The sequence below is a fragment of the Grampus griseus genome (genome assembly GCF_964374135.1).
Source record: "Grampus griseus genome assembly, chromosome: 18".
Taxonomy (NCBI): Eukaryota; Metazoa; Chordata; class Mammalia; order Artiodactyla; family Delphinidae; genus Grampus; species Grampus griseus.
In genome coordinates, this window is record NC_139012.1 from 46,164,870 (window position 1) to 46,236,958 (window position 72,089).

Genomic DNA, 72,089 nt, shown 5'->3' on the forward strand with positions numbered 1-72,089 from the left:
AGGAACTCTTGCAACTCAATATCAAAAAAACAAATAACATCATTTAAAAATGGGTGAAGGACCCAAGTAAACAATTTTCCAAAAAAGACATGCAACATATATGAAAAAATGGCCAAGAACACTAACCACTGGGAAATGCAAATCAAAAATACAATGAAATATCACCTCATACCTGTCAGAATGGCTATTATCAAAAAGACAACAAGGGCTTCCCTGGTGGCGCAGTGGTTGAGGGCCCGCCTGCCGATGCAGGGGACACGGGTTCGTGCCCCGGTCTGGGAGGATCCCACATGCTGTGGAGCAGCTGGGCCCGTGGGCCACGGCCACTGAGCCTAGGCATCCAGAGCCTGTGCTCCACAATGGGAGAGGCCACAGCAGTGAGAGGCCCGCGTACAGAAAAAAAAAAAAAAAAAAAAATATATATATATATATATATATATATATATATATATGAAATCACTATCTGTAAGAGATAATTGCAGTCCTACATTCAGTGTAGTATTATTCACAGTAACCAAGGTATGGAAACCACCTAAGTGTTCAGCATCAATTGGTGGATAAATAAAGAAAATGTGAGATATATATATATTATACACATACACACACACACACACACACACACACACACACACACACACACAATGGAATGTTATTCAGTCATCCAAAAGAAGGAAATTTTGCCATTTGCAACAATATGAATTAATCTGGAGGGAATTACACTGAGTGAAATAAACCAGACAGAGAAATACAAATACCATATGGTATCACTTATATGGGAAATCTATTTAAAAAACAAACAGACATACAAACAGTTGAATTCACATAAACAGAGAGTAAAATGGTGATCAGGGAAATGGAGAAAAGTTGACCAAAATGTACAAGCTTTCAATTTAAGATGAATAAGTTCTAGAGACCTAACGTGCAGCATGGTGACTATAGTTAATGTTTTGTACCCTTGAAATTTACTAAGAGAGTAAATTTTATGTGTTTTCATCACAAAAAATGTTATTATGTAAGGTGATGAATATATTAATTAGTTTGATTGTAATAATCATTCAGTGATACATATGTATATATCAAACATCACCTTGAACACTTTAAATATATTACTATTTTATTCATTAATTATACCTCACTAAAGCTGGAAAAAATGGTCTTGGTACATAGCAGGCATTAAATAATTATTTGTTCAATGAATGAATGAATGAATGAATGCCTGACCAAGAAGAGATGACAAAAAATAAATAATAAAATCAACATATAAGATTCTGGATTTAATTATTTCAATTGAGACATATAATTTAAACAGTAAAGTTTCTTGATGGATTGAATCTTTTTATCATTTTGAAGTAACTTTAATTTTTAGTAATGCTTTTTGCAATAAAGTGTGTTTTAGATGTCATCAATGTTTTTCAACCTGCTTTCTTTTAATTATTATTTATATGTCTATCTGATGGTAAAGGTTACATTAAACCTTTTTATGTTTTTCTATTTCAGATTTCTCATAAATAACATGACTGGTTTTTATTTTTTTAATCAAACAATCATTTCCTTTTCATTGGAACATGCTATACATTAATATTGGATTGACCAAAAAGTTCATTTGGGAAAACCCAAACGAACTTTTTTGGCCAACCCCATGTAATCATTACAATATTTACATTTAATTCTATCTTCTTATTTTGTGATTTCTATTCATCCCCTCTGTTTTTATCCATTCTTGCCTTTGGTAGGATGGAATAATTACTCTGTTACCATTCTATATTGTGTTTTCTATTAATATACATTACGTGTTTTGCTTCTATTTTTTATTGGTTATCATGTATGGAAAGGAAGAAGTTAAATAGCTAACCTCTAATTCATTCCTTCCAAGATTACTGGAAGGATGCTTACGGGGAAAATAAAACAGGCAGGTGGCCTGGCCTAATTTCCTGATCAACATGATAACTGCAGCTCTAGGTAGATAAATTAATGATATTTTCTAGGAGGTAAGTCTTTGTCTATGGAATATTTTAAACAGGAATCTCAGGCTAACAGATTACTTATAGTAATGAACCTTTTAGAATCTATGGATTTGTGTATTGTTCTCTAAGAATGTATCACGTAACTGGGAGCATGGAATAGATATATTTCAAAAACACTTCCAGCATTGTGAGGTAATAACTTATGTACCTCACTTAAAGAAATCTTTCCATCTGGGCCAGATACTGGGTGTCCCATAAGAGAAAAAAAGATTTGGGAGTTAACCTCAATGCCTAGATCTCTCCCTGCTTTGTGAGAGCCTCTGGGTCAGCTCTATTCTTGAAATTAAGAGTAAAGCTTGATAAAGGATGTGAATTTGATTTGAAAATCTGATATTTTGTAATGGCTCATCTGGATTTCAACATGCAGTCAATACTTATCAAATCTAACTTGAATCAAAATCTTTGCTATCCTTCTTGATAAAATAATTACTTTGAAATACTGAAAGAGTTTATTCTCTGTAAATTTATATATGTTTGTATTTATTTTAATTCTCTATTTTATAATAAAAATATTTGTTTGTTTATTTGTTTGGTAGTTTTATACAATTAGTATTTATTTGTTGTTGTTTTTTTTCTTCCATATATTTATTCCAGTGTTTTGCCTCTTCATTCCTTCTTACTCCTCAAATAATCCATTTGGGATCACTTTCCTTTACACTGATATATATCCGTTATAATTTCCTTTAATGTAGTTCTCTCAGTGGTGAACTGTATGATTATGTTTGCTTGAAAATGATTTTGAAATATATAATTCATTGGGCATAGTATTTCTGGTATTTTATATATATATATATTTAATCAAAGTCCTCATCCTACTCTCTCCAGTAGAAATATATTACAGAAGATAGTAATAGATATATAACATTTCATAGTATATTTTATGTTTTATTTTCTATTCTGTATTTCCATATTTTTCTCTCTGTATTCTTCAATAATTCTGCTCAATCAATCTCATCTAGTTGTGACTAATCTGTAGTTTTGAATTTCAGTTTTTGTATTTTCTATTTTCAGAGATTTTATTTGGTTATTTTCCAAATTGGTATTCCATTTTTAATAGTTTCTTGCTCTCTGTAAATATTTTCAGGATTTTCCCCATCTCTTTAAAAGTCTGATTATTTCATAGCATACACCTGATAATTTTATTATCTCATGTTTTTGTACTGTATCTTTTATCTATTTTTTACTGGTTTTCATTCATTGTGTCTTATTTTCTTTTAAATCTAGTTATTTTAATCTGTAGTTTAGACATTGTGTAAAAATTAGTTTATGGGATAATCTGATGCCTAGGTTAGCAGAACTTTTTCCCAGAGAGGAATTTCATGCTTCATTTGGAATCTTTTGGGCACTATATATCCAGGAGATATTGAGTCCAATTTTAACATTTGAAGTTCCCTGGACCATTCAGGTAACAGAAGACAGGGCTGTAATTGGTGAGGTTCTGATAATTCCAGTTATTTTTAACATGAAGTTGTAGAAAATCAGTGTCTCAGCTTAAGGTGGGGAATGTTGTAAGACTGTCTCTTGTGCAAAATTTGAGTTTTACCTCTAACTTCTTTGTCTCTTGATACAGCCAAAGATACAACTCAATTTCACAGCTGTTTGCTCTATATAGTCAAATGCTCAGGGTAAAGAGAGTTTATAGTGCTGGGTTTAAATATCTGGATTCTTAACTTTTCCTAGAATTTGGATGGATTAATACTGATAATTTTAGCATTTCTATCACTTTTCAAAGTTTCTTTTAAGGATAATGACTATATAGCTTATAGAATTTTTATATAAAGAGAAATGGAAAACACTGATGTCATGTAACTGTTGTTTTTTTCTATCATTTCTCTTGTCAGTTTGTGTCGATGAAACTATATTGCTTCTGTATCAAAAGTGAAATATAAGAACATGTTAATGGCAAGAAATGGTGACAAAATTCCCCATTTATAAGTTATTTTACACATAGACAAACTGAATAATCCTGAAATTAAGTCACTATTAATTCAGTTCTAAAAATAAACAAATTCACAACTTGACTACTAATACCTCTGAGACTAAATAGAAAATTGTGCCTTAACTTTTTAAACAGCAAATTTATATTTGTAAAATATTGTTAATACCCACAGGTATATAATACTTTCTTTAAAATAAATAATTGTTTTCCCTGTGAAAAATGTAATATGAAGAAATAAAAATAAGATAACTTCACTATTTTACCAAATAGAGTTGAAATAGCATACTCAGGTGGCCTTGAGTTATCTGTCTCCTCTCCCCCTCCCTTTCACCTCCTGCCTTGGCAATCCCCTAAGTTTCAGATATTTAAAAGTACATGGTTATTCAGTAAGGATTTTAGTTAAGGGGAAATCATAATATATAACTCAGCTCTCACTTTTCAACATTCTGGTTTACTGGTTAGGCAAAAGTTGAGTATGTGAAAACAATGATCTAATTAAATTGTCAAGGACCAACTCGTTACTGGTAAAATTATGTTTATCTTAAAGAGAAGTGTTTTACATTTATTTTAGAAGATTTATCATGAATAGGAAAGTTGCATGCTTTACTTTGTCCTAAAATTATTTTCTTATGGGACATTAACCTCTGAAACTTTGTCTTGCAGTATTATATATCCATTAGATATTTTCAGGTCATAAAATTGTAAATTTCTTTATATCCATCCTAATTTTGGATCACTTTTTGAAATACAATCAAAGCTTTTCTATGCTATAATTTTCAGAAGCAAAAGTCAGTCACTCTCTTATAGTACAGTTGAGAGTTGTTTGTATAGTTATAGAGGAAAGGATGCAAAAGAGCAGTTTTAGATGTGTAAAGGGAGTACATTTACAGCTTTCTAAATTACATGTGAGTTTAAAGTATTGTCACCCTAGTGCCGTATACTACCACGTCTATTTTTTCCCTTTTGATTACAAGATAAACCAATTAACTCCAATACATTTAACATGTTAATGTAATATATATTTCCAGAGAACAGTAAGTCATATTCAGTATAGCAATGTTTGCAATAATTCATATTATTTATGAGACAAAAATAAGAACTAAAATATCCTTAAGAGCAAAATGTGTACATGAATTAAAAATGCAACTTCACAAACACAATTAGAATGGCTTACTAGTTTAAGTTACTCTAAATGACTCCAATAGTTTTACAAATGGATATAAAAATATTTATTGTATTAAAAATGCATGACAAAATTTACCATTTTGACCATTTCTAATTGTACAGTTCAGAAGTATTAAGTGTATTCACATTATTGCACAACCAACCTCCAGGACTTTTTTACTTTGAAAAACTGAAACTCTATAACCATTAAACAACTTACCTATGTCTCTCTCCCAAGTAAAATACCTATTAATTAAGAAAATCTTAAAAATAAGACATAGTAGTTCTTACTTACCCAGGATCTTTTTCTCCCTTCTTTGTTCTCAGCAGAACACATTTTTTTTTTTTTTTTTTTTTTTCAGTACGCGGGCCTCTCACTGTTGTGGCCTCTCCCGTTGCGGAGCACAGGCTCCAGACGCGCAGGCTCAGCGGCCATGGCTCACGGGCCCAGCCGCTCGGCGGCATGTGGGATCCTCCCGGACCGGGGCACGAACCCGTGTCCCCGGCATCGGCAGGCGTACCCCCAACCACTGCCCCACCAAGGAAGCCCGCAGAACACAAATTTAACTCAAGTAGTCTCTCCATTGCCAACCCCAGGATGAATACAAACCAATAATAAAATCCCTATTCCCAGTGATTGTCTCAGGAATCCAGGCTTAAGCCAATCACCACATGGCTTTCTCCTGTTAATCATTTTTGCTGTTTATAAGTAAGCATTTGTACTGAGTTTACTAAATAAAGTCTAAGGAAGAATTTATAATGTATAGTTCGGAGATAGGCTTTTTTTTTTCCTCTCTAATTAAACTTAAAGAAAGAAAGAGACTGTCTTAATTGCTACTGAAAACCACATTATAACTGATGAAGATAGGTTTCCTGTTATATGAGATAATAAATGTCATAAAAATTGAAGTCAGATTGATAGAGAATTTTGTTATAGACACTTACATTTATTCATGATAATCTTATATTTTAACATCATATAATAAATGTTAAATTACTGTTGACCCATAACATATAATAATTAAAATTAGAAGTCAAAGTAATTCTTACTTTTTACTTAATAAATTTAGATTGAATGTTCAAGCTGTGAAAATTATAGGGAAAATACTATATCAAAGTTTAAAGTTTTTTCCAATAAGGATAGCATATATGAATTTTTATATCTCCAAAGTGGAAAGATATAAATTAATAAATTTTAAATATGTTGAGTTTATTGTGCTCAGTGTGTAAGGCAGTGTCCAAAGCCTGTGATCACTGAATAAATGTGAATTGATTGAATGATCATTACTATGCTGAATCCACCTACACAGAATATATAATAAATTTTTCTAAATCATATTAAAACCAAAATAATTAGTCAAAAAGAAAATACATTTTTAAAAGAAATTATACCTCTGCTTTTACATGACTACCAGTACCATTTTCTATGTATTGAATGAATGTCTTACCTGTCTACTTTGCAAAAAAGAAAAACATACAAATTAGAAGTCACGGTGGAATCCAGATTCATTCACTGCTATTTTCTTCTTTCTGTGAAGGGGAATCAGATATAATACAGAATCACATAGGCAAATACAGGAAATGGCCTAGTGCCTATGCAAAGTACTTATGCAAAACTATCATCTTTAGGGGATCAATAGTAAACTGTTAAATTGCTACATTCACAACTGCAAGAAAGTCAGCAAGAAGCTTTGCAATGAAGAAAGAGAAAACTCTGAACATACATACCTCTCCTTTTGCTGCCTGCAGCACATTGGCCCTGTGTAGTGACTGGATGACAGAAAAATACCAGAGAATCCTCTCTCCTGTCCTGGCAAGGCCTACCCCTTTCTCTCAGGTGCTGTGTTTCTCTGCAGGTGAAAGAATCTTCCTTGAGAAAATCCAACTTCTGGAGGAAAAAAAAGCCAACCTCAGCTCTTGAGCTATATAGCACAGTCAACAAGTGCTTATTTTCACAAGGTTTAAATATTCATGAATCTCCAATAGTTGCAGGCAATGGGGAAACTAAGCTGACCAGGAGAGGAATGCTGTCTCTGTGTTAATGTGATAAGAAATGGTATTAAGCATTTCAATTGTATCACATTAACACTGTATCATAAACCTTACTTTTCCCCAGCACGATACAGAAATCATTATTATGTTAAGACTTTCTTCCAAAGAAATAATTGGAAAAAGAGCTAATGGGATAGGAGATCTAAAAGGCACTGTGATTTCTACTATTTTCTTTACAAAAAAAAGTGTGTCTTTACAACTCTTCCCCAAATCAAAATGTCTGAAAACATTTGGTTTATACTATCTTCTGGAAATAATAAAATAACTTTGTCAGGAAAGTTTTATTTCTCAATATTCTTATTCTCTTTTGGCAGAAAGGTGCAAGTAGGTGTTTGGCTTTGTGCGTGTGTGTGTGTGTGCGTGTGTGTGTGTATGTGTAACTTCACATGTGTGAAGGCCTGTATGGGATGTGCGTGTAAGGGTATGTGTATCGGGGTTTACAGAACAGTTAGAATTAGAATAAAATTAGAACTGGAAATGATCTATAAAGTCATGTAAGATATTGACCTTCAAAGTTTCCAAATGACTTGTGAAGAAATCTACATGTCAGTATATGTATTGTAGAATTCCTATTCTGTTCTTTAGAAAAATGGACAAATTTTAAAGTAAAAATTCATTAGTAAATCAACATTTAATAGCCATAAGCAAAATTATTTAAAATATTTTGGCCATAAAATGGTTCAGCTATCTTGCTTCAACATATAGAATAAAAGGGAATTACTTTTTCTATTTATTTATTTTATCTTGGAAGAATATAAATTAGGTTCACCCAGAATTTGGAGACACAGGTGGAGTTTTATATACACCTTTCATATTTAGAAAGACAGTATCATTTAATTACTTAATGACTACCTAGTCGAGATTATAGAAGTTAGTGTTCTCCATTATGCTTTGTCTATATCTTAGCTAAATTGAAATCATATTTTGGCATCATTTTTATGCTTTCATCTTCAGTGTCAATCTTAGAATCTTGCTAGTAGTAGAACAGGATACTTTTTGTGAATTAATTAATGGTTAATCACTGAAAACTGACCTGGATGGTATAGTTTCCTGGAACTGAAGCCTAAATCTGGTTTAATATTTGAACAGTTTGCCTGGACATGTTATACACATAGATTGCAAAGATGTTTAGTAGATTTCTAAATTAAATAATTCTGGGTTTTATAGTTGATTTTAAAAAGTGAAATATTTTATTTTAAAAGGTGAATATTAAGACAATTTATATACTTTATTTTCTGCTTTTACAAAAGAAAAGGAATCTTAGGTTTGCAAATCATCAAAACATTAAAATAGATGATATGCCTAGTTTTCAGTGCTTTGCATTTAAATATACTTTATTCAATATTGTGTATGATGCATATCTTCATTATTTACTACTTGAAAATTTTTCTATGTTACTTGTATCTGAATCAAGTTCCCAATTAAGCAGTGAATAATGGATAAAAGAAGAGCAGTGAGAAGGAAATAGCTTCTCTTGCTGGTTTTGAAGAAAGGTAGGAAGTCAGAAAATCAGGAAGAAAGAAAAAGAAAGAAGAAAAAATGGAAGAAAGGAAAGGGGAAGGGAGAAAGAGGAAGGAAAAAAGAAAAGGAGAATGAAAGCTCTGATCTTGATATATACATAGTTGCCCATAAACACCTGGGATTACCTAAGCAAATATTGAAAGTTCCCCTCCCTAACCACTTTCACACACCCACAGGGTGCCTTCTGTGACTTTTTTTTTTTTTTTTTTTGCTTCCCAAAGTTTGAGAATTAGTGTTGGGTTAAAAACAAAGAAATAGAAGACAAGTACCACATTCAAGAAGAACCAGTTTTGCACACTCAAAATTAAAGTCACAATAACAGGAAAGGATTTCAAGGGTTCTCTAGTCCAACTGTCTCATTATATAAATGGATAATTAAGTCCTGGGACACTGTTTAGGTCAGTTCAAGCGCTATAATGAAATATCATAGAGTAGGTGGCTTAAAAAACAAAAATTTATGTCTCCTGTTCTGGAGGCTGGGAATCCAAGCCAAGGTGCTAGCATGGTCAGGTTCTTGGTGAGGGCTCTTTTCCTGTTTCTATCTTCACATGGCCTTTCCTTGGTGCATGCATGGAGAGAGAGAGAGAGAGTGAGAGCCTGTGTCTCCTCTTTTTATAAAGGCACTAATTCCACTCTCAAGACCTCATTTAACCATAATTGCCTCCCAAAGGCTTCATCTCCAAATACTATCACAATGGGAACTGAGCTTCAACATATGAATTTTGGGGAGACATAAACATTCAGTCCATAACAAACATTGAGTGATTTACTCAAAGTCACACTGCTAGTTGGTGGCAGAAGGAGAAGACCCTGATTCAGATATTCTGAAAATTGGTCTGATGTCACTTCCACTGCAAGGTGATCCAATACCTTTTATTCAAAGCGGTTAAAAGGAAGGGAAAAAAACAATTCATCAGGGGAATCAATCTAATCCAATCTTTCTAAAGGATATGATTCAGCTTTATTCTATCAGGCCTCCTATAAGGCATTGCTCCATCAATGTTTCCATCTTCATTTTATCTCTCTGTTAATGGTCTCCGTGACCATATTTCTTTTCTACTCCTCAATATATTGCTGAGTCTGGTTTCATTCTTCACACTCTTCAAAAATTTCAGAGCATAATCACACATTAGGGGACAGCAAATATTATTCTTATTTGAAGTTATATATCACCCAAGTGACAGGAGATTTTATGTATATTACTTATTTATCCATCTAAAATCATTTAAGAATTATTTACATTTCAGAGACGAGAAAACTTGTATTGAACTATGAAGTAACTAGTCTATTGTTCAAATTTTGTCTAACTATACAGATCATTGCTGCCTATCACAGTTGCCTTATAAATTCTTTCATAACCTGCTTACTTTCAAGTTACATTAAAATTTTTTTCCCAAGATTTTATTGATTTGATTTCTCTTTCTAACACACCAAACTTTCTCTTACTAAGTGCTACAACTAATGACCTCTTTTTAAATCTTGATTTCGGATTAATTTCCACAAGATTACTTTTTGGCTTTGGGCATTATCAACTTTCGATCTATTCTGGTACAGAGGGGTATTTAAGAGTGTGTGCTGCAGTCAGAGAAACCAGTTTGAACCTTATCTCTAACACTTACTAGATATGTGTGGCACTAAGCGAATTTAACAATTTTCTGTTTCATTCACTTCATTTGTAAAATTAGGAACATAACATACTACTTCAGAAGTCTGTGGGGAGGATGACAGGAGATAAAGTACGTAAAGAGCTTAGTACCATGTTTAACACCTAACCACTCTACTAAAGGTACCCATCATTTCCTACTGAAATGTCTTCTTCCTTCTTCTTCTCTCTCCTGGCCTTAAAGCCATACCTCTCTGATTTCTCTTTCTCAGTCTCTTATGGCTGTCTCTTGATTATTATAATACAGATTTCTGCCTTTGACTCTTCTCATCCCTTTAGCCATTATCCTTAGATGATTTTACTAAGTATGTGATTCACCTGCCATGTCTATACTGATTTTTTAAATATAATTGCATTTCTAATTCTCCATGCTGATATTTTTTTAAATATAATTGCATTTCTAATTCTCGCCTGTGTCCAGAAATTAGCCGGTATGTCTAAGTACTCTTGTAATTATTTCTCAAAGGAATATGAAACACATCAAGTTCAATAGATTATCACTTTTCCCCATAAAAAATACTCCCAGTTACCAAAAATAGAAACCATAGTCATCCAGAAATTTTCTCAATTCCTTACTAATTGCCATCCATATGTTTTAATATGGAAGACATGCTCCTCACATCTTGGTTTTCTTTACTGCTATTAACCCATCCCTAACATTCTACTCGGTGGCCTCACTGGCCTTCACCTTACTGGGCAATTTGTCTTTCCTAAAGTGTTTTGCTTTACTATTCTTGGGCATCTTTAACCATGCTGTTTGCTCTATGTCTTTTTCTGTCTAGTAAATTCCTTTTTAATACTCTTAACTTTTAAATGCCCTCTTTTATTTTCCTCCATAAATTCTCCAGGATTTAATGGATTTATTTTATGGGCTTCCATTAACACTTTGCAAGTGTCTCTCACATGACATGGTATTATAATCATTTTGATGTCTCTCTGCTTTCAGAAAAGAAGCTGAATATTATTCACCTTTGTATACAACTAGATCTCAAATATCTTTAATACCAAGTAATTGAATATTAATTTATTCCCCAATTATAATATTTTTTTCCTTTGTGAAGAAAATAATTAACTCTCATACAAAATTTCTTATAAATGGTTTCCAGGAGAAAAATGGCAAAAGGTTGAGAGTCACTCTATAAAAGTATATATTTGCTCTAATTACTTGTTAATGCCTACAATATATAATGTTTGATACCAAAAAGAATATGTCACATACAAATAAATTCTGAATAAAAACAATAAATTAACTCACACTCAAGAACTAGACAAAACCACTACTCTTGAATCTCTCGTTATTCCTTCCCTATGCCACCCCCTGTCTTCCTCTCAGATATAACTGCTAGTCTGAACTGTATGTTCATAATTCCATTTTTTCTAAAAAATATGGCTGTTTTACATATGTAAGTATTTTCAAACAGTGCTAAGTTATTTTCCAAAGCAGTGGGATCAATTGATCTACTGCCTGCAGACCAGCAGTATATGAGAATTCCTACTGTTTCACATGTTCACACACACTTGATTTTGTTAGACTTCTTAATTTTCACCAATTTATCAAGTATAAACACACCTCAATAGCTAAATAGTCTTGATTTTAACTTCTCTGATTACTAATAAAATTTAGTGTATTTCTTTTTCTCCCTTTGATTAAGCCAAGAACCAATATGTTCTGCCTGTTGCTTCTTACTGCCCAACATGAGTTTCCAACAAAGGATTAGGGTTTTAGTACAATGTGATGAGATTAGTTTGGCCAACTAATTTCAAAGGCTATGAGAATTTAAGAATCAGTTGTCCTTTAGCTAGTGTAATATAAGGAAAAATGGCAGATTCATAAAACAAAGTTATTCTATTTTTCACTGTTGTCTATTTAAATCATAAAATGTGTTGTATAGACTCAGATTCAGAATTTTTAATACAAGTAAAAAAAGTTAGAGCTTACTCAATCCAACACAATTTTAAATAAAATATAAAAATTCAGCACATAAGAAAGACAAATGATCTGATCAAGGTCATAGACATGGTTAGAGAGAATCAGAGCTAAAATCCATCTTCTTCTTATTCAGGATTTTATGCCAACCTACAGGATTCTATGCCAGCCCAAACTGAGAATAGTTTATAACAGACTCAAATAAAGAAGAATAGAAATCTGTGAGCAGGTAAAGTTCAATATAATATTAATATTCCATATCCATTTTAACTGTTGTTACATATTCATTGTTGACTGATAAAATTAGAAAGCCTCCTACTGTAGAGCATTGCACTGCAACAATAATAATAATTTTTCTGAAGGAATGTAGACTAGCAGATATTAGAATAATATTAAAAAAGAACCCTAGATCTGCTGATAAAAATTGCTTTGTTATAAAAATATACAAGTTTATAATTATAATATAGTTTTTCATTAAAAAGCTATGTTATGCAATTGTTCATGTCATAATCTCATAGACCCCACAAGAAGGAAGTATTTCTTCTTTGAAATGACAAAAATGGCATTGTAATACATGGATTAAGAATGTGAGAGACCAATTGAGCCTTCTAAATTCACAGCTAAATTCATTATAATGTCAAATTAAAATTAGCTCCTAATTCATTATATGCCTCTGTAAGTTCACTTATGCATTGCTTCAAAGCTTTTGTTGTTTATTCTGTGAAATTTAAGGCATTTATGGTAGGCATCTTCATGTTTAATTATAAACAGATCATAATATCCAAAATTAAAAATTTATAGGACTGTAATTTAATGAAAGGTAAAAGATAAATATGTAGCATTATATCAGTAAATAGACTAACTACACCTACCTAGCCATTAGTTAGATACTTAGTGGCATGACCATCACTTCTCTAAGTCTAGTTTCCCCATATATGGAATGAGAGGTATATGACACTAACTGGACCCTAAGACATCTTATGACTCTAAATGTGTATAAATCTAATAGGTAATTCTAACTTTACAAATGATACAAACCAAATATGAGTTTATCTAAATTAATTCTATTTTGTATTCTTAAGGGGTTTTATTAAACTCAATATATGACATTACATTTTTGTCAATGGTCTCAATATTTTTTTTCTCACAGTATAATAAAATAATTGGTTAAAATTTAATGCAAATCAAAAGAAAGACACCAATCTGTAAGCACAAAATAAAAGGACCTTCAATATCCTAATTTATTTATTTCATTACTTCATATACTTTTTCTATCAGGTCCATACAATTTTGTAACTTTATGTATATCTGAAACTCCTTTGACAATAAAATGTCTTTCTTTCCCCAGTAAGCACTCCTTGGAATGAATTTAGCACACCAGAGAGCATTTCTATCCATTCCCACAAGAAATTCAGCATCTTCTTCAAGACTTTATGATCCTCATTTTATTTGCTATTGAACAGACAATAACAAGAAGATCTTCTGAAATCTAATGTATATTTTATTTTTTTATTTTCGCTGACTAGACTAAAGGTATGGATAGGAAAATCAAACTTCTGCATTTGTAGCTTTTGCAGAGTGTATGTAAATTATAATATAGAAAATCTGAAATCCCTCTGCTATTTACTTAGGACACTAGACAAAAAATTGGTTCATGCTTAGAGTGACTAAAACACTGTTTGTTTTTTAATAGGCTGAGGAAAAAAATTTCTGTAGCCCTAGGGTATGGGTAGAATGTCCTGAATGCTTTGTCCTCCTTCTTGACTAATAACCTTATAAAGTAACTGATATAGTGTGGTATTTAAGAATCTGAAGAGAATGAGCAATTAAGATGTACTCCTTTAAAAAGTCAGGTAAACCAGACAGACATTGGACCAGTCAGTTATTGCTATTAGTTGTAAATACCATATATATTTATATATTAGTGATAAATATATGATATTTATATATACACTATTTATTGAGAACATATTCAATAGCTGTACTCATGGATGTGTATTAGATGAGAGTAAAGCTATGATTTTTTAAGAAGTCATTACTTTTTTGGTTTGAACGCAATTGATATTTGGAATAAATAACTCAAAAGTTAGTTAATAAGTTTATAATTTGGAATGAGAAATAAAGGTCATAAAATGTTATCTTATCAGATACTAACAATAGTAATGTTGTTAGGAGTGCTGGCTCTGGAGCCAGTTTGTCTGGATTTGAATTCCAGTTCCATTACTTACCAGCTATTGGAACTTGGACAAGCTACTAAAACTTTCTGTTGAAATTATTCTGTGTTCAAATCTGACTCCCCTCGTTAAGCTGCTGAGGGTTGGAATTTGTTACTGCATATAATCCTGCCTAATTTGGCTCGTATACTCACCGTGTCTCAGTTTCCTCATCTATAACTGGGATAACAACAATATCTAGTTATTTTATGATTGTCAGCAAGACTTTATGGAAATGAGATAAAACAGTTTTAATTCCTATTAAAAGTAGTAGTATATATAACCCCTCACTTAATAGATTTTAAATTCTAGAACATTCTACCTGTCATAAAACCCAGATTTAACTAGCAGTGAGTTAACCTTTCTGCAATGCCTACCATCACAAATTAAAAAACAAAGTCTCACATTTTGCTTTCATATAAAATATTTCTACTAGGATATGTAATATTTTTGTCATGTGAAATATTTGCATGTTGACAAATATTCCAGTTGCTGACTTATAAATGACACCATTCATTTTTAGGGACAATGATTTTTTTCTATTATACAGAAGGAAATACTAGCTAGGTAAGAGAAAGAAGTAGGAGAGGGTAGAGAGAAACACTAGTGAAGATTATAAAAGATTACTGCAGGATTCTCCTGTAATTCTCTGATTAGAGCTTTATCTATCAAGCTCTGGAATTGAAGACCATTTGAATTCATCTCCAACCCTGGGAGTGAAATAAAAAAATTCTTTTTTGCTTCAGAAATTTAAGCTCTTTACAGACATACTTTTTAGTTAATCCTCATGACATCAGAGAAAGGTATTATTTCCTATACTTTGCAGATAAGAAAAATATACCATAGACCACAGGAAGAATAAAAGAGAGTCACTCCTTACCCAAAGGTATTTACTCTGTGGGGAAAGCAACTCTAAGATCTTCATTTCCATTAAGTTGCTCATATATTGCTCTCTCTCATGGTTGAAAGTAGAGCCAAAAATGAAAAGAACTATTACTGAAAGCAATAAAAGGAAACATTTTCCCTGGAGGAGCAAAGTATTTTTATATTATTTTCATTTTGCTGAACTTAGTGAAGAATGTAATGACCAAGGAAAGAAACAAGTGGATTAGCAGTTCTCACTGGACCAACAGTCTCTAGAAGCTAGATGTCTCTGCCATCCAGCAGAGACAAAAAATTAGAATATGACATTTTCAAGCTATGCACTATTAAGTAGGTTAACTGTAGGTTGTGCTTTAACACCTTGGAGAGCCATTTGATGCTGATTCAAAGGACACGTGTCTAGTCTAGAAGAGCTTCTCTTACCTATTACACGCATATATGGAGATGACACCTGGGATCAATCTTGATCCAGAAATCCCACAGAAATGCTAAAATATTCACGCTCACAGGTAACAAGGATACCTGAGGTTTCTCAGTTTTATGAGTGGTGGATATTGTGTGTAAAATGCCTTTTATCATCATTACTGCATAGTTTAACAAGCTCTGGCAGGACTTTAATAGATTCAGTGTTTTTTAAAAAAAGAGGTTTTGGAATATGGAAGTAGCACTAACTGTGTTTTAATGTTTTTCCCCCCACACCAAAGAAAGTGTACAATATATATCCACATTTAGAGAAAGGAAAATTGCTTCTATAGAGAATGTATGTCATATTTACAATGCATTCAACGAATTCTTAATCCTTTTATTAAGACAAAAATACCATAAAAAAGTTTGCTTCTCACATCAATCTCTCAATCTCTTTTTCCTTTCTAGCTTTCTTTCCTGTTTTGTCTCTGTGAGTGTTAAATTGCTCAAAATCTAAATTATGGGTATTAACAAACATTAGTCTAGTAATGTTTAACTTATTTACACTTGTTTGAGTTATTTTAAATCCTAAAAGAGCATATGAGTATTTAAAATAAAGTTACTAACACAATTTTGTCACTAACAGCCAATTACTATTACTGATGTCCCAATTATATCCAGTAAATGAAGAAGTTATTCATCCATAAAGAGGAGCAATCCACCAAAAACTATAATTATTAATTCTAAAAACAGTTGATATCATCTTGACCAGATTTAAATATTATCTATGATTAAGAAGTGGTGGTCAGGTGAAGGGGAAGATGGCAGAATAGTAAGACGTGGAGATCACCTTCCTCCCCACAGATACATCAGAGATACAGGTACACGTGGAACAACTCCTACAGAACACCTACTGAAGGCTGGCAGAAGACCTCAGACCTCCCAAAAGGCAAGAAACTCCCCACGTACCTGGGTAGGGCAAAAGAAAAAAGAATAAACAGAGACAAAAGAATAGGGACGGGACCTGCACCAGTGGGACGGAGCTGTGAAGGAGGAAAGGTTTCCGCACACTAGAAGCCCCTTCACGGGCGGAGACTGCGGGTGGCGGAGGGGGGAAGCTTCGGAGCTGCGGAGGAGAGCGCAGCAACAGGGGTGAAGAGGGCAAAGCGGAGAGATTTCCGCACAGAGTATTGGTGCCGACCAGCACTCATCAGCCCAAAAGGCTTCTCTGCTCATCTTCTGGGGCAGGCGGGGCTGGGAGCTGAGGCTCGGGCTTCGGTCGGAGCGCAGGGAGAGGACTGGCGGCGTGAACACAGCCTGAAGGGGTTAGTGCACCACGGCTAGCCGGCAGGGAGTCCGGGAAAAGTCTGGAGCTGCCAAAGAGGCAAGAGACATTTTCTTTGTTTCCTGGTGCGCAAGGAGAGGGGATTAAGAGTGTTGCTTAAAGGAGCTCCAGAGACGGGTGCGAGCCGTGGCTAACAGCGCGGACCCCAGAGACGGGCATGAGACACTAAGGCTGCTGCTGCTGCCACCAAGAAGCCTGTGTGCGAGCACAGGTCACTCTCCACACCTCCCTTCTGGGGAGCCTGTGCAGCGCACCACTGCCACGGTCCTGGTATCCAGGGACAACTTCCCCGGGAGAACGCACGGCGCGCGTCTGGTGCAACGTCACGCCGGTCTCTGCCACTGCAGGTTCGCCCCGCACTCCGTACCCCTCATTCTCCCCGGCCTGAGTGAGCCAGAGCCCCCAAATCAGCGGCTCCTTTAACCCCATCCTGTCTGAGCAAAGAACGGACACCCTCCTGTGACCTACAAGCAGAGGCGGGGCCAAATCCAAAGCTAAACCCCGGGAGCTGGGCAAACGAAGAGAAAGGGAAATCTCTCCCAGCAGCCTCAGGATCAGCAGATTAAATCTCCACAATTAACCTGATGTACCCTGCATCCCTGGAATACCTGAATAGGCAACAAATCATCCCAAATTGAGGAGGTGGACTTTGAGAGCAAGATTTAAGATTTTTTCCCCTTTTCCTCTTTTTGTGAGTGTGTATGTGTATGCTTCTGTGTGAGATTTTGTCTGTATAGCTTTGCTTTCACCATTTGTCCTAGGGTTCTACCCATCCATTTTTCTTTTTTTTTTTACTTAAAAAATTTTTTTCTTCATAATTTTTTTTATTATTTTAATAACTTTATTTTATTTTCTTTTATCCTCTTTCTTTCTTTCTTTCTTTCTACTTTTTCTCCCTTTTTTTCTGAGCCGTGTGGATGAAAGGCTCTTGGTGCTGCAGCCAGGAGTCAGTGCTGTGCCTCTGAGGTGGGAGAGCCAACTTCAGGACACTGGTCCACAAGAGACCTCCCAGCTCCACATAATATCAAATGGTGAAAATATCCCAGAGATCTCCATCTCAACACCAACACCCAGCTTCACTCAACGACCAGCCAGCTGCAGTGCTGGACACCGTATGCCAAACAACTAGCAAGACAGGAACACAACCCCACCCATTAGCAGAGAGGTTGCCTAAAATCATAATAAGTCCATAGACACCCCAAAACACACCACCAGACGTGGACCTACCCACCAGAAAGAAAAGATCCAGCCTCATCCACCAGAACACAGACACTAGTCCCCTCCACCAGGAAACCTACACAACCCACTGAACCAACTTTAGCCACTGGGGACAGACACCGAAAACAAGGGGAACTACAAACGTGCAGCCTGCAAAAAGGAGACCCCAAACACAGTAGGATAAGCAAAATGAGAAGACAGAAAAACACACAGCAGATGAAGGAGCAAGATAAAAACCCACCAGACCTAACAAATGAAGAGGAAATAGGCAGTCTACCTGAAAAAGCATTCAGAATAATAACAGTAAAGATGATCCAAAACCTTGGAAATAGAATAGAGAAAATGCAAGAAACATTTAACAAGGACCTAAAAGAGCTAAAGGGCAAACAAGCAATGATGAACAACACAATATATGAAATTAAAAATACTCTAGAAGGGATCAATAGCAGAATAACTGAGGCAGAACGGATAAGTGACCTGAAAGATAAAATAGTGGAAATAACTACTGCAGAGCAGAATAAAGAAAAAAGAATGAAAAGAACTGAGGACAGTCTCAGAGACCTCTGGGACAACATTAAACACACCAACATTCGAATTATAGCGGTTCCAGAAGAAGAAGAGAAAAAGAAAGGGACTAAGAAAATATTTCAAGAGATTATAGTTGAAAACTTCCCTAATATGGGAAAGGAAATAGTTAATCAAGTCCAGGAAGCACAGAGAGTCCCATACAGGATAAATCCAAGGAGAAAGACATCAAGACACATAATAATCAAACTGCCAAAAATTAAATACAAAGAATACATATTAAGAGCAGCAAGGGAAAAACAACAAATAACAGACAACGGAATCCCCATAAGGTTAACAGCTGATCTTTCAGCAGAAACTCTGCAAGCCAGAAGGGACTGGCAGGACATATTTAAAGTGATGAAGGATAAAAACCTACAACCAAAGTTACTCTACCCAGCAAGGATCTCATTCAGATTTGATGGAGAAATTAAAACCTTTACAGACAAGCAAAAGCTGAGAGAGTTCAGCAACACCAAACCAGCTTTACAACAAATTCTAAAGGACCTTCTCTAGGCAAGAAACACAAGAGAAGGAAAAGACCTATATTAACAATCCCAAAACAATTAAGAAAATGGGAATAGGAACATACATATTGATAATTACCTTAAATGTAAATGGATTAAATGCTCCCACCAAAGACACAGACTGGCTGAATGGATACAAAAACAAGACCCATATATATCCTGTCTACAAGAGACCCACTTCAGACCTAGAGACACATACAGACTGAAAGTGTGGGGATGGAGAAAGATATTCCATGCAAATGGAAACCAAAAGAAAGCTGGAGTAGCAATTCTCATATCAGAAAAAGTAGACTTTAAAATAAAGACTATTAAAAAAGACAAAGAAGAACACTACATAATGATCGAGGGATCAATCCAAGAAGAAGATATAACAATTGTAAATATTCATGCACCCAACATAGGAGCAAATCAATACATAAGGCAAATACTAACAGCCATAAAAGGGGAAATCGACAGAAACACGTTCATAGCAGGGGACTTTAACACCGCACTTTCACCAATGGACAGATCATCCAAAATGAAAATAAATAAGGAAACATAAGCTTTAAATGATACATTAAACAAGATGGACTTAATTGATATTTATAGGACATTACATCCAAAAACAACAAAATACACATTTTTCTCAAGTGCTCATGGAACATTATCCATAATAGATTATATCCTGGGTCACAAATCAAGCCTTGGTAAATTTAAGAAAATTGAAATTGTATCAAGTATCTTTTCCGACCACAATGCTATGAGACTAGATATCAATTACATGAAAAGATCTGTAAAACATACAAACACATGGAGGCTAAACAATACACTACTTAATAACGAAGTGATCACTGAAGAAATCAAAGAGGAAATCAAAAAATACCTAGAATCAAATGACAATGGAGATACAATGGCCCAAGAACTATGGGATGCAGCAAAAGCAGTTCTAAGAGGGAAGTTTATAGCAATACAATCCTACCTTAAGAACCAGGAAACATCTCGAATAAATAACCTAACCTTGCACCTAAAGCAATTAGAGAAAGAAGAACAAAAATACCCCGAAGTTAGCAGAAGGAAAGAAATCATAAAGATCAGATAAGAAATAAATGAAAGAGAAATGAAGGAAACAATAGCAAAGGTGAATAAAACTAAAAGCTGGTTCTTTGAGAAGATAGACAAAATTGATAAACCATTAAGCAGACTCATCAAGAAAGACAGGAAGACTAAAATCAATAGAATTAGAAATGAAAAAGGAGAAGTAACAACTGACACTGCAGAAATACAAAAGATCATGAGAGATTACTACAAGCAACTCTATGCCAATAAAATGGACAACCTGGAAGAAATGGACAAATTCTTAGAAAGGCACAACCTGCCAAGACTGAATCAGGAGGAAATAGAAAATAGGAACAGACCAATCACAAGCACTGAAATTGAAACTGTGTTTAAAAATCTTCCAACAAGGGGCTTCCCTGGTGGTGCAGTGGTTGAGAGTCTGCCTGCCGATGCAGGGGACACGGGTTCGTGCCCCGGTCCGGGAAGATCCCACATGCCGTGGAGCGGCTGGGCCCGTGAGCCATGGCCGCTGAGCCTGCACATCCGGAGCCTGTGCTCCGCAACGGGAGAGGCCACAGCAGCAAGAGGCCCGAGTATAGCAAAAAAAAAAAAAAAAAAAAAAAAAAAATCTTCCAACAAACAAAAGCCCAGGACCAGAAGGCTTCACAGGCGAATTCTATCAAACATTTAAAGGAGAGCTAACACCTATCCTTCTCAAACTCTTCCAAAATATAGCAGAGGGAGGAACACTCCCAAACTCATTCTATGAGGCCACCATCAGCCTGATACCAAAACCAGACAAGGATGTCACAAAGAAAGAAAACTACAGGCCAATAACACTGACGAACATAGATGCAAAAATCCTCAACAAAATACTGGCAAACAGGCTCCAACAACACATTAGAAGGATCATACAACATGATCAAGTGGGGTTTATTCCAGGAATGCAAAGATTCTTCAATATACACAAATCAATCAATGTGATACACAATATTAACAAATTGAAGGAGAAAAACCATATGGTCATCTCAATAGATGCAGAGAAAGCTTTCAACAAAATTCAACACCCATTTATGATAAAAATCCTGCAGAAAGTAGGCATAGAGGGAACTTCCCTCAACATAATAAAGGCCATATATGAGGAACCCACAGCCAATGTCGTCCTCAATGGTGAAAAACTGAAAGCATTTCCACTAAGATCAGGAAAAAGACAAGGGTGCCCACTCTCACCACTCTTATTCAACATAGTTTTGGAAGTTTTAGCCACATCAATCAGAGAAGAAAAGAAATAAAAGGAATCCAAATTTGAAAAGAAAAAGTAAAGCTGTCACTGTTTGCAAATGACATGATACTATACATAAAGAATCCTAAAGATGCTACCAGAAAACTACTAGAGCTAATCAATGAATTTGGTAAAGTAGCAGGATACAAAACTAATGCACAGAAATCTCTGGCATTCCTATACACTAATGATGAAAAATCTGAAAGTGAAATCAAGAAAACACTCCCATTTACCATTGCAACAAAAAGTATAAAATATCTAGGAATAAACCTACCTAAGGAGAAAAAATACCTGTATGCAGAAAATTATAAGAGACTGATGAAAGAAATTAAGGATGATACAAATAGATGGAGAGATATACCATGTTCTTGGATTGTAAGAATCAACATTGTGAAAATGACTCTACTACCCAAAGCAATCTACAGATTCAATGCAATCCCTATCAAACTACCACTGACATTTTTCACAGAACTAGAACAAACAATTTCACAATTTGTATGGAAACACGAAAGACCCCGAATAGCCAAAGCAATCTTGAGAACAAAAAACGGAGCTGGAGGAAACAGGCTCCCTGATTTCAGACTATACTACAAAGCTACAGCAATCAAGATAGTATGGTACTGGCACAAAAACAGAAATATAGATGAATGGAACAAGATAGAAAACCCAGAGGTAAACCCACGCACATATGGTCACCTTATCTTTGATAAAGGAGGCAGGAATGTAAAGTGGAGAAAGGACAGCCTCTTCAATACGTGGTGCTGGGAAAACTGGACAGCTACATGTGAAAGTATGAGATTAGATCACTTCCTAACACCATACACAAAAATAAGCTCAAAATGGATTAAAGACCTAAATGTAAGGCCAGACACTATCAAACTCTTAGAGGAAAACATAGGCAGAACACTCTATGACATAAATCACAGCAAGATCCTTTTTGACCCACCTCCTAGAGAAATGGAAATTAAAAACAAAAATAAACAAATGGGACCTAATGAAACTTCAAAGCTTTTGCACAGCAAAGGAAACCATAAACAAGACCAAAAGACAACCCTCAGAATGGGAGAAAATATTTGCCAATGAAGCAACTGACAAAGGATTAATCTCCAAAATTTACAAGCAGCTCATGCAGCTCAATGACAAAAAAACAAACAACCCAATCCCAAAATGGGCAGAAGACCTAAATAGACATTTCTCCAAAGAAGATATACAGAGTGCCAACAAACACATGAAAGAATGCTCAGCATCATTAATCATTAGAGAAATGCAAATCAAAACTATGAGATATCATCTCACACCAGTCAGAATGGCCAACATCAAAAAAATCTAGAAACCATAAATGCTGGAGAAGGTGTGGAGAAAAGGGAACACTCTTGCACTGCTGGTGTGAATGTGAATTGGTACAGCCACTATGGAGAACAGTATGGAGGTTCCTTAAAAATCTACAAATAGAACTACCATATGACCCAGCAATCCCACCACTGGGCATATACCCTGAGAAAACCGTAATTCAAAAAGAGTCATGTACCAAAATGTTCATTGCAGCTCTATTTACAATAGTGAGAATATGGAAACAATCTAAGTGTCCATCATCGGATGAATGGATAAAGAAGATGTGGTGCATATATACAATGGAATATTACTCAGCTATAAAAATAAATGAAATTGAGCTATTTGTAATGAGGTGGATGGACCTAGAGTCTGTCATACAGCGTGAAGTAAGTCAGAAAGAGAAAGACAAATACTGTCTTATATGGAATTTATATATATATTTGGAATTTACATATATATGGAATTACATATATATGGAATTTAAGAAAAAAAATGTTATGAAGAACCTATGGGTAAGACAGGAATAAAGACACAGACCTACTAGAGAATGGACTTGAGGATATGGGGAGGGGGAAGGATAAGCTGTGACAAAGTGAGAGAGTGGCATGGACATATATACACTACCAAACATAAAATAGATAGCTAGTGGGAAGTATCCACATAGCACAGGGAGATCAGCTCGGTGCTTTGTGACCACCTAGAGGGGTGGGATAGGGAGGGTGGGAGGGAGGGAGACACAGGAGGGAAGAGATATGGGAACATACGTATATGTATACCTGATTCACTTTGTTATAAAGTAGAAACTAACACACCATTGTAAAGCAATTATACTCCAATAAAGGTATAAAATTAAAATAAAAAAATAAAAGCAAAGGCATAAATAAAATTAATCTGGATAAAAAAACCTACAGTTGATTCTGATACGATTCACAGACACAGTGTAAAGCTTCTGCTTTACAGGAAATAATACCAGATTACTTTGTTATTTTATAGTTATACTAACATGTTGTAATATTGATGGATAAGTTTGATGTCAAAATGCACTCCCTACTAGGGATAAAAAGGAACTAGTAGTCTCTACTGCTACTTGTTGGCAGCATGCATGTATTGCAAGGGCAATTATTGTAAGAATCCAAATTAGTGGAACAATTTAGAATTGGAAGACTACATACAGATCATCTAGGCAAGCTTCCAACTATTATAGTTGTGAAAACTAAGGTCCATATAAATGAAATGATTTATCTCCAAAGAACATTAGTGAAAGAGTATGAAATAAAAAATATCTTTAAAAAAAAAAAGAATTGGTGATCTTTTAAGATATTTATAATTTTTTCTCAAGAAGCACACTACTTTCACTAAATAAATATTTTATTGCCATATAATTCCAAACCATTAATGAAAATTTATTTACAAAATCCACTTTCTTTTCTTGATTATCTAAATAAGGAAAGAAAAAAATATATTTTTAATAAATATGACATGTACATTTTTATTGAAGTTCATAATTATTCAACTTTTCAATTATTCGTTTGTTATTTTGGGAGTGATTCTGTTGTTGCCAGATTCTGCCCATTGTTTATAACACTCACATATTCAACACTCGGCATATGTGCTTACCTCAGTGAATATTAGATTAACCCCAATACACAGAGAAAAGATTCACCAAATTAAAATAAACTACCCAAATTTTCCTTGTTTAATCCTAACTTGGCCCAATTCCTGGCTGTGTGACCTCAAGCAACCTACCACCCTCTGAGAATCTCAAATTCCTCATCTTAAAAATGGGATTATTAACTTGCAGGTTAATGATCAGGTTAATTAATCTCCTTGCAAAGATTAGAGATAATGCTCACCATGCACCTGGCAAAAGTTAGGTGCTCAATGATTGGTAGCTGTTAGCAGTAAATGAATTTGAGGTCAGCAACCTATACCCTCTTCCCAAAAAGATACCCAGAAGAAGCTAGTGATCATAGGTATACTCCTATGAAATGTTGACTTTTTACATCATTAACAAAGAATTTCATTGACCCTACAGCACTAATTCAGTGCATGCTGAGATCTGAACAGTCATGCAGTTTTTAACAATCCCACCTTAAATTCAAAGAATCATATAAAAAGAGATTTTATAAAGCCAGGCAAAAGATCTGTCGATCTATGTAAAAACATTACAGAAGCACAAGTTTTCATTAAGCTTTTCCGAGTGTAACACTGTGAGAGTGAAGAATAGGTATCTGAAGGATACAGGACATAGGATCAGTGCCCTAAAATGAAATTTCAAATGATTTCTCTCCTTCAGTGGGTTTGTTTTGTCCCTGACCTAATTTCTATGCTAATTTATAAGGTTGCAATTGCTTTATTCTCTGCAAAGCCCACTCTCCCTTCTTTCAAGTCTCTCAGGGACTGACTCCAGGGAGCAAGGCATATATATATAATCAATAAACTACATTTGGTTAACTGTTCATTATTCACTGACTGCTGATCCACTTTTTGGACTTTCCACGCCTTTCATTTCATCTTCTCCTCAATCCTACTACCTTTCTTTTGATGGTTTCACTGCTCATTATCACCTCTACCAGAAGTGAGAAGGAATAATGTGAAATTTAAATAAGTCAAAAATGACTTTTAAAATTTATTTTGAGGATTAGGATAGAAAGTTGAAAATGTGAGCTAAAATTAGGTCTGGCATTTTCTGATGACTTCACCCAGCTATACTTAGCCCGGTTAAAATTGTGCTAATTCAGTTCTGAAAAATAAAAGGACAGTTCAACCCTATTATATTCCTTCCTCTTGGAATACAGGGAGAAAGAGGAGATATGTGAAATCTATTTACACAAAGTTTTTTAAAATAAAAAGGAAAGTACTAGTCAGAATAGACCAATGCTTAATAAAAGTCTCATTTATAAGTTGCACAGTACAGTGGTAAATGTTTTAGAATACAAGTTTATATTGTAGTAAATTAGCTTATTTGCACCCTTTTTCATACAAGTAATGTAAATGTATATTTATTTTCTTAACTATCCGGCTTTTTTAGCAAAAGAACCAATGTGCTGGTTTTCTTTTAGTCATACAATTATTTTCTGAGTTGTGTAGGGAAAATGCAATAGGATTTTTTGAAGTTTGTCTGATATACTTGAACAATAATTTATCCAAATTAGTACTGGTTCTTAAAAATATTCGTAAATTTTCAAAATTAATAAAATAATATAAAATAAAGTAACTGGTACTTATGGCAATATTTAATAGCAAGGCTTTGGGAAATAATAGACAGTAAAAAAAAATGCTGTTTTGCTAAGTTATCCTCTAATATGGAGATAATCCTGAGGGCAAAATCTACTATATTAAGAAATAGGAAAAAAAAGAAAAAGAAAAAAAAAAAGAAATAGGAGTATTTTGAGGATTCACATTAGCCATCTCTCTTGCTCTCAACTAATATGTAAAATGAGGGCTAACTAGGTGATCCGTAAAATTACTCAGACCCTTACAATACTTTCAAGTATACACATAAATATACATTCATAATATATTTTAAGTCTACAAGTTGTGAGAAGATCTAAGCTAGCCAAACACAGAGAAGTTTGTGTCTGTGTGTATGTATGTGTTTAGGAAACAGTAATTGACCAATTTTTTCAAAAAGGCCTCATATAGCAAACCTATACCTACAATCGTGTTTTTCTTATGTTGGTGAGTGATAAATGTTTGTTGACTTGAAGTGAGTTTAAATGTATAGAGGCCCTAGATCCACCATTTAGGTGAGAAGAGTGTACCAGAGTAGAAAGATCATGTGCTTTGGAGGCCTCATATTCAAGTCCAGTCACCACAGACACTGACAAACATGTAATTTATGCCTGTAAAAATTGATATAATAATACCTATATTATAAAACCGTTTGTTATGAGGTTAAAGTAAATAAATACATAAAAGCCCCAGTAGTATGTTCAGAACATATCTGAAACTCCATAAATGTTTTATTATTTCTCAAATATTATATTGGTTTTACAAATATAATCATCCCTCAACCTTGATTATTGGATCAGAAAGAAATATATATACAATTTTTAAAATATGTATATATTTATAAATTATATATTTATAAAACAATTTAGTATTTAAAATATTTGTATTATATAAAAATATGTGTTTAATTATATATTTATAATTATGTATTATATTTATATGATATGTCCTATATATTGTACTATTTATACTTACATATATGCGTGCATATATAATATAAACATAATATATATACACACACATATTTTAAGACATCTAGAGGGACTGCTAATTTCATACATTAACAAGCAAAAAATAAAATAATCTTTTTGTTTCTTTTTTATTGAGGTATAAAATGATTTATAATGTGCTAGTTTCTGGTGTACAGCAAAGTGATTCAGTTATACATACATATGTATATGCTTTGTCATATTCTTTTCCTTTATGGTTTATTACAGGATATTGAATATATTTCCCTGTGCTATACAATAGGACCTTGTTGTTTATCCATTTTCTATATAATAGTTTGCATCTGCTAGTCCCAAACACTCAATGCTACCCTCCCCTGAACTCCCTACCCCTTGGAAACCACAAGTCTGTTCTCTATGTCTGTGAGTCTGTTTCTTTTTGGTAGATAAGTTCATTTCTGTCACATTTTAGATTCCACATATAAGTGATATCATATGGCATTTGTCTTTCTCTTTCTGACTTACTTCACTTAGTATGATAATCTCTATGTCCATCCATGTACTGCGAATTGCATTATTTCATTCTTTTTTATGACTGAGTAATATTTCATTTATATATATATATATATAATATATGTATATATACCACATCTTCTTTATCCATTCAACTGTCAATAGACATTTAGGTTGTTTCTACTGTCAATAGTGCTGCTATGAATATAAGGGTGTATGTGTCTTCAAATTATGGTTTTCTAGGGATATATGCCCAGAAGTGGGATTGCTGGATCATATGGCAACTCAGTTTTTGGTTTCTGAGGAACCTCCATGCAGTTCTCCATAGTGGTTGTACGAATTTACATTCCCACCAACAGTGTGAGAGAGTTCCCTTTTCTCCACATCGTCTCTAGCATTTGTTATTTGTAGACATTTTAATGATGGCCATTCTGCCTGGTGTGAGGTGGTACCCCATTGTAGATTTGATTTGCATAAAATAATCTTAAAATAAGTTCATATGCTTAATTTGTATTTATTTATAATGTTGAATTAACCAGAACAATTATAGAACTATGTATGGTTCAGAATAAGTTTAAATATCTGTGCATATATTAAATCACATGAAATGTTGTGGATAGAATACTGTTATTAAAATACTCTAAATGGTACAATCACAGTTACTTGAAAAATACAATAAAAAATACCTGGAAAACATAGTACTGCAAAATTTTAAAAGTTTTAAGATACGTTTGCTAAATGTACAAAGTTTGATAGATGCATGCTCACAGCAAATAAAGAGATAAAACTACAAGGAGAGAAGCCTTGCAGTAAATGAAAATTATTAACCTTCAGTGATATAGCACAGTAAATAAGGATCAAATTAACCTGTGTATCATTATGCAGTGTCTGCCACAGACATATATTAGGTAAGCCATTTCCCTCATATATGTGTATGTAGTGTGTATGGGTATTTTTATAAGAAATTGAAACAGAGAGGTCTGCTGACTTGTCTAAAGTCACACTGTGACGTCGCAACCACCTAGAGAAGGGCATCCTAATCCCCTGGCTCAGCTCAGTGCCATCTATTATATCACGTTGTTTTCCTTGTCTATAGAAAAAATAAGCTTGGGAGGCTTATAATCTAGCTATTCTTCTAGATTGATTTTTACAGAACACCTGGGAAGCAGGCCCAGAGCAATTGAGACATCTGAGAAGTTCATTATAAGTATCATTTTCAAGGGACTAATAGCATAGAAGCTCTCTAAGTCATCTTTAGAAAGAAATATGTAACACCAGATGGCAGGTCACAGAGCTGGCGTCATAAGGAATAGGAGTTTGTGAACACTTTCATGGTGCACAGTAAGAAGATACAAGGGAAGAAAGAAGGGAATTTGGTCTTTTTTTTTTTTTAAGCCCAATTACCGTTGAAATCTCTACTTAGATCTTCAAAGAGGAAAGATAATAACAAGCAGCTCAGTTAACAGTTTGGAATGTGTCATGTAAGGTATTCCCCCAAATTGTGCTGGCCTTGATGACAAATTTCCATGCAGGGACTTTGCAATAACCACAGTAACTTAGAGCAAAGTAGGTTATTATTGTTGTCCTAAACATTATCTCCAGAATGTTTAATTTAGGTGTTTCAACTTACATTATAGTTTATATGGTCATGCTTTTTAGAAACACTACAGAAAACTATTGCTGAATGTAGTGTCCTTGTAAAAAAAGGATAAACTAAAGAAAGAAATCCCTATATTTTCATCAAAATAGGTGAGTGATCTTAACCTGTTGGAGAGGGCATGAACTGTAAGGGGATATAGAGTCTACTGCTGTTGCTCTCTGTATAAATGTAGAATTAATTCAGATTGTGGGTCTAGCCTGTATGTATCCTGACCATGGATGGATTGCCTAATTCTGGCCATGTGCCTCAAACTTTCAGAAGCTGTGGATATTGTGTGAAGACATAAACTAAACACATTTCAGAAGCAGCTTTCTACTGATTTTTGGAGTCAGATATGTTTCAACTACAGACCCTAAAGTATAATTATTTACCAATTATGTGGTAAAAGTTCAACTGTAGGGCAGAATGAGCAGCTGAAGAAGCAAGGAGAGGCAAAGCATACTTGCCTGACTGTGTTTTGTTTATCAGCTGTGTGATGGCCTTACACGTACATGTACATGTTCCTGTGTGTTTACCACTTCATCAGCATTCCAGTTTCACTCCAAAGAACTTAAAGAAGCAGATTTTATAAGCCAGATATGTATTACAGAAGGTTTTGTTTGCGAACTCCATGTACAGCCCCATTTGTGCAATAAGAAGTTGTTACACACACCAGGTGTTTTGATGTAGTGCATTATCAATTATTTAGGACTCTCTAGGATTAGTAGGGATGAGGAGAAAATAGGAAGGGTCAGAAGCAAAACAATTAGCTCTGCTAAGCAATTTATATTCTATTTAGCATACAGTAGAAAAAGAAAATTGAAGTGGATCCTATGGAAAACACAAGATGTCAGATCTTTCTCTAACCCAGGAGGAGGACTTTTCTATTCCAGGTTTGGTCATTAGTTACTCAGCTGAGAGGGTTTTATGCTCAGGGCAGCCCACAGGATATATGGACACCTAGGGATGAAGAGAAATGTCTACTCAGGGAAAGGCCAATGGTCTTTACCACTACTTACATCGCACCCTGCATATCAAAAAGTGTTTCACGGACTTAATGCACTGGAGCTTCTCACCTGCCCTGACTTTATAAATGAGGAAACTTGTCATACGGTTATTTAGTGTCAGAGCCAGAGGGGATAGCCAAGCATTCTCCACCACACTCCTTCAGAATTCCTTTCCCAGTAAAAATTCTAAGAAAAAAAAAAAGTAATAACTTGAAATGTAGCCTGTTTTTTTTTTTGAACCTAGGCTTCAGTGAGTGCCCTCCAAAAAAAGAAAAAAAAAAAATACATCCCTTAGAGAAATCTGGTAAAATCGCTTGCAGGCAGAACCACTTCTGTTACAAAGCAATTGTTGCCACTCTCCCTCTTGGCTCTTTACCTGAGCCAGAAGCCGCGGTTGTCTCAAAAGACCACAAGGCAGACACCCAGAGACACTTGCGCCTACAACTAGGAAATTGGTAGAAGCTTTGTCACCGCCAACTGCGAAGCTTCAAAATTAAAGCACGTCGAAACCTTCACCGATTTCATATATTTGCTTCTCTGCTTCAGACCGCCTTACTAAGAGTTTGAAGTTCCTTCTCTCTGCAGAGAAAGTGGATTTTCTTTCTCTGTGCAAACACTGCTGGATCCAAGTCTCTCGGAAGAACTGGTGGCAAAGCAGGCGTTTGGGGATCGCGCCTGTGATTGCTCCGTAGTGCCGACTTCCTCTCTCTCTAATCAGATGTAAATGCAAGCTTATTAATTTAGTCTAATTCTCCCTCTCACGCTCGCAACCTGTGAACTTGGGTCCTGACTGATGCTGCGAGGAGGGAGGACGGTGGACAAGCGCCCCGGAGTCCGACCGGGTGGCGCCTAGTCGCCGTCTTCAGAGGCAAGTCCCCGCTCCGGCTCCTCCGCCGGGGTCTGGACTTAACCCAGGTCCAGGACAGGAAACCATGACCGTGCCTCGATACCCCCTCACCTTTCTGCCCCCCGCCCCCCCTTGAGCTGCTGTCCTTAACTGACGAGCCAGTGACTATTGGCTGAAGTTCCCTAGCCATTTGCATGCACAGAGAGGGAGTGTCTTCTGCCGCCTCCCCGTCAGGAGCGCGCCGACTGCAGCTTCCAAGGGAATGCGCGGCCGAGGGGATGCGCGCAGCTCGCGGGCCCTGCCAGTGAGCTGGCGCCCGGCGACCTGGCACCCGCGCCTGGATATGGGGCGTCTAAGTCGTTCCAGGAGCAGCACCAGCCACAGAAACCTACCGGTAAGGGTAGGGGTCCACGAGCCTCGCGGCCCCGACAAGTTACAGTACTGTGGGGCAGTTCCCACTCCTCAAACCTTTTACCTTAATTCAAACTTCCCAGGAAGGTTGGGTGGAGGGAACGGGAGTTTGGGATAATGTGTCTGCATTTTAGCAAGGAATAGGCAAGTCCTTGGGTCGTGAGAAGTTTCTGAAGCAGAAATGTAGGCAGATGAGGTGGAGGAGGCTGGGGTGTGCTCAATTGGCTTTGAGATAAAGGGGTTCGTAGATTGTTTCCTGCGGCCAGCATCTGGCTGTGACTGTCTACTGCAATTGACAAATTGTTTTTGCATAATCATTTCCCACATTTACTTCTCTTTCCCTAAGGGAGGGGGATTAGTGAGAGCTTGTTAGGGGGTGGAAATACAGATCCTTTCGATTTGAGTTTAGATACGTACTAAAATGAAAATCAATTCTTCCGACCTAAAGCGTTTATTTGGTGGGGTAGGGAGTCCGAGGGGGTAGAGTTACTATATTATTATTATTATTATTATTGTTGTTGTTGTTGTTGTTGTTGTTATCGGTCTCATAGCAAGGGATGCAACACATTTCGCATTTCGGGGATCTTAGTGGTAGAAACATTTCAATGGAAAATAAAGTGCCCACCTCTCGGTCCTCTCCACTACCAGCCCCCTCCCTCCCCATGACCTACCCTGGTGGTTTCTCTGTCGCGTTGCGCAGTCCTCTCCACTCCGACATGTACTTCCAGGGATGAGTTATGGTTTGGGATTCCGAATATTAACTGAGCGAGGTGGTGATGGGGAGCCGGGCAGGGGCAGGGGTCGGGGGGAGATGTAGAAAGTAAAGAGAAAAATTAAGTTTTGGAGACACTGTTGCCCCATAGATCTCTCCTTTACAGCAAGTTTCCTTTTCACCCCGTTCTGACTGGAGCGTTTGCCTTTGGGAATGGGGATGGAGCCAGAATGATCCCAGGGCAATGGTTCTGACTCCAAGCTCTGTGTTTTCCGCGTGTGTGTAATAAGCCTTCTCTCCACCCTCCACGTTCAGCATCTGCTTCTGTTTTTCCTCTTCGTGGGACCCTTCAACTGCCTGGCGAGTTACAGCCGGGCCACGGAGCTTCTGTACAGCCTGAACGAGGGACTGCCCGCGGGGGTGCTCATCGGCAGCCTGGCCGAGGACCTGCGGCTGGTGCACGGAGCAGGGAGGCAGGACCCGCAGTCGCAGCCCCCGGAGCACAGCGGCGCCGAGCGGAACCCTCCTCTCTCCTTCAGCCTGGCCTCCCAGGGACTGAGTGGCCAGTACGTGATCCTAGACAATCGCTCCGGAGAGCTGCACACTTCTGCCCAGGAGATCGACAGGGAGGCCCTGTGTCTTGAAGGAGGTGGAGGGGCTGCCTGGCGGGGCAGCATTTCCATCTCCTCTTCGCCTTCCGCTGACTCTTGTCTTTTGCTTCTGGACGTACTGGTCCTGCCTCAGGAATACTTTAGGTTTGTGAAGGTGAAAATCGCTATCCGGGACATCAATGACAATGCCCCACAGTTCCCTGTTTCCGAAATATCGGTTTGGGTCCCAGAAAATGCACCTGTAAACACCCGGCTGGCCATAGAGCATCCTGCCATGGACCGAGATATAGGCACTAACGGAGTTCAGACCTACCGCTTGCTGGACTACCATCGTATGTTCACCCTGGACGTGGAGGAGAATGAGAATGGGGAGCGAACCCCCTACCTAATTGTCATGGGACTGTTGGACAGGGAGACCCAGGACCAGTATGTGAGCATCATCATAGCTGAGGATGGTGGGTCTCCACCACTGTTGGGCAGTGCCACCCTCACCATTGGCATAAGTGACATTAATGACAATTGCCCTCTCTTCACAGACTCACAAATCAATGCCACTGTGTATGGGAATGCTACAGTGGGCACACCGATTGCAGCTGTCCAGGCTGTGGACAGAGACTTGGGAAACAATGCTCAGGTCACCTACTCTTATAGCCAGAAAGTTCCACAAGTATCCAAGGATTTATTCCATCTGGATGAAAACACTGGAGTCATTAAACTTTTCAGTAAGATTGGGGGAAGTGTTCTGCAAACACACAAGCTCACCATTCTTGCTAATGGGCCAGGCTGCATCCCTGCTATGATAACTGCCCTGGTGACCATTATCAAAGTCATTTTCAGACCACCTGAAATTGTCCCTCGTTATATAGCGAATGAGATAGATGGTATTGTTTACCTGAAAGAACTGGAACCTGTTAAAACTCCAATTGCATTTTTCACCATAAGAGATCCAGAAGGTAAATACAAGGTGAACTGCTACTTGGATGGTGAAGGACCATTTAGGTTATCACCCTACAAACCATACAGTAATGAATATCTGCTAGAAACCACAAAACCTATGGATTATGAGCTACAGCAGTTCTATGAAATAGCTGTGGTAGCCTGTAACTCTGAGGGATTTCATGTCAAAAAAATGATTAAAGTGCAACTTTTAGATGACAATGATAATGCTCCTATTTTCCTTCAACCCTTGGTGGAACTAACCATTGAAGAAAACAACTCACCCAATGCCTTTTTGACTAAGCTAGATGCTACAGATGCTGACAGTGGAGAGAGGGGACAAATTTCATATTTTCTGGGACCTGATGCTCCATCATACTTTTCCTTAGACAGTGTCACAGGAGTTCTGACAGTTTCTACTCAGCTGGATCGAGAAGAGAAAGAAAAGTACAAGTACACAGTCAGAGCTGTTGACTCTGGGAAGCCACCCAAAGAATCAGTAGCCACCGTGGCTATCACAGTGTTGGATAAAAATGACAACAGTCCTAGGTTCATCAACAAGGACTTCAGCTTCTTTGTGCCAGAAAACTTTCCAGGATATGGTGAAATTGGAATAATTAGTGTAACAGATGCCGATGCTGGGCAAAATGGATGGGTTGCCCTCTCTGTGGTGAACCAGAGTGATATTTTTGTCATAGACACAGGAAAGGGCACGCTGAGAGCCAAAGTCTCTTTGGACAGAGAGCAGCAAAGCTCCTATACTTTGTGGGTTGAAGCTGTTGATGGAGGTGAGCCTCCCCTCTCCTCTACCACAAAAATCACAATTCTCCTTCTAGATATCAATGACAACCCACCTCTTGTTTTATTTCCTCAATCTAACATGTCTTACTTGTTGGTTTTACCTTCTACTCTTCCTGGCTCCCCAGTTACAGAGGTCTATGCAATTGACAAAGACACAGGCATGAATGCTGTCATAGCTTACAGCATCATAGGGAGAAGAGGTCCTAGGCCTGAGTCATTTAGGATTGACCCTAAAACTGGCAACATTACTTTGGAAGAGGCATTGCTGCAGACAGATTATGGGCTCCATCGTTTACTGGTGAAAGTGAGTGATCATGGTTATCCCGAACCTCTCCATTCCACGGTCATGGTGAACCTATTTGTCAATGACACTGTCAGTAATGAGAGCTACATTGAGAGTCTTTTAAGAAAGGAAGCAGAAATTAACATAGAGGAGAAAGAACCACAGATCTCCATAGAACCGACTCATAGGAAAGTTGAGCCTGTGTCTTGTATGCCCACCTTAGTAGCTCTGTCTGTAATAAGCTTGGGTTCTATCACTCTCGTAACAGGGATGGGCATATACCTCTGTTTGAGAGGGAAAAGGCATCACAGGGAGGATGAAAATTTGGGAGTACAAATTCCATTAAAAGGAAAAATTGACTTGCATATGAGAGAGAGGAAACCAATGGATATTTCTAATATTTGATTTTTTTTTTTTTTTTTGCTGTGGAGTAACAGAGATGTTTTAACTGACTTTGGAGAGTCTTCACCACCCAAAGAGTGTTGGACATCTAATTTATAACTTGTACTGTATTGTAAATAGCTGTTTACAAGTTTTTAAATTCAAAATCAGAGGTTATAAAATGTGTACAGCATTTTTTAAATGAAAATTGGTACTAACAGCTTTGGAACTGTTATAAAAAAAGCTTGGACATGATTTGCAGCTTTCATACACCAAGCAGATGATTGTTAAAACCCAGGAATAAGGTAAGAAAATGGTACATTGCATTTTTGGCTAAAAAAGTCCTTTAACCACAAGAGGGCATCAGCTGCTCCTTTGCAGGGAACTCTTTTAAGGTATTGTACATGACAGTTGTACATGAAATTAATGAAAGAGTCTATTTTAAATATATTGTTTTTAACATTAAACAAAGATAAAATTAAAGTAAATGGAATGTCACCCCACTTAAATGTATGATAAAAAAGAAAAGAAATGCATTTGTAAACAGAATGTTTATTACCTCACAAGTGCACAATGTATAATTTGAAAGAGAAGACTTCACAAAGAAGCGCAATTCTTTTTTAGCAAGGATAAACGCTTTGCCATGTGTTAAAGATCTGACGTGCTGAAGATTAATTCGCCTTCTGTGTACTCTGGTTGCTTTCTGTTTGCTTTACCACTGCACTTGTTATTATTACAAGGGAAAATATATATATTCTTTCTTAAAGAAAATGTAACTAGAAATTATGTCCAAGAGAAACAGTCAGAAGCAAAGATATGTTTCAATCTTAGTTGCTTCATAGGTGTTCATGACATTTTCATGCTTTCACAACTTGTCAGTAGTGTTCTATACTTGGGTTATGTATTAGATTCTTATATACTTAAACTCATGTGTTACAGAAAAAAAAGAAAAATCTTATTAAAACAAAATTATTCTAGAAGCTGGTGGACACTACTGGTTGTTTTAACTGGACCTTTTCTATGAAAGTTATACTTATCTTTTTGTTGTTGTTTAGGTTTGTTGGCTACCGGTTCTGGCTTCCTTTCTTTGGCTTTGGATTAGGTCCAAGAGTTTATTTGTAAGCCCAGCAGCAGATTTCTTTGATAATTTAGCTTTTACTGAACACTTTGCAGTGAAGCAAGCTGGTTTATCAGTGATTGATCATCTTCACTTCCATGTGTGAGCTGGAAATTTTATTTTATATGAGAGCTATAGCAAAATTATCTTTGTAAACAAAGAATAAGTGTTAGCTTAAACTGGATCATTCTACTTTTGGGCATCATGTGTCTGTACTGTACCAAAAGTGTTTCTATGTCTGCAAATTAAAGGTATATATTTTCATAATTTCTTTCTCATTTTTACTGTTTTATATTTGAACATGGGCTTGTTCTTTTACTGAAGCTCCTGTTAATGGTATTCATTTGCTTTTAGAGGTAAATGTGGGTAAACTAAATATTCTGTTATGCTAACGTTTATATTAAACTAATTCATTACTTAATTAAACATTTGATAAATTATTATTAAATACATGTGTAGTTATAGACATATATAGACACACACACTTATATATATGTATATATATATAATAGAAAAAGAGTATGCCTATGTGTTTGATAGAAGTTCACATGAAAATTTACACCCATGCATGTGTATATGCATATTAATTTATTATGACTTAGAATCAATTATAAACACTCATTTTAATACATACTTATAACAAATCCTCTGTTAGCTGTGTTACAAGTGCTTTCAATAAATTTTAAAATAAAAACACATTGCAAAAAAAGAATACAAAAACTCAAGACCTTTTGAATAGGTATTAACTCATTTTCTTGTTTTCTTAAATTTGAGAATTTTAATAAATAAAATAATAAGCATATGAGGCAGTAGTGTTTGTTACAAAAAGGAAATATATTTTTATTGGAAATTCCTTTTTTATGAGAGGCCACTGAGCTAAGAAAGTAAGATCATTTAACCCCCCAAACTTTTCATTCATAATTGATATAGAGCAATGGAGGAAACCATCCTCCACCAGTCATTTTTATATCTGATTTCTCTCTTTTACAGGGAAGAGATACATGTGAAACAAGTAGCACCATTAAAAAAAAAAAAAGTCCTCTACAAATGCAATGATTTAATTATCAGTATAAATAACGAAACATTTTATTCTTTTATGAGTTTGAAGAAGGTTCATGTGTTTGGGGTATGGATTTCATCTCTAGCATGAAAAAAATGCCTGTAACAATAAAAGGACATATTTCTGAAAAACTTCTTGTGCCAAGATTTCCTTTACAAAAACATCTCATTCACTTTAAAAATATATATAACCAGGAAAGTTAAAGTAAATTAAGCTCAAAGATAAAAGCCCCTTTTTTCTAACACCTTGCGCTAGAACGGTTGCCAAAATGTATGCTAATCATGTCAATGTTGTTAGTTGAGCTGGCACAAAAATAAATGTTCCATTCATTAAAAACCCTAATATCCATTTAACAGTTTGAGAACCAGTGAGTACTCTTTGCCCAATTTAATGAAGAAGAGATTGCTCTGATCTTCACACTGCCAAACCCATTCTTACACTACAGAGAAAACTGTTCATTAATTTGGAGGTGGAAATTTAAAACAACAGCAATTTCAGCTACAAGGGAGGAAACAATTTACCTTACTTGACTCTTTAGAGGCCCTGACCCTATTTAAAAAAAAAAAAGTTTTCTTGGCAGTTATGCTTTTATCAATGGCAGTTAAAAGCAAAAGGAAAAAGAGACACTTCTTTTAAAACAATTTTGTAGTATTAGTGTATTAAAAAAATCCAAATCCTTTGTCTTTTTGGGTGCTTTGCATGTGTTTTATGAAAACACCAGGTATAATCTTGCCTGAGAAATACTATCAGTGAAGCAATATTAGGGAAGGTGTATAAAGTGGACTTGATTGCAGTAATAGCTCTCATAAGGATTCTAATTTGTGCTCCCAGAACATGTTTCGATTGACAACTGTAAAAAGAAGAATTATACAATCCTCGCCTGAGTTTACGGAGACTCGGGTTCCAATCTCTCCTTCCTCGGTGAGGTGAAGACTCTGTGGGGTCCTGACTTTTGGCAGACAATGAAGAATGTAATGAAAGGACAGCATTGAGCATATGGTACTCTTCAATTCACTGGGCAGCCTCAGCTCACAGACACCAGAGACATAGATACCTGAACATTGTCCTCACTCTGAGGTAGATTTGCTCACTGCAAGAAAGCAGTCAGTGCTACCAATTACATTTTACTGACTTGTGCAATCTCTGCCTCGCAATGTGCCTTTAGAGTGTGAGCAGTCAACAAATATTTATAGAAAGGAAGAGGATTGACAGTTATGCAAATGGACTCAAAGAAGAAAAAAATCAATCATATTAAAAAAATCAGTAATTCCTGAGCAAAACACCCACCATAATTTTTTTCTAGTTAGGTCTATTTCCGATAAGAAAAGATCATGAATACTTTTCAGATGGTATATACATATATACCTACAGTCTATAATCATTTTTTAAATGTCAGTTATTGTTTGTAATTATTCTTAAAATAGTAGCACTTTTTTTTCTGATAAAACCCTAAACTGGAAATGTATTCCTTTAAGCATATAAAACAAAACTGAATGAACTTTAAGGCTTAACCCACTAATGTTAAGAAGTAGGAATACTGTGAAGGTTCAAAAGGAAACTCGGTCATTCATACCATACATATTTATTTTGGTACTCAATTACCATGGGCTTAACTGAGAACAAGACAGAGTCCCTTGATGACTTTAGATTATAGTGTGGGAGGCTAATAAGAAAACATTCAATCTGAAAACACTGTGTGGGATAAATCCTGTTCCCAGGTTGCCAAGTGAACCTAACTCAATCTTGGGAAGTCTTAGAGAAAGTTTCCTAAAGGAGGCAATTTCTAATGTGGGCCCTCTCAGGAAGTTGATGCCTAATTTGAATATAAGAAGGAGAAGTTAGCCAGTGGAAAGTGGGCAGAAGGAGAGAGAAGGGTATTTAAGGAAGAGGGAATAATGTGCAAGGCACACATGTGCAAGTGAGCACATCATGACTAAAGAAGCACAAATACTACTGTTCTTCTTGGCTGAAGGGATGAAGAGAATGAAAGATATTATTAACAGTGAACTTGGGGATGTACATGTGCTGCAAATAATAAAAGGACTCGTGTCATACCTGGAGGTTGCAATTTTATCCCAAAGCCAATGGGAATTTTAAGGATTTGACCAGGCTATGTGTGGTTTTTAAAGATTACTTTGGCAATGTGTGGAGGTTGTGTTGAAAACTGTTCTAGAAACTGAACAGAAGGAGTAGTGACAATTTAAGTGAAAGACGAGGCTTTAAACCAGGCAATATGAAAGAGATATATAACATAGTAGGTAGTAATTTATAGCTAATAAGGAAACTTGTGGTACTTTACAATAAACTTAGTTTTGAATAAACTAAGACAGAGTATCAAGAAAAATTTGACAACTGAGGGGATTAGAAAACAGCAATTATGAAAGTAAAAAATAAGCAAACTCTTACTGAAAACAGCAGAGTTAATTTTCCTTCAAATATTTCTCTTAAAACACACAATTTAATTTTACATTCATTGGAAAGTTAACCAAAGTGTGATACTTAAAAAGACAATATGCCAAATATTAAAAAAAAATTCTCTGAGATGAAATCACAGCTAAAAATGAAGTCAATCAAAACTAACTATTAAAATGAATTAATAAGAATCATATATCTTCCCTGCATGCACTTGTAGAAAAGATAGATATAATTTAAAAAATAAAGTTACTTATACCTCATAAAGAGAAAAATATTAAAAAATTATGTATTTGACAAATATAATAATTGCAGGAAAATAGTAAGGAAACAAAACTTTAGGAGATTAGAGAATAAGTGATAATAAACAGGGAAAATTTTATGAGCCTTACAGAAAAATGGAGGGCATAAACTTGATTTATAATACAGAAAAAAATATTTATTTATGCAGAGTTTATATTTATATGTATATACATATGTATATATTAGATATAGGAAAGGCAGTTTCAATTGTGGATATAAGAGATATGGTTAATTCAAAAATGCAGATGACCAGGCTTGTGTATATTAAGGTAAATGAAGATAAACCCAGAATGACTGAAAGTTAGGAACTCACTAAATCACAAACTTAACAACCTCAAAGGAATTTTGGATTATTGTTCTTCTCCTTATAGTTTTGAGTATAATATCCTAAAGCATCCATAAAGATAAGCACTATTATCAATTATTTATTTACTAAACATATTTACTATTAGCCTATACCTCTTATAAGCAAGATATTGTGCTAGGCCCAAAGGTAAATTTTGTTCCATTCTCAAAAAAGATCACTCTCCAGTTTGAGGAAACTAGTGTAAACTACACATAATAATGGATGAATATGTTCTCCCTCCCATCTACTCTTCACCTGTGCTTCTTGTACTTCTACCAGAGGGAAACAAGGATCATAATGGCAGATGAAAGTGCTACCTAATGATATAAACTACATACTGAAAGCTAAGAAGAAGAATATCAAAATCATTAGAGGAATGTAATCTTTGCAAAGTTTATAAATTACAAAATAGGGATTGAGTGCTTCTTGTGGAGAGAATGGGTGAATTTAAAGACTTTTATAACATATATTTTTAACTCATTTTGAAAATTGGAATTCTCTATAACTCCCAAGTACAATTTTCACTCAAAAGATTAAAGAAACAAATGCACTGGGCACTGTGAACCAACTATTCCTTTCAGAAAAATCATAGATTTACATTTCAGAATAATTAAAATGTGACTATGATATTTATTGAATCTACATATGTACCCTGTAGTAACCTTGCTACTATATTTCAAAGAGAGCACTGATTTCTGCTTTGCAAATATACTTTATATAATTTCAAATTCGTAGTTTTATGTTAATAAGATTTTTTTTTTTTGCGGTACGCGGGCCTCTTACTGTCGTGGTCTCTCCCGTTGCGGAGCAGTCTCCGGACACGCAGGATGCGCAGGCTCAGCAGCCATGGTTCATGGGCCCAGCCGCTCTGCAGCATGTGGGATCTTCCCAGACCCGGGTATGAACTCGTGTCCCCTGCATTGGCAGGCAGACTCTCAACCACTGTGCCACCAGGGAAGCCCTGTTAACAAGCTTTCTTAAAGTACTTTCTTGGCAATGTGAGGTTTTGATTTAATGGGGTGTAAAATGTACTTTGGGAGTTGTTATGTAAATCTTTCAAATAATACTATGTAACAGTGTTTTTCAAAGTTATGAGATCTGGTATAACATATGATGAGAGAATATTTTAACATTAATGTATAAAAATTACTGCACATATGTTCTGAATCCTCCATCTCATTATGAAGAAAAAAATACTCCAGAGGAGTTAATTCTAGAAGATTCATAGGAAAAAGCATTGTACTTTAAAGGCAGAGTAAAATGGGCAAAGGAAGAAAAGTAACAATAACAATTTCAAAATTCTAAAAAAGTAAATTTTGTTTTCCTTTTGAAAAACTTCATCTACCCATCTTCCCTCCTCACCCCACTGTCTTATTAAATTGGGAAACTAGTTTCCTTTACATTTTTGTAGTTAAATTATAAAATCATAAACATTTTCAAAGTCAAATGAATGTGGGCAATGCTAATTATAAACCAGGTGCTAAAAAACACTATTGCTTTATATTGAGACAGCTTTCCATTTATGATCCTTTCAATTATTTTTTCAACAGTAAGAAGTTGCATTTGTTTTACAGATTTTCTTGTAATAGCAGTTAATATTCACTGCAAGAAGAATTACAATAACAGGTATTTAGCTTACCCTTAAAATACTTACATTGAATTATCTAAGCATTCAAATTTAGCAAAGCCAACTATTCTGCATATGTTTGATTTCTCCATCTAGTCCTACAAAGGATTTTCCTACAAAAAAGTAGTATAGAACATATAATTTTCCCAGTCTCATTTACAAATGTATTTAGCAATTGAATCAGATTTCTGTGAAGAATAACTGAGTATAAGTTGTCTTATAAGATTCTTTGAAAAGAGAGATTTAATGTAACTTAAGTGAATCAAATTGATTGCTTTTTTATGCTTTATGCTTGACTCAGGGCACACTGTTTGAAATGCCGTGACAAACAGCATTCCCCATCAAACCATTTGGTGGGAGTGTCAATTACTGCAATTAGAGATGATTTCTAAAAGACCTCAATAGTGAATGTACATATTGGGAAAGAAAGGTAAAATATCTATGAAAACTTATGAAACATCTGTCTCATGGAGCCAGGAGGAATTTTAAAACAATGTTTTCTTCCCCTTTGAGCTTCTTTGATCTTTCTTACTCTATCATCCTGTTGGTCTCTCATAAGGGAAGCTCAATATTCTCAGAATCCATTTATTAGTCTATCTATGGTAGGCAGAATAGCCCTCCAAAGATGTCCATGCCTTAATGCATGGAACCTACAAATACATTATATTACATGGCAAAAGGGGCCTTGCAAATATAATTGATATTATGGACCTTAAAATAGAGACATATCCAGCCTAGCTGACAGTCTGCAAGGAATAAACTTGGAAGTGGATTCATCCACAGAGCTTCCAGAAAGCAATACAGCCCAGCTGATACCGTGATTTCTTCAATTCAAAACACCAAGCAGAGGACTGGTTGAACCACTCTGTACCCAGATTTCTGACTACAGGAATGGAAGTTAATAAATGGGTGTTATTTTAAGCTTTTATTGATAATTTTATGATAATTTGTTAAAGCCATGATAAAAAACTACTATGATATCCTGAAAAATACTTTACACATCCATTAAAGTTGGAGTTTAGTTGACCTAGTATAACAAAACATTCATTTTATTTTGGGTAATTTTTACAATAAATGTTTTAACTTTTCTTTATAAAACATGGGTGTTAAGTATATATTTAATTATAATTTGCTAGGTAAAGTAAAAAAAACAAATCTTAGAATAATTATATGTGTGTGTATATATATATATATATATATATATATGAAAATAAAATCATGTATTGTGAGCCTACTGTGTTCCAGGCAGTGTGACCCTGCCAGTTAAACTCTATGTTCATTTTACTTTTACTAAGTCACAGAAATAAACAGAAAACCAGAGGTGTTTTTATTTTCCTAAAAGACATTCTCAGTTGACTGGAGCTGGAATGAATAACACTGAATTGTTGATTTCATCTCAGACCCAATTATTTATGAAATGAACTGAACAAGTGATATTTATAATTGAGATACTGTGGGTGGATGTGTTGTGATTGCATATGTAAAATGTTTATCTGATGAAAAAACATGCATGTGCATGTTAAAATGCATCTTTTTGTTGTTGTTGCAGACAACATGGCCTTTCTAATGGATGAGTCACTTCAATCAATGGATCATTTGAAGTGACTTGTAATCTCTAATTCTCTGAAAGCAAGCACTTTGGGGAGTTTCTTTTCTTTTTTTTTAAACACATTCATTCTTACTCCATTTGTCTACTAACTCTACTTCCTATTCAAAAGCTGCTGCAAACTATACAATGAATTCACAGAAGATGAAGTTCATTAGAATCATTAATTTAATATGCACTGACTTTTTATTGGGCATTTACTTTTGCCATATCCAATACATAATACATAGGACCATATTATAGAAAACACTTTACTCTGGTAAAATGATATCATTTTGCAAGAGCAGTCAAATAGTTTAGATTCATATCAGAACTCTTGTGATGAAAAGCTAAAATACAAAGTCATTTTTCTCCTCATGTTGCAAAAAGGCATGTTTCTTTCTTAAATATTTACATTTCTCTTTCACTTTGTATGTCAGTCATTTTTGAAGATTGTAGGGATTTTGTTCTAAATTCTAATCTAAGAAAAACATTAGTGACACTGGTTCAAATAAATTTAAAATACAAATAGGAAAAGCATATTCCAAGAATGAAATGTTCACGTAGTTAATAAAGAAATAATTGGGGTGGAGAGACAGGACATCGTAAGTGATCATTTAGAACACATTTTAGAAAGAAATTGGGATCATCACTCATGGAGCTAGATACCTGATTTCTAAATGTTGCCGAGTCTAAGCTACACTTTCACAAAAAGAACATGCCTTTCCCATCATTTGTCTAATCACTCACTAGGCTGTGGAATAATTTCTACTCAAGTTATTCACTTATGAAATACATTTAGGATATGTAGAAACTCAAAACTGGAGTTTTGCATAGAAGTGATGTCTGGCTCTCTCTTCTCTTCCTAGAGGTTTAGTTATTGGTTAAACATGAGCCAAGTACTGAGACGGTACTTCTCAAAGATCAGCATTTCCAGGTACACATTCCAGAAGTTCCTCTCATGCTTGAGTTGAGATGGGAGTTTTTCCGAAGTTGTCAGAAAAACCTACAACATTGGAGAGCCTCTTCTCTGAATGTTTTTAGGCGATCCTTGTTGATGTGGAACACAATGCCTCCTCTGCTGGATGGGTTGGGTAACCACTGCTCAGAAAATGGCAGGCAGCTAGCCGCAGAGCCTTTACAGGCCTAATAAGGTGACATGTGTTGTCATCTTGCTAGACTCACTGTGTGGCACACAGACCAGCAGCAGCAACTGTAGAAACATCTGGTTGCTTTTTGGACATAAAGAATCTTGGGCCCACCCCAGATCCATTAAACTAGAATCTGGGGACTTCCCTGGTGGTCCAGTGGTTAAGACTTCGTCTTCCAGTACAGGGGTGCAGGTTCCTTCCCTGGTTGGGGAGCTAAGATCCCACGTGCCTCATGGTCAAAAAACCAAAACAGAAGCAATATTGTAACAAATTCAGTGAAGACTTAAAAAAAACCAAAAACACTAGAATCTGTATTTAATATCTCCAGTTGATTTGCACGTACACTAAAGACTGATAAAAATGTGTTTGGATCATTGGCTGTCACATTTGTCTGCATGTTGAAATAATCTAGGGAGCTAAAAAAAAATAACAAATGATGCTTGGGTCCTACCCCACAACTTTCTGATTTAATTGGTTCAGGGAGTAGGATGGGAGTCAGGACTTGTTTTTAAAAGCTCCCCAGTGACTTTTTAATGTGTAGTAAAGTTTGAAAATCACCAAATTAGGGTCCTACTATTCTGTAATTTACCACTTTTACTTGGTATTCTAACATCCAGCCTATTAAGGATTTATTTCATTACTGGAAATTCCTCCCAACATGTTATAAAGTAAGACACTATTTCCAATACTTCCTAAAGATTAAACTCATAAATTAGCATGAATCAAATCTTTTTTTATTAACATTGTCATCAGAACATTATCATTATAATCAAAAGCAGACAAAGTAACTAGAATGGTAACTAGCATGTCTGTTCCTACCTTTTAGAAATTTTAGTCTAGGACAGTTCCTAGAATATAAGACTGATGAGCACAGCAACTTTGTCTCTTTGTTTTTAAGGTGTAGTTCTAGAACCTACATAATAGAGACTCCATAAAAAATATCTGTGGAATAAATGAATGAATACATGAATGGCATGTGGTCCTAACACATAAATTAGTGTAGTTATGTACTTTAGAAGAAAACCATTATATTTTGACTTTAAAAGACAACGTAGGGAACTATACTCGATATTTTATAATAACCTATAAGGGAAAAGAATCTGAAAAAGAATATATATATATATATATATATATATATATATACACACACACCTGAATCACTTTGCTTTAAAACTGAAACCAACACAACATTGTATATCAACTCTACTTCAGTTTTAAAAACGAACTTAAAAAAGGGCAATGTAGCAGAGTCTTGGAGCTGATTCTGGAAGTAGTGCTCTGAGGAGGGTTTGCAAATAGAACAGGTATGATTGGCCCCATCATCTTACATACCCTTAGTGTTCTGGTTCGTGCTTGGGAGGGAAAAAGTAGGGAAGTGGGTAGCAGAGGTATCATGTATTGGCCATTGGGACAAAAATGTAATTATTCAGGAGGTTCTCTTTTCTAGGGGCTATAAATGCTGTTTCAACTATCAATATGAGAGGTGTCTAGTAAGGAGAAAGAATAGGGGAAAAGTATAGAAAAGTGTATTCTAGGCATGAAAATCTGAAGTAAACAAAGATGAAATTACTAGCAATTTTAATTGTTAGGAATGAAAGATGTGCTGATGAGAAATTCACTACTTATCCTCCCATTTTATATGACTGAAAAGAAACAGAGAAATCCTGCCTAGCTTGATTAGAAGTGAAAAAGGACTGGCAACATCCAACAAGGTAAAGGAAACATGTATTTATACCCTGCATCTTCCTACTACTGGTGTTAAAAGCTTGGGGAAACTTCATAAATATCTATGAGCCACATTTTCCCCAAATTCACACAGGGGAATGACCTGGGTTTGTTCTGGGATTAGAGATAATGCATGTAAAGTGGCCAACACTATGTCTTGTACATGGGACTCAATCATTCAAATATTATTTCCCTTCTACTCCCCATTTGCCTGCCCTAGCTTATTTAAAGGATGACATATTAAGGGCATAGAAATCTCCAGGGCCAATTTTTGTATATTCAGGACCTAGCACTAAATGTTTGTTGAATGAACAAATAATAAAAGTGGTTGGTATTATTTTGAGTTTCAATTGCTTTGTATGGTGGGTAGGGCAGAAACACATGAAGATGTAAAAATTGATTCATAAATTAATTTATTAAAAATTCTCATTAAGCATCTAGTATGTACTATGTACAGACATACTTTAAAATGTGCAATTGGAACCATTCTTTGGCACTCAAAGTTTATCTAAGGACACTGAAAATAAAACTTCATTTTAATGGGATAAATGTCAATAGGGGATGAATAAAGCCAAAGGAATCAATTCAAGCATTTGGTTTACAGTATTTTCTATGCAGCTCGTTTCCATTTCAAAATTATTAATAATCTCAAGGCTGAGTACATTTCATTGAGTGTCCACATATATTGTCACAGCAGAACAAGCAGGAAAGGCCGGCTAGAAGATTTGAGGAGTTTGGGCTAGAAGTATCATCTGTTCCTTAGTTTTTCTTTCTTTTCTTTGCCTCCTGCTTCCTTAATTACATCCAAATTGTTCTTTCATTTGTTTTTCTGGCCCTTGCATCTGAGACATGATGTCAGTAATACATACCATCTTCATTTGGCTCCTTTCTTTCTAATTTGTACTTCTAACCTATTGTTTTTGTAAAAATGTAGGATTTGTCAATTCTCTCTCACACCTGTCCTTCTCTTTGAAGTAGACACATGGATACATTTTATGATTAGAAATTCAGTCACAAGATAGTAAATATGCTGACCAACTATCTCTGCCACCCTTAACCAACCAAAGCTTGAAGGACACAGAAGGCAGCTATAGATTGATCTTACCTTGTGAAAATATACACAAAGAAATTCTCTTCCAATAGAATTATACTATCATATTGACAATTACAAAGATACATAATTTCAGGGAGTCTGTGCTTCTGGGAAATTAAAACAAGTAGATTGCTGATACAAGTAAAAACAGGGATTTTTTTCTGGAGGGCTATTTATTGGCTGATGTGTATGATATGTAAACATTTACAACTGTGCATTATTCTTTTCCTTGCATTTCCACTTCTAAAATTACAAAGAAAATAGCTTCCACAAGCATACTTATTGTAGAGTTTAATAGTACTGGAAAAAGCCCTACCTTTACATTGATATATAGTTGGCTACATATATATAGTTGATTACATAAATTATGATATAAACATAGTAAAGACAATATGTCTGAATGTTAGACATAGTAAAGACAAGGTTAGACATAGTAAAGACAATATGTCTGAATCATCACAAACTCCAAAGCACTTTTTTTTGTTTCCCTGTATTATCCCTATAATTACTAGAGTTATCTTGTTTTTCTCACATGTTAATTTATTACATTCCTTACAAAGGCCCCCCATTTATCTACAGCAGGGTTTCTTAACCTGATATGCATATAACTGAAATAGGGGTAAAAAATAGAAAATAAAGTAGGACAGGGTAGTGGGGGACATATTATCAAGAAATCTGCATTCACACCCAGGAGATTAATCATAAAATGAATATACACTTTGTGATCCAGGAATATGTGATCTAGGACAATCTTAGTTTAGCACTGCTGGTGGCTATTTGGATTTCTCTGTAGTAAGAGCCTGTATGAGGATCAGGATAACTCAGAAGACAAAAGAAAAAAGGGAGGGGGGAAGAGAGGAAGGAAGGAAGGAAGGAAGGAAGAAAGAAAGAGAAAGAAAGAAAAAAGAAAGAAAGAAAGAGAGAGAAAGAAAGAAAGGTAAAGAAAGGGAGGGGAGAAAAACAAAACAGAGAATTGATGGCATCTTTTAAATCCTCCAATCCATCTGTGCTTAAAAAGAGACACTCTGGAGATTTTCCATTGTGTGAACAATAAATCCACTCTGTTGTTTTTGTTCCTTCAAATTATTTTGAATTGTCATCCTGGTAATTTTATGCTTTAAAGTCTTGACTACTACTTCATTGGAACAACTGATTGTAGTTTTCTAAACACCCCATGATATCTATGTCTCTACATTTTGCACATGCTGGTCTCTCCACTCAGATGTCCTTTCCTCCCTCATCTACCTGGACAGTATCTACAATCATTAAGTCTTAGCTCAAGTATCATTTCCTCTGGAAAGCCTGCTGTTGAGAGCTTATTTTCTTCTACTTCCAGGGCATTTTGCACCTACCTATACCATAGTAATGAACTGGAAATTCCTGTGGATTGTAACTACTCTTCTGCATAATTTTCTTATCAGTAAAATATGAGCTCCTCAATGGAAAGAGAGTTATTAAGGAAAAGAGAAAACAATGGGAAAATTGTTTCCCAATCAGATCAGAGATACATCAGAGACCTATCATTCAATATTTGGCTTTTTAGGCCAATCAAGTTAGTTACTAACACTGAGTGAGATTTTGAATCTTTCAATGTTTCGCTTTGTAGTTTTGAGTCAATTTACATTACTTAGGAGAAATAGTCTGTCTCTAACATGTCTAGTGTCCTTATCTTTACTAGGAAATTCATGAAGCAAAACTTTTATCATTAGCTTCCCCATTCCCCAGAAGTTTCTGGGTCATCTTAACTTATTAATAACTTCAGATACTGTAGGCTGTGCTATCACTGTAGGCCATGGAAATCTATAATCTTAGTAAAAAATAAGTTGTAAATATACACAAAATAATGAATATGAGAATATAATTGATTCATCTTATTTTATTGTAGCAAAATATAGGTTCCTGAGTCAGAAACCCTCAATTCAAGATCAGTCTTTGCCATCTATAGCTACAAGTGTGTAATCTTGACCAAATTAACTTTCAGAATATCAGTTTCTTTCTCAGAAAATATGGATAATATTACAAGATTGAAATAACACTAAAAGGAAAGAAGGTAACTAAAAATGATTTGTATATTCTAAAAATGCCAGATTATTCTAGCAGCACCAAGGTTACAATGGCCTTGATCAGAGGAGTTTTAGTGGAGTGGTGAGTGTGAAAGCAAAATTGCAGTAGATTTGGAGTTAATGGAAAGTGAATAAGGAAAGAGAATTCCTGTCAAAAGAAATTTGGCTTTGAGAGAGAGGACAGATACAGGGCAAAAGTGAAGAAGGATGTCTGGTTGGAGGAGGTTTTCTTTCGTCCTTCTTCCAGTAAAAAATATTGGATGCAGTGGAAACAATAGGAAAGAAGATCTGAAGGGAGAAAATAGAGAAGAATCAATAGCTCAAGTCAAAGATAATCCAGCAGGGCATGTTATCCAAAGAATATTAGGTGTAGAGGCTGGAGGCAGGATAAAATATGCTTCTTTGTAATGAGAAAGGCATCAAAGATGCAACTGTAGATAGGTGAAATTGTAGAGTTGTTTGGAGGAATTTAAAGGAATAATTACCTATCCCCTCTGTGAAGTAGAAGGAAGTAGAAAGGTGAAATCATCTGTTGAGAATTAAGGGGAGATGGGAGAATAGAAATCTGTGGACAGTGGAAGATGTTTGAAATAACTGCTTTCAAGGAAAGAGAAAAGGAACCATTTATGGAAAGGATAACATGAACTTGGATGATTGTGTGATCTGATCTAAATCACTGCTCACATGCACAGATGCAGGCATGGAGAAAGGAGACATGTGAATCCCAACCAAGACTGAGATTTTGCTAGATACAAGTGATGAAAATAAAACAGGGCAAAAGAGATGAAGATATCAGAAAGAGGGTGGTCGAAGTGGATAAAATCTTAAAACTCAGGGAAGATGTAAAAAAAAGAAATTCTTACAAAAGAGAGCTGCTATGGAGAAATTAGAGGATTCTATTGATTAAAATATATAATAAGGTGGAGGAATTGATTTATTTAAATTAAAAGAGAGGGTTAGAAGGTTATGATCAGACAAAACTATTTATTTATTATTTTAGAACTGGAGCAGTTCTGGCTGACCGCAGGGTCCAAAGGGTGACCAACGGGGGAGGGAGGTTTAACAGTGGAGGTGGAAGAGAACTGGATATAAGGTAATGAATTACCAGAGTATTGTCTGAATTAACTACATGGACTGTAAGGTAACCCACAAACATGGCAGAACTCTAGCAAGTAGGGAATTCTACAAGGAATACGCCATATCCTCAGTGAATAAGCAGGAAGGATAGGGAATTTTGAGATTAACAGTGACCAAGAAAAGTATAGCAGGATGTAAACATTTCAATCTCAAACTCTGTTTGTGGTATGAAACACAAAACTGTGTTTTTTTTCCCATTGTTCCTTAACATTTATGCATTTACTCAGTGTTCCCAAATGAGAAATCACATAAGCCTCACAACTTCTAGTGACCTTAAATTAATTTTTTAAATTAAAAATAAAAAACACTTAATCAACTTTAAAAATCAAAACACTGTTTCAAATCAAAATCCTTTGTTATTAATCTTCTCAGTCTCAACTATTCTACATCCTTAAAGTGAACGGGAATTTAAAGTCATGTAACTGGTTTATTCTAAATTGTTTGAAAACTCCACTTTTGTTATCACAGGTTGAAAAGTGATATCAATTGCATCTCATATCATTACTGTCCACTTTAAAAGTGTATTGTATGAATGCCCTGCATCTTTACGTATCAGGGATTTTCACACCAGATTGGAGGGATGACAGGTTTTTCCAGCATTGTGGGGTAAAGAGGATATTTTGCATTTCTTGACCCTGAGGTATGGGAAAATAGAGAATTAAGTCATCTTTAGGGCAACAGTGCTCTCTGGAAACAGCCAGGTTTCTGCTTAGTTCAGAAAATGAAATAAAGAGTCAAAGAAAAGTATGAAGATGTTTAACTGAGTGTGGCAGAATAATAATCTGTGACATTAATTGTAGAATATTTTTTCTGTTACTCCATGACCACTGAAATTCAGAGTGTAGGACTCAGGACTGCTATTCACTGTAGAAAAAAGATTAAAAGCCAGGGAGAAAAGACACCACATTTTCCATTTCTAAGTGCAAAACCCTAGGTTTCAGATGTGAGAAGGAAAGTCCACATATCCTGGCCAAAATGTTCTTCCCCAAAATCTCTGAACTAGAAAACAGAATCTATAGAGGAAGAGAGTTTGGGAAAGGAAACCTAATGTGTTAGAAGTAATTTGTGTGTATGGCAAGGGGGCAGGGGCGTGTAAATTCATTGCTCCTGTCTCCCTACCTGGAATCCACTTTCAAGTTTGGAATCCAAAATTAGGGGTAGGCTGTGCTTCTACGCAAGAGCTCAGAAAAGAAGAAACAGATACCAGGTGCTGAAGAGTAGAAATCTCATTCTGGACATGTGTGACATTTGAAGCCTTGTGATGTCTAGAGACCTCCTATGTTGTCTGAGTCTGTGGAGTAAAGTTGTATCTGAAAGCTTTTCTTATCTCCAACTAAGGTATAGAAGTTAACTGAGAGAAAGCTATTGGGCCTGCCATGAGATGGCTTGCCCACTACAGTCTGGACCATCCTCACTAGAAAATCTGTGAAGGTAAAGCTCAGGTATTAGTGGGTCATTAGCACCAAAAGGCAAAATAGAAATGTAATAATATAGTTTAATTCTATTCATCTCGCCATTCTTGTGCCCATGCATAAGACTTCAGATGTTTTATATTCTGAAGAATCTAGAGATTCCTATCTCCACAATGGCCCTCTAGCAACAGGTGTGCCTGGCAGAACTTATAATTTAAGTAACTTCATTATGGAAGGGCAAGGAGAAAACCTCAGAAGTACATTTATATCTTAACATGATTGAATTATAAGCCAATATTAAACAGAAATAACAGACAACTGAATTTACTTTGAATTGGCAAGATTAAGCTTTCCATTACAGAGTGGAATGAGGTTTAAAATAAAAGTTAAATTGAATTATATAAAAATACAGTTACATTTTTGCACACGAATATATAAACAATAAAATACCTACCTTCTACAAACAAGAATAGAGTTTGGGTCAGGCATGTTGAAAACTAGGAGAGAGATGAGTGGGAAACTGACTCAAAAGAAAGGACAATATGAGTTGAAAAGATGATTGAAAAGGAACGCATTTTAAGTGTAGACCAGGAAAATACAGAGGGGTGAATTTAAGGTTAAACAGAATAACTTCTGATGGTCCCATAGTGGTGGGAACTTGGGAAAAGAAGATACTACACAGGACACTTAGGATTTAACTGTAGGTTAAGTTCCACAAGGGATTCAAATCGGTAAATATTTTTATTTCAGTCCTCTGAAAGGTACTAATTACAGTTTGACTCTATTCAAGGGCTTAAGGGAGGGGATAAAGGCTCAAGATCATAGGTATGTAATTTCAAAGCTTCATGGAGGATCCAGGAGTTGATCTTAGAAGTGGTAGTACCATATTTCATAAATTCTGAGATGCAAACTTTTGCATGTATATTATCTCTGAAATAGAAATAGATTTTACACTTGGAATTGGCATTGTTTTTGCTGTCTTAGTGCTGCATGTTATAATCAATGACATCTGAGTTTCAATAAAATTCAACATGTATTAAACAAATTCTCATTGAAGAAATCAGTTTCATATCTGCTTTCCTTTCTATTGAAATGCAAAAGTGAATAAACCTTGACTCTTGTATTCAAATTATCTGTAATCTACTGTTGAGACACAGTTGAACAGAATGTGTTTGCAAAAGGCTCTATGTGACTTGGAAGGCAGCTGTAAGTCAGAGAAAATTAACTCATGCACAAGGCCTTGACTGCATTAAAATCTCATTTATAATAAATGCAATAATATGTGCCTCAAGCCTAATTTTTTGTTGTAAGCATTATATTTCACATGAAATATTCTAGGATTTTAGAGGTTTTTTAAGAGTTAGCATAAAGTGACTAGCATAAAATAATGTTATTTATTTGTATATTTACATTACAAACTCATATGAACTGTAATGACACATAATAAAATTTAATTACTGTTTTCATATTTTGAATTATCAATTGAATTATGATCTTTAAATCATCATTTTAAAAGTCCAGATTTTGGTCTCCATTTTCAAAAGATTTTTTTTTTTTCTTTTTAATGGAAAAGAAAAGCGCTTAGTATTTGTAGAAATTCATCAGATAATGTTAGGTGCCTTGATGGAATGGTCTTCTAAAATTTAGGACTTTGACGACTCAGGGGTAAACTTTTTTGCAGGCTAAATGTTCTCCAGAGGTTTTTATTTTTTTCTTTAATTAGAAAACTAACCTAGTGTCTAATACCTTTACATTAAAAACTTTAAAAACTCATTTAACTTCAGGTTTGACATTAATTTTACAAATTTATATTTATAAACCTGGAAATTTCATAATTATTTCTAAAGGATCTTTGAAAAGTGATTAGTTTCATTTACAAACTTAGACAAAAGACATTAAATCCTACAACAGTATGAGATAATTTTATTATGTTAAAAAGTAACCTCACATTTCCTGAGATAAATAATTTTATTATGTTAAAAAGTAAACTCACATTTCCAATTTAATGTATATTTTGAAGGATAAACTTTAAATACTAGCAAATAAATTTGGCATCATATTTTTTTTTTTTTTTTTTTTTTTTTTTTGCGGTACGCGGGCCTCTCACTGTTGTGGCCTCTCCTGTCGTGGAGCACAGGCTCCGCACGCGCAGGCTCAGCGGGCTATGGCTCACGGGCCCAGCTGCTCCGCGGCATGTGGGATCCTCCCGGACCGGGGCACGAACCCGTGTCCCCTACATCGGCAGGCGGACTCTCAACCACTGCACCACTAGGGAAGCCCTGGCATCGTGTTTTTAAAAGCACTATTGACACTCATTTCTGATTTTTCTTGAATACAATGTTGAATTATTTTCAGGCATATTAATTATGATTCTGTACTTACATCCATAAGTGAAACCAAATACAATGGATATTAATTTCTTCTTATATATATATATTTTTGTTTTCTCTATGTATTCTTTAAAAATTTCACAATTTCTGGAATATGTTAAAATCATGAAATAAAACATTCCATATATTTTATTCTTTGGAACAATTAGAAAGGATTGAATTTAGAAAAGACTGAGTGGAAGCCTCGTGTACTGCTGTTCAAGGGGCAGTGTTTGGCCATTGTCAACCATCTAGGAGTCATATGTCTGCCAGGAACCTGTCTGCCTTAGTATCCTGCCAGCTAAGTCATTGTCCTAGAGCAGCCTGTGTGTGGAACAGCCTTGGCACAAACATAGTGATGGATTTCAAAGCACAGCACCTGGAACTCTTGTTCAATTATGCTCTCTGTAGAAAAAATTTCAAAAGCCTGACACAAAATAAGTGCTATAAAAGCTAAGATGAAATGAAATGAAGTAAATTAAATAAAAAAGTACAAACTGTCCCTTGGACCACTCCTCAGATATTCTATTTACAAGTACAATGTCTTTATTCACATGGAGAACAGAATTCACAGTGTTTTCCATTTGCAATTTTAAATCTATTTTGAAGGCAGACAGTATCTCAGAATCTCCAGAGACCTGGTTGCCACATGTGCTTTAACAGCAGCATGTTTTGATAGGAATATACTTTCTGCTTTCATGCTTTTTTGGAGGAAATCTCTACTTGTTCAGTATTACAGCAGCACTGAAGGTAGGCTGTGTTCTGTAAAACATTGATGTGATTCTCTCACAAAACTTTTCTCAGTAGGTCTTCTCTCTGGATTAAAAAAGAATATTACATACTACTATATATAAAATAGATAACTACTAAGGACTTACTGTATAGCACAGGGAACTCTACTCAATACTGTATAATGACTTATATGGGAAAAGAATCTAAAAAAGAGTGGATATATGTATATGTATAACTGATTCTCTTTGCTGTTCAGCAGAAAGTAACACAACATTCTAAATCAACTATACTCCAACGGAAATTTTTTTAAAAAGAGAATATTACATAGGAGATGCACATACACACACACTCCTCACACAGGAGCTGTATCGCCAGTGTCAGGTGACCAGTTGGGAGATCTGGCCTCCATTTGAGCCAGGGATAGAGACAGGACTGACATATTTATGGAGAGTCCAATGCCTCTCTGACACAAGTGGGCCCAATGCCTCTCTGACACAATGGGCCCTAGTGGTATGTCTCTTGACAAACCAAAGTGTGTCTTTACCTCCACAATGGTTTGTCTAGGACTTGTCACTCTCTTTGTAATTGACTTTAGAAAACTAAGGTAATTGTGCATTTCTTTACCTGTCTCTAAAATACATATAGGACACACAATCTATAATATTTTGAGTTTCTATCTTTTCATGAGTATTAACATTTCTTTTATAAAAGATCACTTGGAATGTATCTGTAATAATTTTATAATTGCCATAAATTAAATAAATGACATGAAGTCTAGATCAAAATATTGCTCCTTCTTGCATTTTTATTCATCAAAATAAATTATTTTCTGATTTTATATGAAATTGAACTGGTGTCCTTTTATTAAACTGTTATTAAATGATGCTTAATATTTAATATCACTTTAGGAATATGGATTTTAATTACTTTGTCAGTCACCCTCAATCCTCAAGGTAACTGGTTATTTACTTTAGTCCATAATGAAAGGTCTTGCCACTGGACTTAGGAAGAGAGGTAAGAGATTGAAGTTTTAAATAATAAATACAATTTCAGGCAAATATTCACCTGGCATTTTTAATATAAAAATTTGAGCATATTTTCCAAAAAAAAAGAAAAGGAAAAATTTTCAAAGAGGCAGTAACTTTTATTCAAAGAAGTTATTCAGTTTATTAAGACTTTTCAGTAAAATAATTGGGCTAATGCTAATATTTTGATAATGTAGAATATTCTCTGAAACATTTTTTTTTTTTGCGTTTTCGTATTTGGTTTATCTGTAATAGATATAGAGCAAGTATGTTTGAAATATTGTCTCTCAGTACTTTATATCTCATGGTTTTATAGCAGGTACTTATATCATGGAGCTGCATTCAGTTCCGATCCTGCCAATAATCTAGATCATTTATAATAATCTATTTTCTACCTCTTTAAATCATTTTTCAACATTTTATTCTTTAATGGTTCCATTTTTGTAATAATTTGTGTAATTGGCATTTCAGTTTTATTCCTTCCTACTTGGTACCACAACAACGAACTTGAGGCTTATTTCTACATCCTTAGAATTGCTCTTAAAAAAAATCCAACTCATGGGCTTCCCTGATGGCGCAGTGGTTGAGAGTCCGCCTGGCGATGCAGAGGACATGGGTTCGTGCCCTTGTCCGGGAAGATCCCACGTGCAGCGGAGCGGCTAGGCCTGTGAGCCATGGCCGCTGAGCCTGTGTGTCTGGAGACTGTGCTCCGCAATGGGAGAGGCCACAACAGTGAGAGGCCCGCGTACCGCAAAAAAAAAAAAAAAAAAATCCAACTCAATCTCAGAACAAACACATACTGTTTTCTTTTCTCAGCTTTACTGATATAATTGACTTAAAACATTGTGTAAATTTAAGGTATACAACGTGATTATTCAATATGCATATACATTGTGAAATGATTACCACAATAAGGTTAGTTAATGTATCTATCACTTCACATGATTACATTTTTTTTGGTGGTAAGAACATTTAAGATCTACTCACTTAGCAACTTGGAATATATAATACAGTACTATTAACTACAGTCATCATACTGTATGTTAGATCTGCAGAACTTATTTATTTTATAACTGAAATTTTTTACACATTGATCAATATCTCCCCATTTCCCACCACAGCCCCCATCAACCACCATCTTACACTCTAGTTCTATGAGTTGGGCTTTTTTAGATTCCACATATAAGTGATATCATACAGTATTTGACTTTCTCTATTTTATATATTTCATTTAGCATAATGCCCTCAAGGTTCATATGTTGAAGCAAAGGCAGAATTTACCTTTTTTATGACTAAATAATATACCATTATATATATATCCCATTTTCTTTATCCATTTATCCACTGATGGACACTTAGGTTGTTTTCATGTCTTGTCTAATGTGAATAATGCTACAGTGAATATGGTGATGCAGATTATCTCTTCAAGATAGTGATTTCTCAGATAGCGCAAAGCACATGAAAAGATGATCAACATCACAATTATTAGAGAAATTCAAATCAAAACTGCAATGAGGTATTACCTCACACCAGTCAGAATGGCCATCAACAAAAAGCCTACAAAAAACAAATTCTGGAGAGGGTGTGGAAAAAAGGGGACCCTCCTACACTGTTGGTGGGAATATAAATTGGTGCAACCACTATGGAGAACAGTATGGAGGTTCCTTTAAAAACTAAAAATAGAGCTAACATATGAGCCAGCAACCCCACTCCTGGGCATATATCCAGAAAAAAACATAATTCAAAAAGATACATTCACCCCAATGTTCATTGCAGCACTATTTACAATAGCCAAGACACGGGAACAACGTAAATGTTCATTGACAGATGAATGAATAAAAAAGATGTGGTATATATGTACAATGGAATATTATTCAGCCATAAAAAAGAATGAAATAATGCCATTTACAGCAAAATGGATGGGCCTAGAGATTATCATACTAAGTGAAGTAGGTCAAAGACAAATGTCATATTATATCAGTTATATGTGAAATCTAAAAAATGATAAAAATAAACTTATTTACAAAACAGAAACAGACTCACAGACTTCAAAAACAGACATATGGTTACCAAAGGGGAAAGGTGGGGGGGTGGGATAAATTAGGATGTTGATATTAACATATATATACTACATATATATTACATTAACATAAATAAAATAGGTAATCAACAAGGACCTACTGTACAGCACAGGGAACTCTATTCAATACTCTGTAATAATGTATATGGGAAAAGAATCTGAAGAAGAATAAATATATGTGTATGCATAACTGAGTCACTTTGCTATACACCTGAAACTAACACAACATTGTAAATCAACTGTATTCCAATATAAAATAAAATTTTAAAAAAATATAGTGATTTCTTTCCTTGGATATATACCCAGAAATGGGATTACTGGATCATATGGTAGCTTTATTTTTTAATTTTTTGAGGAAACTTAATATTATTTTCCATAGTAGCTATATTAATTTATATTCTTTTTTCACCACATTGTCACCAATATTTTTTATCCCTTATATTTTTGATAACAGCCATTTTAACAGATGTGAAGTGATATTTCATTGTGGTTTTGATTTGATTTTCCCTGATAATTAGTGATGTTGAACATCTTTTCACATATCTGTGGGACATCTGTATGTCTTCTTTGGAAAAACGTCTAATCAGGCAGATGGAACTGAATTTAAACATAAATAAATGAATCTGTATCATGGAAAAAAACACACTTTTGCACACATGAAATGGAGGCTACCTAAAATTTTAGTAGGAAGACACTGGATAGTTCCATAATGTTTATCACTGAACTCAAGAGACCAAGTTTTATCTCACTGAAGAAACTGGACAGCAGTTCCCCTATTCCAAAATAACTGTTCTAACAGTATCAGATGAGTTAGTCAGAGTAGTATTCCCTCACAGCCAGCATACCAACATCTTTTTACATCCTTTTGTAAAGGAAAACCCCAAGAAAATAAATATACTCAGCTGTTCTCTTTTTGCCCCTTCCATTGTTGGGGAGACTCTTCTCATCTCATATCTAACTTGACATCTTAGCCTGGCCTGACACCTGTGGAACACGCCCTCTTTTGAAAAACTCTTCTCTTGACTTCTGTGACAGCATGGTTTCAGATTTATTACTAACTTATTTATTACTCTTTATTAACTAACATTTACCAGTTTTTTTTCTTTAATAGTCTCTATGTTAAATTTGGAGGAAAATGAAACAGGTTAAGCAACTGTCTTAACACTAACACAAGGCTGTCTAGGTGACTCAATGTAAACAATATCCCCTCGAGTATTATGTTTTTCTTCCTTGGTTGTATGATATATTCATTAATTCTTTCTTTTATTCAACCATATGTCATAGTGACAAGAAACAGAAAATTTTAAAATAAAACAAATAAATAAGTAAGATAATAGAGGAAACTGGGATAGATAACAAGTATGAGGATATGAGGTATGGTATGAGAAAAACCAAAAATGTTAAAAGAAGGTTAACTAGGAATAAAGAGAAATATTGCAGAAGTAACTGTTGTGACTCATGAAACATGAGTAAAACGAAGAGCTGGTAATAAGAAGATGATTTTTTGTGTTCCATTTAGAAGGAGTAAAAACTAGAAAGACCCTAAAGCCTGAGGGCCCTATGAACACAGAGTATCTGAGGAAATAATGAATGTGAGGTGAAGGGTAAATAGAACGGCATGAGAATTTTTTAAAAAGGCATGCAGTTGCTAGATGAGCAAGGGACATGCAGGTCATGGTAAGAATTTAGTTTTTATCATAAACATGGTGAGAAGAAATAACAGGTATTTAAGCAAAAGATTAATATGATGTGATGCCATTAACAACACTGGAAAGAGAGAACCTGTGAAATGTTTGGAGAGTTGATGAAGCAAGACATGTAGTTTGAACATGTTGAAATGAGGTGAGGATTCCTTTTGGACAACAAAGAAGAGCTGACAGAAGAGAAGTATATGATCACATCTGGATCTCAATCGAGAGATCACAGCTGTATGTAAATCTGACAGTTATTTATTTAAATGATTTTAAATCCATGGTAAATACATTAACTCATTTAAAAATGTAGATAAAAAAGAAGTCTAAGACCAGAACTTTAGGTTCACCATATATCAAGGTCTAGAAGAGAAGTAGGAGCCAATAGAGGAGACTGATATGGATGAAGTGTCCATTGAAGTGGAACAAAACCCATAAATAAATGAAATAAGTGGTGTTCTGAAAATCTAGTGTTAAAGGTATTTCAAGGCTAGATGGGTAAAAACTTGCTGGGATGTTGACTACTGAATTGGCAAACTGAAATATTTTGGGCCATAAAAAGAACAATTTAAGTAGAGTGGTAAAGATAAAAGCTTACTTTGAGTGAGTTAAAAAGATAATAGGGATACAAGCAAACATAAGTTTGAAAAACTGTTTATTACTGATTTTCCAGAGACTCCATTCCAATGACAGAAAAGAAATTTTTTTGAGGGAAAAACAATGTGTGGAGTCTGAGAGAAATAACAGTTGTAAAATTTTAGATACAGAAAAAAGCTGAAAAAGAGTCAACTGAATGAGCAGACCTGGGAAAACAGAAAAGTCAGCTGACTATGGAAAAACTGTCTAAAACTACATGTACCAAATAATACCAGGTATTTTTGAAAGTGGTTGAATAGGTTGGACTGAGAACAGAAATATTGGTTGAAATAATATATAAAAGATAAATAGGTCCCAAAATTCCCTTCCTGTCTCTGTCCAGCTGGAAGACTGCTGCTCCAGCACAGAAGACTAAGATTACTTTCCAGTAAGGTTGAATGAGACTGATTATGAAATAGAGAATATATGACACGCTAAGAATAGAAGTGCTTTATTGAAACAAGGAAGATTAAGTGAAAAATACATCCTGAATGTTAAAATCCCAAGCTCCTTTTCCCCACTTGAAACCTAGGGCAGCAGAGTGAGGCTTAATAATATGATGGTGGCCTAGATGTGAAGGATACCAGTATGAGAAATGAGAAGCGGTCAGCAAGATTTCATAAAAGAAAGAAGTCAATGAGAATTCCACAGTTTTGAGTCTAAACAAATACAAGAATAAAGTTGCCATTTGCTGAGATAGGAAAGAGCACGTAGAAAGAAAAGGGTTTTGGAAATGAAGATTTAGATATTGACAGAACATACAGCTGTAAAGTTTTAATATGAGCACTAAGCTAGAAATATACATGGAATTCATTAGTATACAGATAGTATTAAAAGCCATTGGACTGGTTGTACTTACCTAGGAACTTGCTAGGTAAATCTCATGCACTGAACCTAGAACATGCCAATACAGAGAGGTTAGGGGAAAGGAGACACCAACAAAGGACCCTGAGGAGGCAGCAGGAGTTGGGGTTGATAACAGAAAATAAAGGATGCCTTTTTGCTCTTCTTGAGTGTTTCTTGTTTTATTTTATAAATAAAAGACCAGGGTGAGGCTAAAGTGAGGACTACAGATGTGATGTTGTTAGGAGAGGAAGTGACATGTAATATTTCTATAAGGGAATTTTTAATGGCTTAATTAAAATATAATTAAAAACATACCACATAATTCAACTATGTTAAGTGTATAATATGATTGTTTTTTAGTATCTTAACAGAATTTCACAATCATCATCACAATCATTTTAGAACATTTTCATCACCTCACAAAGAAAACCAAGGCCATTCCTCTCCCTCCCACCTCCAGCCTTAGGTAAATACTAATCTATGTTCTGTCTCTATGGATATATCTTCTCTGGATGTTTTATATAAATGGAGTTATACAATATGTGGTCTTTTATGACTGCTTCTTTGATTTATCATATTTTAAATTTGTATCCATGTTATAGAATATATCTACTTCATTCCTTTTTATTGTTGAATTATATTCCATAGTATGAGTGTACATATTGTTTGTCCATTCTTAATTGATGGGCATTTGGGTTGATTCCATTTTTTGACTATTTTAAATAACACTGATGTGAACATTCATGTACAAGTTTTTGTGTGATCATACCTTTTCATTTCTCTCGGGAATATACCTAGGAGAAGAATTAATATATCATATGGTAACTCTGTTAACCTTTTGAGAAACTGCCAGACATTTTTTCCACAATGGCTGTAACATTTTACATTTTCAGTAGCAATGTATGGGGGTTCTAACTTCTCCACATTTTCATCAATACTTATTATTTTTTGTTTTTGTTTTGTATCTCATTGTGTTTTTGATTAGCATTTGATGTTGAGCATATTTCCATGTGCTTAATAACCAACTGTATATCTTCCTTGGAGAAATTTCTATTCAAGTAATTTGCCCAGTTTTTAATTGGTTGTTTGTGTTTTTGTTACTGAATTGTAGGGGTTCTTTATTCTGAATACAAGTCCTTTATCAGATACATGATTTGCAAATATTTTCTACTGTTCTGTTGGTTGTCTTTTCATTTTCTTGATGTGTCCTTTGAATCAAAATGTTCTTAATTTGGATAAAGTCCAAACTTTACTCTTTCTTTTGTCACTTGTGATTTTGGGGTCATACCTAAGAAGGCTTTACATAATCCAAGGTCACAGAGATTTACTCCTATATTTTCATCTAAGAGTTGATAATTCTAGCTCTTGCATTTTGCTCTATGATTTATTTTGAGTAAGTTTTCATATGGTATGAGGAAGAAGTTCTACTTTATTCTTTGGCCTGTGGGTGTCCAGTTGTTCCAGTACCATTTGTTGAAAAGACTGTTCTTTCCCTATTGAATTGTATTGGCTCCACTATCAAAATTCAATTGACTATAAATGTGGAGATTTATTTATGGACTCTCAATTCTATTCCATTGATCTATATGTCTAAGCTTAGCCAGGCCCACATTATCTTGATTACTGTAGCTTTACAATGTGTTTTGAAACTGGGAGGTGTGTGTCCTCCAACTTTCCTTTCCTTTTTTGAGATTGTTTGACCACACTGGTTCCCTTAAATTTCTATATGCTTTTTCAGATCATTTTGTAAATTTCTACAAAGAATCGAGCTGGGATTTGATAGGGATTGTGTTGCATCTGTAAATCAATTTGGGAAGTATTGCCATCTTAACATATTAAGTGTTCGGACCCATAAACTTGACATCTCTTCATTTATTTGGATTTTCTTCAATTTCAGTCATTTTTAAAAATTTTACAGAGTACAAGTTTTGCACTTTTTTTGTTAAAATTACACTTGTATTTTGTTTTGATGCTATTTTAAATATAATTGCTTCCTTAATTTTCATAGTTTATTGCTAGCATATAAAGTATAATTGATTTTTCATATTGATTTTTTACCTTGCAACATAGCTGAATTCATTTATTAGTTCTATCCTATAAGATAATTTTGATTTTAATTTTCCTTTACAAGGAAATATAATAGGATTACTGGACTCTACTGTGTTCTCAGATAAGATTTTAGAGTCATCCTTTTAAAGATGAAAGAGTTAGAAATAAAGTGTTTTACTTTATTTGAGTTCAGTTGCCTATGTAGAAGTATTATAAAACTGTGCTAAATATTTGACAGTTGAATGAAATTAACAATGCAAATTATGAAAAAAATGTCTAAAGACTATTTAAAAAATCTGAAGACCTCAAAACCATGAAGTATTTTTAAAAACTGGTTTTCCCTGATAACTACTTGTGCAACAGTCTATGAATAGTAATTCAAGCCCAAATTGAATAATCATTTTACTTCTATGTCTATGTCTGTAAAATCCTTGAGAATAAAACCCAAATATTTATCATTAATTGACAGCATTTTACAAAGTGCTCACTTGTCAGCAGGCATTCTATAAATGAATTGTGAGTAAAATTATACTTGTATGCACTTACTAATTGTATGATATAATTAGGTATTATTCATTTAAATAGTTGAACATTGGTTCTCAACGCTGTCTGCACAATGGAATCATTTGAAGAGATTTTTTTTTTTGAAATACCAATGCCCAAGCCCTCCCCTAGAGTTTCTGACTTAACTGGTCTGGGGTGGGGTCTATGCTCTGGAGTACTTTAAAAACTACCAGGGTCATTCTAATACAGAGCAAATATTGGGAACAAGAGATTGTTAACTTCTGTCAAATACAATGATTTTGATTAAAGTATAATTAATATTGATATTAGAAACTATTTTAATCCAAAATCATCACCACATTTAGCTACATATAATTGTAAAACCTATTCTACAAAAATAAAATCTGTATGATGGACATGACATAATACCTGACATATAGAAGGAAATCAATGCATTCTATTTACCTGGAAGCTTTTTTCCTATTTGCTGTGCTTTAATAATATGCATTTAAATGCTCTCATAACTGTACAAAGTGTTTTATGTGATAGTTAAAGTCATCCTAAGATACTGCTCTTATTCACACTCATTTCTTTCAAAATGTCATTTAGTAACATAAGGATCACACTCCCAAAGGACTGTACATTTGGGGAAACAGTTCCTTTGAGAATTTGAAGAAGTCGTGAATTCCAGAAAATTGTGCTTACGGTTCCTGAAGCCATCCATTTATAGATCCCCTTAAAATTCAAGGACCCTGATTAAGGAATTATACACTGGAAGATATTATAGGTTTATCATGAGGCAATAAGTCCATCTTCTAAATGCTCAACATGTTGCATAAATAGGAGTAAAGATATTTCCACAGTAATATAGAATTTTAATTATAAAAAGATATTTTATTTCATTACTGCTCTTGGCAAACTTCTTACCTAGGCAGTCAGGGTTAGATATCATTACTCTCTTTAAAGAGGAGGGAACAAGTAAAAAATATTTGAATCATGCCTGGGGCAATCCAGATGTCCCTAATTGCTCCCTCCCTTCCATAAAAATCTCTAAAATACTGCCTTGGGCATCTAAAATGCAGCATGAACAGTAAAAACCACCATTTATCAGATTATTCAGAAAAACTTCCATAAAATTTAGAAAACATCTATTTTTAGAAGGTTCCTTTTGTGAATTATTGGTTAGTCACTAAACTGGAAATGTCAAATATTTTTTGTACTACTTATACTGCTTCTAGTTTTAGAAGAATTCTGCTTGATTACCACACTAAATGACTATTTCCTGCCTTGTCTTTAAATCTTTTCTATTCTTGCTGGATCCAATTTAAGTTAAAGACCCATGAGCTACATAAAATCTTAAAACTGTACTGACATTTCTATAATCACACAACACAGGGAAGTAGTGATTACCTTCCTTTATGGAATCAGTTCAAAAAGTAGCAATACCCCTTGCTTCATTCATACAATATAAATAGTAAGTTATTATAGTTTCTCTCCTGTTGTACTGCTCCTTGTAATTTTTATAATATCATTTTGACAACCCTGTGGTATTCCCTTTAAAGAAAGGGAGGACAGATCAGAGATAAGAGAAACATGATAAGATTCCTCATTTCTCCTATAGTGTTTTCTGGAATAGTTTTATTACAGAATTTTGTCAAATTTAATATGATAGAGAAAACTCATGTGAACTGATGCCACCAATCACATTACAAGTATTTTGCAATGCCCTAGAAGAAAGATCACACTCACAGAGAATTGAACATGCATCTGTTTTGTTTGTTTTTTATATCCAGTTCACTCCTGATGGCCATAATTGTATATAATAGCTCCTATATCAATCTCATTGTTACAAGTTTTCATCTAAATTTACTAAACCTAGAGGATGAGGTAAATTTGCTGGATCTACAGAAGTTGTCAAATTCCCAGATTACTTTGTATTTATTGATTTCTATGGTGTAAATTCTCCCACCGTGGCTAATTTCAAGCTGCCAACATGGCGTCACTGATCTTGAATTGGGAAAAGATGGGCACAGTAGGCTCAGGAAAGTCAATTTGAACTTTCCCATGCCACCTGATATATCAGATTGGACAAAAAAGATTAGCAGATTGATCTAATAAGTACGTGCAGGCCATCACCCCTACTACTAATTACAACATACTTCTTTCTATTGACACATTGAGAACATTTATTATAATGACTTTACTTATGCTTGGCAATAAAGTTGAAGAGATGAAAATCATACAAAGTATTTCTATGATCATAGTTAAGATAGAAATGAATAAGAAAAGATAATTAGGAAATCTCAATGTGTTTGGAAACTATCAGATAACTCATTGATTAAAGAAATATCATGATGTAAAATTTTTAAAAAGTATTTTGAATGGATGTTGATAAAAGTAGTGTATATTAGAACTTGTGGGATACAACTTAAATTAGAGGGAAATATATACTATTAAATGTATATATTAAAAATGAGAATGTTGATAATCAATAGGCTAAGAATATATCATAAGAAATCAGTATAAGAAGGACATATTGAATTAATATAATAAATAATAAAGATAGAAGGAATAATTAATAAAATAGAAAACAAACAACATAGAAGATCAACAAAACCAAAGTAAAAGCACTAAAATGTTGGTGGCGGGGAGAGGGGGCTGATCAAAGAGAAAAATGGATATATGCTTTGAACTGACACTTCACAAAAGAGGATTTGATAGATTGTATTATTGTACAAAATTTTCACACTCCTCTATGCCTCATTGATAAAATGCTTCACCATGCAAATTGCTTTGGCCAAAGAAATATGAGTGAAAGTGACATGTGCTACCTAAGCAAAATCTTTAATCCATGGAGTGTACCTACGATGTTCTCCTTTCCACTTGTCATGAGACAAGCAATGTCCACGAAGAGGCTTCTTTATCAGCTTAAGTCTCAGAGTGTAGAATCTGGGGAGAGTCACAATCAACTCTAGATGACCGAGTATCATGTATGGAAAAGATAACTTTGTCATTGTAAGTCTCTGAGATTTCTTTTCTTTTTTCCTTTTCTTTTCATGTTTTCCCTTTCTTTTCCTTTTTAATTTTATGTATTTCCTTTCATTTGTTTTATTAAACAACCACATAGTAACTTACAATAAACCGACTGATATGAAGATTAAAGAAAAGGAAAATAATTCAGGGGTATGTTAATTAGAATCATGAGGTACTATTAAGCACTTACCTCTATGTATGAATTTTAAAATATTGATAATATGGAAGAATCTCACAATATAATATTAATTCAGACACAAAATAATATCTGTTGAATGACTATATTTATGCAAAATACACACACACACACACACACACACACACACACACACAAAAACAGGAAAAACTGAACTAGATTGTTTAGGGACACATGTTTAGTTAAACTCCAGAAAAGGCAAGGAAGTGATTCTAGATCCTGAGGTTCAACCATATATTAGTTCCCTCAGAGTCTAAGGGTCCAAGCTGAAGAACTCAGGTTGAAAAATCCTGGAGGAAATTACTAGATTATTATAAGGCAGTAAGTCCATTTACTAAAACAAATTCTCATTTTCAGCCATAAGCAGAAAGAATACAGAAATTTCAACAGTAATAATGAATTCAACTGTAAAAATATACAACAATTAACACTTTGTAACTGTTCTTGGTAAAGTTCTTACTTAGACATTAAGGGTTAGCTGTTACTCTCATTAAAAAGGAGACGACAGGGCTTCCCTGGTGGCGCAGTGGTTGAGAGTCCGCCTGCCGATGTAGGGGACACGGGTTCGTGCCCCGGTCCGGGAAGATTCCACATGCTGCGGAGCGGTTGGGCCCGTGAGCCATGGCCGCTGATCCTGTGCGTCCGGAGCCTGTGCTCCACAATGGGAGAGGCCACAACAGTGAGAGGCCGACATATCGCAAAAAAAAAAAAAAAAAAAAAAAAAGATCATGCCCAGGGCAATCCAAATGCCCCCAATTTCTGTCTTTCTTCCACTGTGTTCCCAAAATACTGTGTTGAGAATCTAAAATGCATCAAAATAGTAAAACGTGCCAGATTTTTCAGAAAAAAACTCCATCAAATTGGAAAATATATAATTTTAGTAGGTTCCTTTTATGAATTAATTAGTGGTTTACCACTAAACTAAAAATGACATAAATGTAATGTTTGAAACATTTTATTTCTCTAGATTCTTTTACTCCTGCTAGCTACACTTTTTAATGTACAGTACTAAGTATTATACATGAATTAAAATTAAATTGTTCTAAGGCGAGGCTCGTTCACACTCCTTTCTTTCTGCAAATTCCTTTGGTATCATAATGATTACACTTCCAGAAAAATGTTAGCTAACTTTGGGGATATTTAGACCCCTCTGAGAATAAGAAGAAGCTATGAACTCTCTCTTTCCAGATAATTTTGCAAGGAGTTATTGATATAAAATTCAAGATGGCGTTTACTTTTGAGAATAGTGATTACAAGATGATATGATGTGGGTTTTGTGGCACTAGCAAATAGATAAATAAATAGAACAAAAAAAAACTAAAATAAAATTAAAAGGAAGGTAAAAGAAGAAAATAAAATTAAAGAGTCCTATTTCTCAAAGCACCAATATAGGGAGAATTTCTATTACATCTTACTTATTAAGAAAAGAACATAAACATGTGTGTTACCTGGGAGATGACAAAGACAAATAGCATGTCCTGTACTCCTATGAGTCATCAGACCCCAGGAAACCCCAAAATAGGCCACATATCTTTAGCTTATTTTTACTTATAGACTATTTCGTAAGCACAGACCTATAATGAACTTCTCCCCAGCATCCTACTGTGGTAGACCACAACTGGGCCTGTGGAGATGAAATCTCAAATAAAATATGAAAATAGTGAGTTTGCAATCATTATCTAACTAAAATATATAGCTGTGTACTGGCAAAAACTTAGAATTTGTACATCAAACAATATGGGCTACCATCATGCCCCAATTCCCAGTAAAAAGTACTAATGTTAGTGAAAAACTTCCTTTAGACTGTTCCTGAATCTGCAGTCACAGTTAAGGTCAAGCTTTTGGAGTATCTGCAAGAGGAAGTAAGGAGACACCAGTTTGTGGCATCCATCAAGTCTCTTCATACTCAGTTTTTTATATACAAACATTTGGAAAATTTTCAATGCTTATTTATGAATTTAGTGAAAATTGCCTTGAGTGAGTCCAAGTAATCTCACCAGTCCTTAAAACTGGACCAATTTGTGATCTATCCTGCCTTACCCAGACTCACAAATCATCTAAGAATTGTGAAAGAAACATAAAAGCTTAATTAATTAAAATGAAGAAAAAGCAAATAAATAATAACAGTAAAAATGTCAACATCAATAATGAAAATAAAAACAAACCACAGATATGAAAGAGAGCATAATAAATATAGAAACTATTACATAAAAATTTATGAATGTACATTTGCAAGCTTGAAATAGAGACTATTCTGTTTACAGCAAAATACAGAATATAAAACTAAAATGTAAGCTACAAACAGGAAAATATTTTAAATACTTATGACAAAGTCTTTATGTTATTAATACAAAAGAAGACCTACACACTGAAAAGAAAGAGAGGAACAATTCAAATGATCACAGGCAAAAAGATAACATTGTTTCGTTTTGTTTAGCTGTATTGTATTTAACCTTTTAACTCTTTGAAGAGTATTTCACTGGGACTTAAACAAAAGATACGTCTGGTATTAAGCTAATCTGAGCAAATATTATTTCTTCTGAAGCTCTCAATGCCATCAATAATGAAATAGTGTGAAGTGTTAAACTATGAGGCAGAAAGCACTTTTTTTCTTTCTTTGCTTATATCTTTTTTTAAATATACCTTTATTGGAGTATAAGTGCTTTACGATGTTGTGTTAGTTTCTATTGTACAACAAAGTGAATCAGCTATAAGTATACATATATCCCCATATCCCCTCCCTCTTAAGACCACCCTCCCTATCCCACCCCTCCAGGTCATCACAAAGCATTGAGTTGATCTCCCTGCCTCACTTCATCCCAGCTTCCCCTTCCCCCACTGTATCCTCAAGTCCATTCTCTACATCTGTGTCTTTATTCCTGCCCTGCCACTAGGTTCATCAGTATCATTTTTTTAGATTCCACGTATATGTGTTAGCATACAGTATTTGTTTTTCTCTTTCTGACATACTTCACTCTGTATGACAGACTCTAGGTTCGTCCACCTCATTTCAAATAACTCAATTTTGTTCCTTTTTATGGAGCACTTTTTGTTAGGTTAAAAAGTGTTAGAATAAAAAGACCTTGGTCAAATTATGTTTTAATATGTATTGGCAGTGTTATCTTGATAACAAGATATGTTATCTTGTTATATATGTTATAAGATAATGTTATCTTAATAACAATAATTTTTGAGCATCACTTCCTTCTTCAAATGGAAATGATACATTTCAAATGATAAAAGATGCACCACTATTGTCTGTACCACTCAGAAAATACTGCTATTTTATTTCTAAGATGCCATCAACTATAAAATCCATGGTTATTTCAGAGACGATAAAAATTTTAAATTGTAAAATCAACAAAATATCATAATATGAATGAGGTATGAATACAAAATGAGGCAATATATGTTAAAATGTTTTATAAATTAAATCAATAACATATCAATTCTAGTCTCTAGTCTAATATTTCAATATATACCTTAATAAGTTTTTCTTTAGTTTGCTTCATATATGGACATTATGTCACCCCACAGAAATTATAAACCATTTCAAGGAATGTAATTTTTTGATACTGCTATAATGTCTAACATAAATTTCAACAACTACTTGCCATTTGTTCATTTCTAAATTCTGTGGAAAAAGTTAAAAGGGCTATAATATTTTCCTAAACCTTACTATTTTAATATCCTGTATCAATAAGGAAACCAAAAATTTTCTACACAATTTGACCTTCAATCGAGGCATTGTGAATGAACATTCACTATGTTATTCTGCTAATATTTATTTCTATTTACATTTGTTTTAGAGAAACTATATTGCACACTTTACTGTTAAGAAACAATTTTCCATGGGTTTCACATATTTCTGCTAATCTAGGAAAGTGAGGCACTGACTATTCTTTGATCCACATTATCTTTTCAAGAATAATGTGGCAAAAACAATGCTCTTGGCAAAGAGCATGAAAAGACAGGTTTGCCTACAGCCATGGAAGATAGAGATAATGTCCCTCTGAGCAAAGGTAACACCTGAGTGATAAAGATAATGTCTCCCACCAGGGCAAAGAATGGGCATGTTTTGGTTCCCTAAGTTCAGTATTCCTCTCTTATAATGCAACTATTATGTGTGTCATGCACACATAATAGTTTCTTTATGGGAATTGGAGCTTCAGAAAATTATGCAAAATGTAAATTTTTTTGCTCTCAGCAATAAACTGTCCTTGTCTCTGACCCAGGAGTCTTGTGTCTTCTCTCACCAGCCAAGAAACAATGGCAGTCTAATTTGTTAGCTTGTGAATAAGGTAAAATTTTTGAATTTTCACAGTTGTTGAAATTTTAATTCTTTTTTACAATAAATTTGATAACTTATGGTAATGTTTTATGCTTATAACTTTTTCAGGGCTATTCTTTCTACAATAAGATTTTTCTTTCCTCAAATGATATGACAAAATAATATCTCAAAAACAAAACATTTGCACCTAA

General features: G+C 34.8%; 1 protein-coding gene across 1 annotated transcript; it reads left to right on the top strand.

Annotated features, from left to right (window-relative positions):
• Positions 1–31,542: 31,542 nt before the first annotated feature.
• On the top strand, positions 31,543–35,439 carry PCDH20 (protocadherin 20; the record flags this gene model as incomplete). Its single annotated transcript, XM_082675577.1, has 2 exons — positions 31,543–31,674; positions 32,719–35,439. 2 exons carry the CDS (start codon positions 31,543–31,545, stop codon positions 35,437–35,439), a joined length of 2,853 nt encoding a protein of 950 aa, XP_082531703.1.
• Positions 35,440–72,089: the final 36,650 nt, after the last annotated feature.